We start from the raw sequence: 72,089 nt of genomic DNA, 5'->3' as shown, positions 1-72,089 counted from the left end.
ACCGAAGAGCTAGTATTTTACACATGAATCAATCATTTAAATACTCAACCAAATAATATCAATCATACATATAATCTAGTTGAATATAACATAAACTTGAATTTTAAAATATATCTCATAAAGATGCTCTAGTTTTACCACCATATTAATGAGGTAAAGTTTCCAGGTAAACTTTATATTTTTATGTCGACAACTCATGTTTGGAAAGATTTGTATTAGTTATAATTGAAATTGCTTTAAAGTCCTAAATATTTGAACTTCTTATAGATAGATAGTATTTTAAATAAGGCGGGATTCAATATACAAAATTTTAGGTGATTATAAGATCCTAAATATATTAGGTAAATAATTAGATGACTATTTTATCTAATGTGAACTCTATTTTAAAGGGTAAAAAAGTCAAACGACATTTCGCTAAGGGCCTTCGTACTTTTAATATAGTATAGATTACTTCATTACAGGGCCGGCCCAATTGGGAAGGAAGTCACTAAAACTATTGATTTATGCCCCCAAAATTGAAAGCCCCAAAATTTTATTTTTTATATTATTTAACATATTGTAAATAAAAGATACTAGCTGGATTTATACTTTTTTTTTTTGTTTGGAATAAGATAGAAATTATTCAGATAAATAATTTAAATTTTATAATAAACATGTAATACAAGCACATTTCACTGACACAAAGGAAATAGCATTTGTAAAATTGTCATGATGTTTTTGTTATGATTGACACATAAATGTCATAAGCAAAAAGGTAAAAGATCGTAAAAAAAAACCTTAACCTTAGAAAAATCCTACGCTTTAACTAGGTCTAGGGGTGGCAAATGAGGTGTTTGGGCTGTATTTGAGTTGGTTAAGACGAGTTGTCTTATTAAATGGGTCATTACCTAACCCTGCCTAAAGTTCGCTTAGGTTAAGATGGACTGGGGTCAAGATGTGCTAAACAATAGGTTGTAATCCAACCCGCTCAAATTGACCTAAATCTTTGCAATATTCTCAACCTTTAAAACAAGCATACATAAAAATTAACTTATGTTTTGGAATAAATATCAATTTATACCAAATAATTTCTTTCCTCAATCTAGATTTAGAATTTTATTTGATAGTTCTTCATCTTATAAGATTAAGAAAGATCAGAATAATAAAAGAGTAGTAAAATTAGACCTTCCCACCCACCCCAAAGATCAGAATAATCTATTTGATAGTTGTAGAAAAAATATTTTTTTTTTTTTGTTTCAACAAAAAGAGTAAATTTTTTTTCATGATGTAGAAAAAGTATTTTCTTTTTCGCAAAATGAGTACTTTTTTTTTCTTGTTGTAGAAAAAGTATGTTCTTTTATTTCAACAAAAATAATATTTTTTTTCATGTTGTAAAAAAAAGTATTTTCTTTCTTTTCAATAAAATGAGTACTTTATTTCTGAGGATATCAACCAAACATAAAAAAATATAGAAAATATTTTTCAAAACATGGGTCAAGATAGAACTCTAAGATGTAAAAATTGCACGATGCGCCTTATTTGGTCGCCCCCATTTAACCTATACCTATTTTTTTTAAAGTTTTAACTTGTACCCACTTTTCAAACAACTTCAACCCCCTTTCTCCTCCTCCTCCTTCTTCTTCTTCTTCTTCTTCTTCTTCTTCTTCTTCTTCTTCTTCTTCTTCTTCTTCTTCTTCTTCTGTTAGTGCTGCTATGAAACTTCAGTTCATGGGATGATTGTCATAAGTATGTTTATCAGATTATTTAAAAATAAAATATAAATAATTACATAAGTTAGTAGACAATAATTTGTGAATATTTCCCCGTAATTCTGTTCTTTTCACGTTTATTGTTTCCAAAATTTATGATTTAGATACTGTTCGAAATCTGATTATTTTATAGTAGTAATACACTATGAAAGAATAAGGTGATTATTTATCTGATATATTAGAAAGCTTTTTCAAAAACTTTAGCTTATATAGTGCTAAAGTTTTTACAAATGAACTAAATAACTTCAGCATCTTTTGCTGAAGTTTTTGAAAAAGCTTTATAACAAAACTAATGAATTCAGGACAAAAAAACTTCAGCTTATATAGTGTTGAAGTTTTTACAAATGAACTAAATAATTTCAGCATCTTCTGTTGAAGTTTTTGAAAAAGCTTATCCAGGACAAAAAACCCCTAAGATTGAGCATTTCCATGGGTCAATATTGGGCATAATCATGGGTCCATTTGGGCTGATTGTTTTTTATGGATTAACTTGGGCTAGCCCAAAATAGCCTATTTGCAAAATTATTCTAACCCAAACCCATTAAAGCTTGGGCGGGTCAAATGAATTTGAGGTAGTTTTGCCACTCCTAGCTTTAACCCGCATCAGCCTTTCATGGCTGCTCTGACCGGTACACAGCCTCCTCAGGAGGTTGTCTCGCCCTCTCAGTTATTCTTACAACCTCCTATAATCCAAAACTATGGTAACTTGCTGAAACCATGCACATTAAGTTCCCCTATATATACAGTCGATCCAATCTAGTCCAATAAAACGATTAACTATTCTTCACTGAGAGCTTATAGTTCGATGGAAATATGGAGAGCTTAAACGCATGTTAGCTATTGAAAATCTGCCTACGCAACATAGGTAAGTTCTCTTATAGTTGTCCTGAGTTACAAGATCTACGCAATGTGAAGTTAAGGGCCCCCGTCAAATTTGATATTTGAGAAACAAACATATGCTTATCAGATTTTCTTTGTTAGAAGATTATGTCAACTTGATTTCAAGGTTTGCACTTTATAGTTAGTAAAAAGATTATTATTATCAGATGAGGCCTCTCAAACATGATACTCGGCTTCTATACATCTGAATATTGCAACACAAAATAATATTAGACTTAGTTGTGCGAGGGTGAATGTTGAAGTTGACTTACTGGGAGAACTCCTGAAGAGAGTCCAGGTTCAAGTAGAGATGAGAATACATGTAAGGTGAAGTCAAAGTGGTTTAAAATTAACTAGGATTATTTCCCCAAATAATGTGGAAAATACAAGTTACAAGGCCACAATGAGAAAGAATGTAGGATTCTTCATCCTGAAATTGTTCCTATGACTAAGAAGACATAAGGTGATGATGAAAATGGCCAAGGTACTGACAATGGGGGAAAGGTGACTCGGGTTGGAAAGCAAAAGAATACTGGCAAAATTAGATCCTTGGAATGCCTCTTTTAGGGTTTATCTAGTCGAATATTGGTTGATAGTCCTGGACAATAAAATCAAGTTAGAGATAATTAAGTCTTTACTAATGGAAGAAACAAGGGGAGGAACTCTACAGCTACTAGTAAAGAATTGGTACTTGCTGGCAAGGAAACTTAGTTCAGGTTCAAAACTAATATATATCGTTGGAGGATGAAGATGATTGTATACGGTCAAAATCGGGTTTGTCCTTTTTGTGCGACTGATTGAGGCTGGGGTATGATAAGTCAAGGATCGGCTTCGATTTATATCAAACTATGGTGCAGAGTTAGGTTGTCAAACTCGAGACCCTGAGACCGATTAAGATCGAGACCGACCAAAATCGGGACCGACCAAGATTGAGATCGACCAAGATCGAGACCGAATAAGTAAAGATTCAAGAAAGCTTACTGGTCGAATAACGCAAAGACAAAATATCCGTAATCGGACGAGGATCACGGCGCAAATCCCGACACGTATCAAGAAAAGGCCAATTAATTAGTCAATCATGGGATTTCTTACTGTATTTAGAATTTTACCAAGAGTAGGACTCCCCTACTATATAAAAGGGGTCTGATCATTTGTAAAAGACATCATATTCACGTTACATAAAGCAATATACTCTCTTTTTTCTCTCAATACTCTATTATTTTGTTCATATTTTCCAGTGAGATACTTGTTTGGTTTGTTACTCTGTTACCGTGTTCTTGTATTAACTGAATCTCCACTTGGTTCAAGGGTGATCAAATTCAAGGGCCAAGGCTACTTGATTCATTTGGTTTGCTTTAATTTCTATTTACTGCCAATTTCAATATCAATTTACATTTTTGCTCAGTTTGTGCTAAGTAAAATCATGTATCCTTAAAACCACAATACAAATTCAATGGTTACCCGTTTTTTGGGTAAACAGTTTGGCGCTCACCGTGTGGCTAAGGATAATAGTGATTGCCTGGTACAAATTTTCGTAACACACACTATTTTACGCTTGTTCTTTGACGTGTCTTTGATTACAGTATTAAAAATGTCAAACTCTCAGTTAGCACCTCAACACAATTGAATCAACTCGGAATGACCTCAAATTTGCACACAAGTTTGAATAACATAACGAACCTATTCCAACTTCTGAAATAGCAATCCGGATCCGATAATATCAATGTCAGCTTCCGGTCAAACTTATGAACTTTCCTAGTATTCAAATTGCCAACTTTCGCCAAATAGTGTTGAAACCTTCTAGAAACATCCAAATGCAAATCCAGGTATATGCCCAAGTTCAAAATCACGATCCGAACCTAATGGAACTATCAAAAACTCCGATCCAAGATCAATTACACAAAAGTCAAACTTTGTCAACTCTTCCAACTTAAAGCTTCCTAGTTGAGAATCATTATTCCAAATCAATCCTGAATCACCTGAAAACTAAAACTGACGATTCACAAAAGTCATAATACACCATATGAATCTACTCAAGACTTCGAAAAGCTGAACGGAATACAAATGCTCGAAACGATCTGTTGAGTCGTTATAATATTATACATCAATAGATCAATGATGTGCCATTACAAGGAGATAAAATATAGAAACAAAATGATGGGTGGTGTAAAAATTTAAAATAAAAAGAAGAAGAAGAAGATAGAAAGACACACATATATAGAGAGAGAGGGGAAGAGAGAAATTTAGCAACGATGGAGAATAAAAAGGAAGAAAGAAAAGTGAGGTCCTACAAAAATAAAGGGTGAAACAATGGAGAATTAAAAGGAAGAAAGAGAACTGAGGTCTAACAGTTTGTTTGGATGGTTGTTACTCATCGTTTTATAATATATTATATTATAATGTATTATAATGTATTGTATCGTATTATATTATATTATTTTATAGATTGTATTGTTTGTTGTTGTTAAATAATATTTTGTTGTTTGGTTTGACTGTATCGTACTGTACTGTAACTGATAAGTTTACTAAAATACCTTCAATTGTTTAAATATTAAATTTATCAAGAATTACGCAAGAAAATAATTTAAGAAAATTCCTTTATACTAATTTATCACAAAATACGTCTTTAACTATCATTAGAAAAAAAATTATGATAAAGAAAGGAACGAGAATTGGCAGAACAAAGGAACAAAGAATTGTAGTTAAAATCACGTTAGGAGAAAACACGAAACAAAAAAAAAGGCAAAACCCACCTTTTACATTGGAGTTGGAAGCCTAGAAGTTATGGGGAAAAAAGGGGGACTAAGACAAAGTAGGTTATAGGTTGGAGATTTGGAGTTGATAAAAAAAAAGATAAAGGGTAAAATAGAATTATGGAGTAATAAGTTATGGCATAATTGGAAAGAAAAATAGGAATCAATTCAACCACACCAAATCGGTTGTTTCAAAAAATGGGACTTTTCGTTGTTTCGTAACAATGGATTTAATAATACAATATAACCAATTTTAATGAAACAATCAAAATAAACATTGTTTTGACATAACAATACAATACGATACAATGGGTAACAACCATCCAAACAAGTTGTTAGGGAAATAAAGGATTGTGAGAGTGTCTACGCGTGGATTCGACCTCGATATATAACAAAATGAAGAATTGTAGCATCCTCAAAGAACAAGTGCACCCAGAGTTACTTTGTACATGCGGGGGAGAAATTCAAAAATAGTCATGCTTTCAAAAGTAATCTAAATTTAGTCACTTTTCATGTAAAGATAAATCTGAGCGAAAACACTGTTCAAAACTCGGAAAATACGTCAGTATATTATGCTAGAGTCCCAACATAAGTATACTTGAACTCCAACATATTATACTGGAGTTCCAAGATAAGTATATTGGAACTCCAGCATAATATAATGGAGTTCCAGCATAAGTACACTAGAACTCTAGCATAATATACTGGAGTTCCAGCAAAGTATATCGCTCCAGTATAATATGCTGGAAGTTCATACACAAGTGCTCGAATCTCCAGTATATTATGCTGGAACTTTCCGTGTGTTGGAGTTCCAGCATAATATGCTGGAAGTTCATACACAGGTACATTGAACTCCAGTATATTATGCTGGATCGGTCTCTGTTGCAGCAAAATAGTGGCTATTTTTCAATGACTTGGCAAACACTGGCTATTTTTGAATGACCAGTCCGAAAACTGGACAGCCCGTGTTATTTTTACCATTGCGGGTGCCACTTACAATATTATCATTAAAATAGCACGGTCTAGCCAGTTTTCAAACTGGTCATTAAAAAATAGCCAGTGTTTACCAAGTCAATAAAAAATAGCCACTATTTTGCTGCAACAGAGACCAGTTCAGCATAATATACTGGAGTTCGATTCACATGTGTATGAACTTCTAGCATATTATGTTGGACCAGTATACTTTGTTGGCTCCAGTATAATATACTGGAGACTGGAGCACCGGTGCTCCAAACTCCAGTATATTATGTTGGACCGGTATATTATACTAGAACTCCAGTATATTAGACTAGAGTTCCAGTATAATATACTGGAACTCCAGTATATTATGCTGGAGTATTTTTCCGGATTTTGAACAGTGCTGTCGTTCTGATTTATCTTTACATAAAAAGTGGCTAAATTTCGATTACCTTTGAAACTGTGGTTATTTTTGAATGACCACTTGTAAATCTGGCTATTTTTTAATTTCTCCCATATTATCCGCCTTTTTGCACATAATTGTGTACATGCTCAGAATTTTTGTCGAAGTGTGCGACTGTCGTACCACCCCCATCACATAACATAGATCTGCTCCTTATGACTATAATATTTTAGAAATCAAGCAATTTAACCTGTTAAAAAAGGCGACTTGTCTATTCTCTAAGTTACTAGTTCTACTAATTAGGGGTTGTTACCTTTAAAGTAGCCTGCTTGAGTAATTTTTTTCCCACCATTAGAATACAGAGGTCTTTAAACTATTTATTTTTTATTTTGTGATTGTTTTTGAAGTGTAACGAAGTAAAATACCCGTACTGCAAGAGAGCTATATTAGCAAAAATAACTGGCTTGCGCACAGCACAAAGAACTATGCAGTTTGTGATGATGAAAGAGAGGGGCATTTTTATAAAAAGCTGGCTCAAGTGCCTCATGCTCCACTTGCGCTTCGTGCCATACTTTATCAATATACAAGGGACCCCTACCTTATTTCTAACATTATATATAGGGATTTTTACCTTCCTATATCATATATGAAACATTATTACCCTCAATATTTAAGGTTTGTGTTTATTACATTTCAGCATATCAAATTACCATTTATATACCATAATTAATTTAGAGGTATAATTAATTGGCAGTTTCTTACTCCTTAATTAAAGGTATCCATATATCTCACGTTTATCTCTCCCCTTAATTACTAAGATCTGACCAGCCCGTTTTCCCCCTCCCATTTCTTTCTCTACTCCGTTTCTATTTCTCATTTCTTTCTTATTCTACTCTGTTTTGCTTTTTAATCCATTTTTATAAACATAAAAAAAGTATACTAAATAAGTTGTTGGTTCGGAGATGAATCTCATTTTACCTAGTACTTCATGTAATAATTGCTAAAATTGTAGTAACTAAATGAAGCTATTTTGCCAGCATAAGTTGACGGAAGCTGTGTTGATTTGATAGCTGTACACAGTACACTTGTGGGTGGTTCTTCAATTACCGGAAAAAAATATCGAAGAGTACATGGTCAGCACCACCGTCGCTACTCCTTTTTACCATCGCTATTGGAGATTTCAGAAGGTGTGTTGCTTGTGGTAGACTTGTAGGTAGTCGTCCGATTGCCAGAAAAGTTGCCGGAGTCGGAAAAGTTCAATGTACCAATCCAATAAACGGTGACTATTTTTGTAGATGAAGAGCAAATTTTGTTGTCAATATTTTTTTCACATAAGATTGTAGTTTTAATTGTAGTATAAATATAGTAATTTTGTAGAAATTGTAGAAAAATTAGAAAAATTGTAGATAAATTGCAGACTGTTTTTTGCAGAAGATTTTGTAGAAGCTTTAGTCGTTTTGGATTTGTGAAAACAGAAAACAATGCATTTACAATCAGAATACAAATAATCTACAATTTATCTACAATATATCTACAAACTGGATACATTGAATTTTAATATCCCAATTTCCATTTCAATTGTAGCATAATTGGCATTTTCGACATAATTGTAGAAGATTTGTAGAAGTTTTAGCCTTCCCAATCTACAATTTATTTACAATTGATCTACAATTCTACAATTTATCTACAATTTCTGAAAATATGTCTTCTTCTTCTTCTTCTTCTTCTTCTTCTTCTTCGAGTTTCAATATGAAATTCAGTCAAAATCAAGTCTAATCTTCACCAAAACCCCTCAAAATTGAGATATAAACTCCTAAATATATTCCGAATTATTTACAACAACACCCAATCCAAACAAATAATGATTTTTGAAAACCCAAATTTGAATTCAAAGCTTTCAAGCTTTTTAATGGCTATCAATGGTGGAAAATATATGGAAGAACAGATTTTTTCAACTTTGAGTTGTTGAAACTCGAAAATTTGAATTGTTCGTTCTTTTTTTTCGAGAATTTGAATTGTAGTTCTGGAGAAAAATACGCAGATGAGAAATCTCCTTTCCCTTTTTAAAAATTGAATTTAATGTAGAATCAATTAACACCAAGATTCTCTCCTTAATTTTAGCGCGTTTTTAGGGAATATTATGCCCTTTTAATGCCTAATAGTCGAATGGTATATAAATTATAGTTAAAGTGTGGACTGGGCGGGTAATTAACAAACTATGCACATTTAGGGTAATAAAGTTTCATATATGGTATAGTTAGGAAAAAATCCACTAATATATATATATCTTCTCCCCTATGTGCTTAATTCACACAACATTTCATTCTTTAGAAGTAAGTCTTAAACCAACCATCTCTGAGTGAAACAAAAGAAAGAAAGGTATTGTTTAATGGGAAATCACAAATTTAGATTATCAGATATGCTACCAAATGCTTGGTTCTACAAGCTAAGAGACATGAGCAAATCCAAACCCCATAAAGCCTCTGCCTCCAAGAATAAAAACCCTTGTTCTAGTGTGCAAAAAACACAATTTTCACAACCGAGATCATCCTTTTATTATGCTACAGAGTCTATTAGAGTTGGCAATTCTCCTACAAATCTCAAAAATCCTGATCAACCAAGAAGATCATCTAAGAGAAGAAGCAAAAGAGTGACCATTTACAAGCCCTCTCCGGAATTGGACTTGCTTAAATCTCCATCTGATTCCAATGGTCTTGTCTCCTGGTCAACTTCTTACTTCAGTTCTTCAACTAGTGATATAATCATAGACATGAATGAAATAATTTCAGAAATTGACCTTCCTCCAATTCTCACAAAGCCAGCAAAATCTTATAATAGGAAGCAACAAAGTCAAGAAAGCATTAACGCTAAAAGAGACAATTCTGCTCCCAGAAAATCGTCTACTGGAGTGAAACTCAGAGCGAAAATTCAGGGGCATGGCAGAAAAAGCGTGTCATCCTCAAAAAAGCGTGTCTCCAAAAAAGAAAATTCAAAGTCAAAAAGAAGGAGCTTTTCATCAGGGAGCTTAGCAATAGTGATGGCTTCATTTGATCCTCAAAAGGATTTTAAAGAATCAATGATGGAGATGATTGTGGAAAACAATATTAAGGCATCAAAAGACTTGGAACATCTTCTTGCTTGCTATCTTTCTTTGAACTCCGATGAATATCATCACCTTATTATCAACGCATTTGAACAAATTTGGTCTGACCTTCACTTGTAAATTCATTCCTTGTAAAATACACTTCTTCTTTTGATTCTTTGATTAACTTCATCTTAGTTCAATATGAATTGGTTACATTATATGAAGGTACAAGGACAAGTTTTAAATTTACATATACTACGCTAAAAGAGAAAATGAACTTTTCTAATTGGTTATAACTATTTTTTTTCTGAAAAAGTTGTTGCGAGTATGCTGTTGTAAATCAACGAAATAGGTAAAAAAAAAAAAACACTTTTACATTAACAGAACAAAAACTCAAAAGAAAATGTCAGTATCTTCAGGAAGACAAAAGAGTGTAGAATGGTGTAGAGGTGTTGGTAACACGCAACATAAGATAATAATAATCTTAGGAAGATCTTTTCATGTTTAAAATTTATTTACATGTCAAAGATCGAAGGATCTAAGATGTACCTGGTGAAAAGAGTCTCGTTTCGAAAATTAAAACTATACTGATCCTTACTATCAACTCTTTGATCAACGAAAATTGAATGAAAATATTGTGTTGAAAGCTTTCTCAAAAAACTCAACTCAAAAGTGGAAGAACAAGAAACTATTTTCTTGTAATAGTATTTTTTTCTCTTGGCTTTTGTATTGCACTCTCACTTTCACAAATTGATTTTTTTCGGCAAATTTTTCCCACCCTTTATATAGCATCACTTATAAACCATTTTCCTATTTGGTTGAATTAATGATTTACTTATTTCAAAAATAAGTAAAAGTTTATTTCAAAAATAAAGTTTATGGAATTGAAACGGAGGGAGTATCAATTATGAATACTATACAACAACAACATACCCAGTATTATCCCACACTATGGGGTCTGGAAACGGTAGTATGTACGCAGACCTTACCCCTACCTTGTGAGGATAGAGAGGTTGTTTCCAATAGACCATTGGCTCAGGAAAGCATAAGCACTAATGGAAATATAGACAAGAAGGAACAGTACCAAAAAGCCATATAAAAGCAGAATAAAAACAACAAGATAGTAAGGTGATCAACAATGAAAGAATGCAATAGTTAGTCATAAAAACCTACTACCAACAGAAAGCGGGACTGCGTGCCAATACTACTATTATGAACACCCTAGACTACCTACTTTACTATCCTAATACTCGACCTTCATACCTTCTTATCAATGGTCATGTCCTCGGTCAGTTGAAGTTGCGTCATGTCTTGTCTAATCACTTCTCCTCACCTCTTCCTTGGCCTACTCTACCTCTTCGTAGGCCCTCCAATGTCAACCTCCCACACCTCCTGACATGGGCGTCTCTGCTCCTCCTCCTTACATGACCAAACCACCTAAGTTGTGGTTCCCTCATCTTGTCCTCAATAGGGGCCGCACGCACCTTATCGCAAATAACCTCATTTCTAATCTTATCTAATCTGGTGTGCCCGCACATCCATCTCAACATCCTCATGCTATCTTCATAATCTGGACATGAGCGATCTTGACTGGCTAACACTCAGCCCCATACAACATCGTTGGTCGGACCACCACTCTGTAGAACTTACCCTTAAGTTTCGGTGGCACCTTCTTGTCACAAAAAACACCGGAAGCGAGTCTTTATTTCATCCATCCCACTCCAATATGATGTGTGACATCTTCATCAATATCCTCATCCCCCTGAATAATAGACCCAAAGTACTTAAAACTACCTATCCTAGGGATGACCTGCGAGTCCAGTCTCACCTCCCCAGCCATGATACATGGGGTTGAGTGTTGGCCTGTTAAGAACTCACATATCTAGAAGATGAAGTAGCAGAAATGAGGATGTTGAGGTGGATGTGCAGGTATACTAGGATGGAGAAAATTAGGAATGAAGATATTCGGGAGAAGGTAGACATGGCTTCCATTGATGATAAGATGCGGGAAGCGAGGCTCGGATGGTTCGGACACATACATTTTTATGTACTAACAATGTAAAGAATATTTATATAATTAAGTCATATATACGATAACTATCAATAAATTTATATTATATATAATATTAATTGATAATTTGATAAGAATGATAACTAGCTTGTTATTAATTACAAATTAAACTTTTACGTTTGTCAATCCTTATTCTTTTCATCTTTGCCACCTTCCCCAATGATGTGAAGACAAAGGAGGTCCATATTAGACACATATTGCAAATAGCCACCTTAGAGTATGCATTGTTGTCTAAAGTAAATGTTTTTGGATCATAAAGTAAAAAGTAGTGTCTCCATTACAGATATGAGTGAACAACCTAGACTATGGACCCTTTGTTCCTTTACACATTTGATGATAATGCCAATTTAGCTGTTCATTGATCATATAAAACTGTCATTTTTAATATGATTCATCATACTACGCATGCCAAAGGCCACTTCTAGTGCCCAGCAATAATAATATTATTAAGAGAAAATTCAAGTTAAAAGTCGATCACAAATACGTCTAGCTAAGTACGAATTAGTAATCTTAATTATATTTAGCATGCACAAAAAATTTAATGATCAATCATAAAACATAAATTCTTACCGCATGCGTTGCATATAAATCATGAATGTTAAAGGATTACCGCATGCATTGTACTATTCCTATATCTTATGCTTAATCTACTTTATATTGGAGGTATGATATTCCAGACATAGTTTGCTCCGGTTCATGTACAATCTGCTAATTGCACCTTGTTTATTAAATAAGGTGTACGAGATAAACTTTCATTGTGATTTAGCATTATGCAACTATATATGTATGTGACAAAGCTACTAGTTTGCTTATTAAAAGAAAGACCATCTTATATACATACGATAAGGTCAGTGACCATCAAGTGATGTGGTGCAGTGGATGGGGCTGTTCTTCCTCTAACCAGAGGTCTCGAGTTCGAGCCCTGGGTATGGAAAGATCATTGGTAGGAAGCGCTATCCCCCGAATGGGGTCTTACCCGGCGCGAATCCAAATATAGTCGGACTCCAATACGGATACCGGATACCAGGTGGGAAATCAATCAAAAAAAGATAACTGGTTAGTAATTCAGTTTTTCTCTCTGCCCCACTTTGATTAACCGTGTTTAATTAATTAGCATAGAGATTAAAGAAACAAGTGATTTTGGTAAAGTATCTGAAAAATCATAACTTTGTTGGAAATGTGTGAAACAAAAAGTTAATTTACAGATGAAATGACATGCATGTATGTGTGTACTTAAAGAAATTGACACATTAACTATAGTCCGTGAAGTGTCAGTACACAGATTTTCTTTCAACTCTAATGTTTTGTATAGTAGTAAATGCATGGATGAGCCCCACACATTATAGTAAATATTACGGAAAAGGTGAGCCCCACACATTATAGTAAATATTATGGAAAATGTCAAATATATTCCTATACTATTAGAAAAGGTTTAGATGTTTCTCTTGTTATACTTTGAGTCCAAATATGTCTTTGTTGATATACTATTGGTTCAAATATACCCCTATTCTGTTAAGTTTGTCTAAAGTGAATTGGATGTCAAATATACCCCTCTTCTGTTATTACGTCAGAAATATATTTGGACCAACAGTATAACAAAGGATATATTTAAAAAAAAAATTCATAGTACAGGAGAATAATTGACCATTTGCCGTAAATATTATTCTAGGAGAGGAGGGTACATAAACCAAACAATAATAGAAGACTAGGAGCAGCAAAACTACGTGTCTTCTGTTGTCTAATAATTTTGGGTTATCTAGTACTTGCCCTGTCAAAAAGACTCGTGGCATATCACTGTGATTAGCAAAAAAGGACCACAAATCGGCCAAAGCATAGCAATATTGTACCCATTCTATTAGACAAAGAGAGCTTTGCAGCTGCTGGGTTGTTACCTCAATGTATACAGAATATATATAGGTTCTTTTAATTAACTACACTCTAATCACTTAACTAATAATATTGTTTACCCTCAAAATCGAATAACAATTGAATTTGTAAATGGTTTTAAGGATACGTGGATTAATTTGACACAAATCGATAAATTGAATTGTAATTAAAACGAAAGTAAATCCAAACCGTACGACTTAACAGTTATAGCCTTGAAAAGTAAGTCTCACTTTAACTGTATGCAATTCGAACAATATTAGATACGGAAGAACAATAGCTTACAGAAAGGAAATAATATTATACTGCTTTGGGATGCGTGTTACCATGTGTTTTACAAGTAATCAGACCCCCTTTATATAGTAGGGGAGTCCTACTTTAGGTACAATTCTATAAAAGGTAAAAATCTCCTGATTTGTTGATTTGTTGGTTCTTTATTGATACGTGCCGAGATTCCCGCCATAATACCCGATCGGTCAAGGATATTTCGGCCTTCTGTTATTACGGTCTCATGTTGGTTGTACAAACAATATTTCCTCGAGCTCGTTCGGGGTCAGGGTCGATTCTAGGACCATGGACTCAATGTTCTCGAGGACGGACATTCTGACCTCGTGTTCTCGTTCGATGGGATTTGGGGTTGGTCTTCAATCCCTCATGTTCTGAGCCCGATCGTTCATGCTATAGACGAGCCTAATTTCGACTGTATACTGATAGTCCCCTCGTTTATCAGAGAGTAAACGACAAGAAACGATATAAGCTTCCGATTCTCACCTCGATACCATGTGTCAGAAACGACAAAATGAGCGAAACGTCTCGTCAGTCACGTCTCGATGGCATTAAATGCTTGTCATTTGCCGGTCGGCTACTTCTGGATTCAAACCGTCATTTGAAAAGTATAAATACCCCCTTCCTTATCCATTCAAACATTACTTCCAAATTTTCTCTACTCTTGTTCCTTAAAAATCTTTGCATTTTGTAGCACTTGTATTATGATTTCTGGAGATCTTTGTGAGAACTTTCGCTTGTCTTCATTCCAAATCAAGTGTATCCCTTTTAACTTCCTATTTCCCTCCATTTTAAAAGAAATGGCAAAAACTTCAAAAATAGTTCCCCAAAAAGAAGCTACTTCTATATCACGGTCGGCTGTTGAGGAGACTGTTCCGCATACTGCTGTCGAGGAACCAGGTTCGGAACCCCCTTGAGTATGTTCATACCAGGTGGGTGCTCGGTTGCCGCCAATTTCAATATTGAGAAACCTCCATCCATACCTCGCCGGTGTGAGAAGGTATCGAGGTACATTTGCTCGATCACTAAATAGATTCTCCCTACGATAAAAAGGACTACAACTGGGTTGATAAGCACGTGGTGGTTCCCGGATCGGAGGAAGATATCACCACCCACGTCAAGGGATACTTAAGTGTTTACGCTTATCCCTTTACGCTGGGACCATTGGACCCGGTTATCATCCAGTTCTGCAAAAGATACGAGGTATGCCTCGGCCAAATTCACCCTTCATTCTGGAGGATCGTGATCCTCTTCTGGTTCTTTGTGAGCAAAATCAATGGATGCCCATTCACCATCGACCATCTTATACGCCTATACAGTCCCCGACTCTTTCGAGAGGGGGGAGGAACTGATTAAACTTGCATGTCGGGCTAGTAAAGCCCCGTTCTCGAGTATCGTTGAAGATCGGGATCAAGGTTGTCTAGGCCGTTTTGTCCGAGTGAGGACCTCGCACCTGATCCCAGCCGAGTACATGTCGTTCCCCAAGAAGTGAAACACAAAACGTAAGTAAAGTTTCGACTTTCCCAAAATTTTATTTTTACTCTCTTTTCCTTCTTTCTTATTGGTGTTTGGTGGAGATGCAGATGTTGTCTGGGTCTCGAACGCAGTCCCTCGACTCAAGGAGTGGGTTGAGGGAATTGTCTCTCAAAAGCCATGTTCCGAGCGCGCATGGCGTGAACTTTCAAAAGGCCGGTGGGAGACCCATTCTCACAGTGAGGTTCCTTTCCTGAGTGAATAACACTTGGTTTTCTTTTGTGTCACTGAGTTCTTACTCGTTTCATTTCCCTTTGCAGGTCTTTCCAAGGATGTCGCAATTAGGCCTCCATCGGGTGATGAGGATTGCCCTGCCGAGTCCCCTACTCCGAGACAAGGTGAGGAGAATAAGAGTAAACGGACTCAGAGTTCTCCGAACTCGAAGAAGAAAAAATTAAGGAGGAGGCTGGTGCGTAAATCTAAAGAAATCACAAGTTCCCAAGTACTATCATCAGAGTCTCTCAGCTGAGGGACGAATCCAGACAAGGAGCCTTTGAACCAGGGAGAGGCGAAGTTGGTCTGCCTCAAGCCAGGGAGGCCGACGGGGAGGCCGTGACTGAGGCTTCCGATCCAGAGAGAGGCAAGGTTGTTTTGCCCCAAGTTAGGAAAGTCGATGAGGGAGCCTTATCTAGGGCTTCCCGGGCAATGGACAATGCTCCAAAGGATGTATTCGGTGTGATAGACATCTCCGAGTCGCCTTCGTTCTCTGATTCCATGTTCAACGAGGCTCAGATGCTGAAAGGACCCCCCATTGAGGGGCCCTAGGGGCCGGCATACCCCTTCCAAAATTTCATTGATGGCGTAGACTCTACTGCAACGGAGGATGTTAGCGGGTTGGGTGACTTAGCGGTTCTAAGGAAGAGTCCATCTTCAGGAACGAGTGGGCCTTCTTCAAGCCCGAAACTAGCCAACCGGCTCCCAGCTCCGAGTGTGAATCCTGACCGGAAGTGATCAGTCATTATGTCTATTCCGGAGGATGTCCGGGTCCTTTCTACCTTAGTAGGGGTGACCAGTTACCTTCGGTGCTTGGTTATCGAGGAGGACCAAGCCAAGATGAATGAGGTGGAAGCACCATGCCTGTTCAATGGAGCTCAACAGGCGCTAAACCGGTTAACTTCAGATGCCTCTTTATGATTTCTAGTTTGTACTTAGATTAATTTATAGATGATCATAACCTTTCTCTTTGTGTTTATAGGCCTCGGTGCTTCACCACGAGACTTTTCTCTGGTATCGGGAAGAGTTAAACCAATATGATGTTGAGATTCGAGGGCTCACTAAGAAGAGGGATGCTTACAAACTTCTCAGCGAGCAAAGTGATAAGGAGGCTAAGAGCCTCCGAGCTGAACTAGAGGTGGTTCAGAAGGAGCATGACGACCTAGTTAAGTAGGTAAGAAGAGTATTTGAAGTTAGTGATGATGAATCGGACATGGTGACTAACAGTCTGAACCCGCAGGTCCGAAATAATCTTGATCAGATCGAGCAGCTCCGGGCAGAGATAAATGCGGTAAAGGCCGAGGCCAAAGAATGGAAAAGAAACATGGACCGCTTGGCCTGGGAAAAGAGACTGCCTGAGAACAATTGGCTTTAGCTGAGGTCCAGCTTCGAGCTGTAAAGGAAAAATCCTTGGTGCAGGCCAAAATGATCGAGGAGCTCCAGTCTCAGCTAAATTCGTTCGTCTCTGATCAAGAAAATCTGGCCAAGGAGCTTGAAATGGCCAAGTCGTAGGCCAAGGTGGTTAAAGTCAATGCCGATGAGAGGGTGGCCATTATAAGGCCGATGCCGAGGCGGCTCAGGTTCGAGAAAAGGATATCATCAAGTAGGCAAAGCGAAAATCTCGAAGAGAGGCCCTTGAGGAAATTCATGCTCGGGGTTTCGACTTATCGACTGAGATTGAGAGTTTCAAGGAGCTCGAAGTCGAGGCCAAAAAATTGGCCTATCCCGAAGATGATAAAGACTCTGAAGATTTGGGCGACCGAGGGTGGAGGAGACCCCGAAGGCGATGATGCGGCCCCCGGCGAAGACTAGGCCACTTAGGCTCTTTTTGTTTTTTGCTTTTTGTATTATCCTTTTGTTGCGGTCGTTTGGCCTTTGTAAAAATTTACATCGGGGATATTTGGCCCTTGTAATAAGAATTTTTGATATATATATTTATATATATAAGTTTTTTCCCTTCAACAGTTTCTGAGTTTTTTCCTTTGCTTTGTCATTTATATTTGCAAAGATTAAAATGCATTAGCATGAAATAGTTAGGTTATGCTTGGAGGTTCGAACAAGCCTTGCCTTCAACATTATTTTATTTTTAAGGCATCGTGGGGGTTCGGTGTCACCAGAAAGTTTTCCCCAAAGTACTTATACTTTTTCAAATTATAGTTTGTCGAGGGTAGCCTTTTAGAACCGGTTAAGAAATTTTAAGGCCTTGTTGTTTTTGTTATGGGTCTCGAACGTCTCCAAGCCATTTTAATATGGTCATAGTTTTTTTAGTTCGGGTGTTGCCCAGCGGGCTCATTATCCCGAGTTATCCGGGCTTGCCTAAGATAACAGTCCCCGAGTAGGGATGGCTGTAGCCTTTAAAATTCGGGCGTTGTCTAATAGGCCTTGTGCCCCCAAGCTCTAATAGCTCGGATCGCCTGAGTTTGTTTTCGGACAGCAGTCCCCGAGTGAGAGTGATTTTTGAACTTGGATTAAGGTGGCCCTTGGGCTCGATACCTTTAGGGGATCGGATGTAGGAAATTCCTTGAGAAATGCAAGAAAAATTTTAAAGGACAAGATATTTATCCCCAAATAAGAGACGTCACTATTTTCTTGTGCATAATAGTTATACATATGTACATGCTTTGTGTCAGGGCTCGAGCAGTCTATGCGGGCACGGTTCATTTGACTGTTTGGCCCTTACAATAAATCCTATTGATTGAGCCGAGACCATTCAATCACGAAGTTTCTTTCCTTGCTAAAGTCAATATCTAAGGGTAATTCCCCCCAGTATTCGAGGTTAATCATAGAGAGAAGCCTCGGATACTGCTGATGTGATTGCCGATTCATGATCGGCCTTCGATTCTAAGTTATCATGATCTACTGTTGCCTTGTTAAAATCCTTACTAGAAAACCTATTTGGGACAAAATCAGTTTAAGGGAAAAAGAGTGTAACGCGTGCTTTCAGACCTAAAATTGCACCATTCCTTGTTGGTTACCTGCAAGTGTTAGTTAAAAAAATAAGTGAAAAGGAAATAATGGGGTCGTACCTTAGCAGTAGTATCGTCGTTCATTGTTCTGAGTTTGTAGGATCCCTTTCCAGTAATCTCGATAATTTGGTACGGTCCTTCCCAGTTCGGCCCCAGCATACCTTTGTTCGGGTTTCGGCTACTCATGTGACCTTACTTAGTACTAGTTCCTCGACAGTGAAGTGCCAAAGGTTGGACCTTCGATTGTAGTATCTCTCGATCCACTGTTTTTGGCGGCCAATCGGACAAGGGCGGTTTCGTGCCTTTTATCTAATAGATCCAGGCTCGTATTCATGGCCCCATCATTTGATTCCTTAGTTGTGTATCAGAACCTGAGACTCAGTTCTCCGACTTCGATAAGCTTCGGCGCCGTAAACCAGTAAGAACGGGTGGCCCCGGTACTGGATTTTGAGGTCGTGCGGTATGCCCATAAGACTTCGGGCAGGATTTCTTTACATTTTCCTTTAGAATCGGTTAACCTTTTTTTGAGGTTTTGGAGTATGGTTTTGTTGATTGATTCTGCTTTCCGTTCCCACTAGGGTGATAAGGTGTTGATAGGATCCTTTTGATCTTATTATCTTCAAGAAACTTGGTCACTTTGTTGCCGATGAATTGTTTCCCTTTGTCGCACACGATCTCGGTCGGCATGTTGAACCGTCATATGATGCGGTCCCAAACGAAATCGATGAATTCCTTATTCCTGACCTTCTCATATGCCTGGGCTTCCACCCACTTAGAAAAATAGTCAGTCATAAACAATATAGATTGAGCCTTACCGGGTGCCTATGGAAGGTGGCCAACGATGTCCATTCCCCACTTCATGATTGGCCATGGTGACAAAATCGAATTCAGCAGCTCCCCGAGTTGGCGAATCATCGGAACATGTCTTTGGCATTTATCACACTTTTGTACGAATTCCTTCGCATCCTTTTCCATGTAGATCTAGTAGTAGCCAGCTCTGATCACCTTTCGAACCAATGATTCAGTGCCAGAATAATTTCCACAGGTGCCCTCGTGAACTTCCTTTAGGGCATACTGAGTATCTCCTAGTCCTAGACATATTACTAGTGGGCCATCAAATGTTCTTCTGAATAAGGTTCCATCTTCTGACAAGCTAAATCGGGTTGCCTTTGCGCGCAGGGCCCTCGATTCTTTTGGATTCAAGGGTTATTTCCTAGTTTTCAGATACTCTACATATTTGTTTCTCCAATCCCAAGTCAAGCTTGAAGAGTTTATCTCTACGTGACCTTCTTCCACTATCGATCTCATGAGTTGTACGACTGCCCCCGAGTTGAGCTCGTCGTCCTCGACCGACGATCCTAAGTTTGCAAAGGCATCTTCCTCGTTGTTTTGATCCCGAGGTACATGTTGCAAAGTCCACTCCTTGAACCGATGTAATGTTACCTGCAACTTATCTAGGTACCTTTACATTTATTCTTCTCTGACCTCGAATGAACCATTAACTTGGTTTACTACGAGGAGAGAGTCGTACTTAGCTTCGATCACCTACGCTCCCAAGATTTTGGCTAGTTCGAGACCTGCAATCATAGGCCTCGTATTGTGCCTCGTTGTTAGTCAATTTCATAGTTCTAATAGACTGCCTAACTACATGGCCTATAGGTGGCTTAAATACGATGCCAAGTTTGGACCCTTTTGCATTCGAGGCCCCATCCGTACAGAGGGTTCAGATTTCGAAAGACGTCCCCAAGTTTACCAATAACTCTCTTTCGACCTCGGGCATTAGATCCGGCATAAAGTTGGCCACGAAGTTTGCAAAATTTGAGATTTAGTGGCTGTTCGAGGCCGATATTCAATATCGTACCTACTGATTTCCACGGCCTATTTGGCCAAACACCCTAAGAGATCAGGTTTATGCATTATATTTTGCAATTGGTAAGTAGTCACAACACATATAGGATGATACTGAAAATATGGTTTCAGTTTCTTAGAGGCACTTAGCAAAGCGAGTGCCAATTTTTCTAGGTGAAGGTACCTAGTTTCGGCCTCACCTAGAGTCCTACTACCATAGTAAATTGGAAATTGCCTACCTTGATCTTCCCGAACCAGGACTCAACTTACCGCTATCTATGATACTACCAAGTATAGGTATAGTTGTTTGTTTGTCTTCGGCGCATGAAGCAGCGGTATGCTTGATAGGTACCGTTTGAGCTCCTCCAAGGCCCGTTAGCACTCCGGGGTCCACGAAAAGTTATTCTTATTTTTTAACAGTGAGAATAATCGGTTGCTCTTATCGAAAGACCTCGAGATGAATCACCCCAGGGCGGCTATGCACCCAATTAACCTTTGCACGGCCTTTACGTTGTCCATCACTGTGATATCTTCGATGGATTTGATCTTGTCGGGGTTGATCTCGATTCTCCGATTGGATACCATGAACCCAAGGAATTTACCCGATCCGACTCCAAACGCACACTTCTCTGGGTTCGGCTTCATATTGTATTTCTTCAATATGCTGAAGGTTTCCTGTAAATGTTTTAAATAGTCCTCTACTTGTAGGGTTTTAATCATCCGATTTACTAGGCGTTAATAAGTGGCACCAGCATTTTTCAATCCGAATGGCATCACGTTATAACATTATGTGTCGTACTTAGTGATGAATGAGGTTTTTTATTGATCATCTGGGTTCATCCGTATTTGGTTGTACATGGAATAGGCATCGAGAAAACTGAAGATCTTGTGGCCGGCCGTAGCATCGATCATGCGATCGATATTGGGTAAAGGGAAAGAGTCATTGGGACACGCCTTATTCAGATTCTTATAGTCTACACACATTTTTAATTTGTTCCCCTTTTTAGGGACTACCACTATGTTTGCTAACCAATCCGGGTATTATACCTCCCGAATTGACCCTATTGTAAGGAGTTTAGATATATCGTCCTTGATGAAAGTGTGTTTAACCTCAAATTGGGGTCTCCTCTTCTGCTTGATCGGGTGGAATTTCAGGTCTAGGCTTAGCTTGTGAGTGGTTATCTCCGGTGGGTTCCCTGTCATATCAAGATGGGACCAAGCGAAATAATTTATATTAGCTATAAGAAATTGAATGAGTTCTTTCCTGAGCTTAGGGGTTAACCCCATGCCCAGGTATACCTTCCGATTGGATAGACGTTTGATCAATGTGACTTGTTCCAGCTCCTCTACCATTGATTTAGTGGTGTCGGAATCATCGGGGACTATAAAAGATCTGGGAACCCCGTAATCATCGTCTTCATCAGTCCCTTGTTTATCCGATTAGGTCATGGCTGGTGTCGATAATTGCTATTTAGCCTCTTGCTTTGTATCCGAACTTGATTCCTTTGATGTTGCCAATGTTGATATTAGAATCACTTTTTCGACTGAAAACATTTCCTTTGCAGCCGGTTGCTCCCCGTAGATTGTTTTAATCCCTCCTGGCATTGGGAATTTTAACACTTGGTGAAAAGTCGAGGGCACTGCCCTCATGTTGTGAATCCATGGCCTCCCGAATAGGGCGTTGTACCTAATTTCTCCTTCGATCACATAAAACTTGGTTTCCTGGATGGTTTCGGCGGCATTCACTGGTAATATTATCTCTCCCTTAGTAGTTTCCCATGCCATATTGAATCAGTTTAAAACTCGGACTACAGGCACGATTTGATCTTGTAGGCCGAGCTGTTCTACGACCCTCGATCGGATGATGTTGGCCAAGCTATCTGGATTAATTAACACATGCTTAACTCGAGATTTATTTATGAGTACAAATATTACTAGTGCATCGGTTTGGGGCTGCACGATTGCTTCTATATCCTCATCGTTGAAAGACAAAGTTCCTTCTGGTATGTAATCTTGAGTCCATTTTTCCCTTGTGATAGATACTTTCGTGCATTTTAACATCGGCCCTTGGGGAACATTGACCCCACCAATGAAAATGTTAATGACGTGTTACGGTTCTTCTTGCTCGGTCTGTTTATTAAAATCCCTATTTCTGAAATGGTTCTTGGCTCGGTCGCTCGGGAATTCTCGAAGATGCTCGTTGTTGAATAACTGGCTACCTCCTCCCTCAACTGTCGATAATCCTTTGTTCTATGGTCATGAGTGCCATGATGTTTGTGTATCGAGTTTGGATCCCTTTGGGCTGAGCCGGATTGTAGAGGTCGAGGCCATTTGGTATCTTTGATGCCTCTGATAGCTAATACGATGGCAGTAACATCGACATTAAAGTTATATTCTGATAACCTTGGTGCTTCTTTAGGCGCAATAGGACTGTCAAAACCGTTCTTGCTCATGAGTCCCCGACTGCTCTGGCCTCGGTCATTTCTCCTTTCATTTCGCATAGAACTCCGTTCGGACCCACTAATTCTTCGATCCCCATTGTACGGCCGGTATTGATCCATGTCCGACCTTTGTTCATGGTCGATATCCCTCTTAACTATGTCGATGGGTCTAACAGGATAACGGACTCGGAAGGAGCCCCCAATTTATCATCTTCGACTCCAATTTTCGATTGATATCGATTATGCACATCAACCCAAGCAATGGCCGGATACTCTATCAGATTCTGTTTCAATTTATGTGAAGTCACCAAACTTCGAACATTGAGTCCTTGGGTGAAAACTTGAATGGCCCAATCATCAGAGACCGGTCGTAAGTCCATCCGTTCCATTTGAAACCGAGATACGAACTCTCTAAGCATCTCATTATCCTTTTGTCTTACTTTGATGAGGTCCGACTTCTTGGTCTCGACCTTAATATCCCTAGTGTGTGCTTTCATGAAAGAGTCTGCAAGCATAGTAAAAGAGTCAATAGAATTAGGAGGTAAGTTGTGATACCATATCATAGGTTCCTTTGACAGGGTTTCTCCAAATGTTTTCAGCAAGACACACTCGATCTCATCCTCCTCCAAGTCGTTTCCTTTGATGGCGCATCTATAGGAAGTGACATGCTCATTTGGGTCAGTTGTTCCCTTGTACTTAGGAATCTCAGGCATGCGAAATTTTTTAGGGATCGGCTTCGGAACCGCACTCGGAGGAAAAGGTTTTTGTATGAACTTTTTGGAATCCAAGCCTTTCAGTATCGACGGTGCTCCCGGATTTGGTTGACCCTGGAATTGTACGTTTTCACCTTTTTGTCGTTTGCTTCGATTTTCTTCTCCCCTAATTCTATCTGTTTTGTAAGTTCCTCGAGCATTTTAAGATCTCGGGGTTGGGACCGACTCATTTTCATTTGACATCTTCGCGGCCGGTTCTTCCCTGCGAGTGATTTTCCGAGACGAATAGGGTTCAATTCTGCTTGGTGTGCGGCTTTGGTTCTGTAACTAAGCTATCACCGTCTATTGATCCTATAACATTTCGAAAGATCATCTGTAGATTGATCCCGTCTCCTCCATTATTTTGAGTATTTTGCGTTGTCGATAGGGCTCCACCACGGATGCTATTCTCAGGGTTAGTAGGTAGGTTTGTGTCGATAGCCACATGCGAGTTAGCGTCCAACGGGTCCGCAATTGGAATTCTGACAGGATTCGTTACTGGGTGCTATGTTACTATTTTCACCATGGTGACTTGACTCATTATCAACAGGTGAGGGTGCTAATTGTGAATTTGACATTTTGAGCTTAAACCTGAAATCAGAGACACTTCAAAGAACAAGTGTAAAATAGTGTGTGTTATGAAAATTTATATCAAATAACCACTATTTTCCTTAGCACCACGGTGGGCGCCAAACTGTTTGCCCTCAAAATCGGATAACAATTGAATTTGTAAGTAATTTTAACGATACGTGAATTAATTTGACACAAAGCGATAAATTGAATTGTAATTAAAGCGAACAATGATAAAGTAAATTCAAACCATACGACTTGAACAATTATAGCCTTGAAAAGTAAGTCTCACTTGAACTGTATGTTATTCGAACGATATTAGATACAGAAGAACAATAGCTTACAGAAAGAAAATAATATTATGTTGCTTTGGGATGTGTGTTACCATGTGTTTTACAAGTAATCAGACCCCCTTTATATAGAAGGAGAGTCCAACTTTAGGTACAATTCTATAAAAGGTAAAAATCTCCTGATTTGCTGATTTGTCGGTTCCTTATTGATACGTGCCAAGATTCCTGTCGTATATTGATAATAGGCTATATAGTTGTTATTTACACCATAATTGCCCATGCTTTGTTGTTGTTTTATAATGTAAGTTGCCAATAAAATGCTTTAATTAATGTTATTTGGTTTCGCAGGGAATATAAGATGTGAGGAAGCAACATGAAGTGTTTAGAGGCAATAACGTGAAGAAAACACTCACTCAAGAAGTACCCAAATACAAAAAGAGCAAAAAGAGAAGGAACGCGGAGACAAAAAGGCCCAGCATACTCACTGCGGTCCGCGCTGCGGTTGGAGTCAGTGTTCTCCGCGGTTAGTGCCGCGGTCGACGCCGCGGCCGCGGCGGCATGTTCACAGTCCAGAAATTTAAGGGGCCAAAGTGTCAATTCGGAAAAACTTTTGTAAAACCCTTATAAGATGTAGGAAACTCGCCTAAGAAAAAGGGGCTTATTTTGAGATTACTTTGGCAAGAAGAACAAGTGTGAGAGATTACCCAAAACATCATAGTTCTTATTCTCTTCTATTTTTCTTGCAATTTTCCATTATGAATATTTTCGTAGTTTATTCTTACGTTGTCATGAGTAGCTAAATACTTTAATCTAAGGTTTTGGTGAAACCCGTTGGAGATGACTTGGTTGTTATATTAATATAGTTTGAATTGGTTGTTAATCTCTACTTGTTCATCTACGTTTTGATTGTGGTTAGTTGAAATGGCCCTCAATTATCCGTTCCTATTTATTATGTATCTTCTTGTGAGAGAGTGCATATTTAGGTAGTTGTTTGAACAACATCACTCCCGGAGTATAGACGAGAGTCATAACCGAGGGTTTAGAGATTGGATTAGAGATAACGATACCTCGGGTGCAATCTAAAAGAACGGTAATGTGAATCTAGCTAGCGTAGCTTGAGAGAGTGCGTCTAGTAAATTATCATAATTGCTTGAGAGAGATTTATGATAGCCGGAGAGTTCTTGATTGATAGAGACAACTAAGGCATCGCTATAAGAAACGTACAACCAAGGAAATCACCAACGGGGGAAACCATTACCTTAGACCTTATTCCAACTGTTTACACATCAAGCATAGTTAATTTTCAGCTGTTAATTATTTTCAGACTTTAGTTGTTAGAAACATCATCAATTGTGAATTACAAAGTGTGGGGAAAATTGATTCTGTGAATTTAGTAAATCAGTCAAAAGTAATTGATAGGTTAATTTTCTGTGGTTCGACTCTGGGCAGAATTACTCAGATTATATTTGCTACGTTCGTGTGTGTCTTTGTATAAGGCATAGTTTGGCGTTACCATATATCCGACCGGTCACGAATATTTCGACCTTCTGTTATTTCGGTCTCCTGTTGGTTATACAAATAATATTTTTTCGAGCTCGTTCGGGGTCAGGGTCGATTCCGGGACCATGGACTCAATGTTCTCGAGGACGAATATTCTAACCTCGTGTTCTGGTTCGATGGGATTTGGGGTCGATCTTCAATCCCTCATGTTCTGAGTCTGATCTGTAATATTGTAGACGGGCCCGATTTCGACCGTATACAAATATATAATCTCGTATCAATTTATCATTTAGCTAAAAGATAATGTAAAAATTAGGTATCCGTATTCTTTTCCCCGACTATAACTTGTTAGAAGCTTGTGATCTCATAATTAATTATAGACAGCCAGACAGGTCACAGCCTCATTCATCGTCTTGCTTTACTAATTTAGGACTTAACACCACCTCGCTAAAATTATATGCTCTTGAGATATATGGAACCTTAGGTAAACGGTCTTAATTAGTATCTTTTTCTAGTTAGAAAAGTAGCCTAAACTCTAGTACCCTTTCTTGTAACGAATTAAGATACTTTATCCTAAATTTTCTAGATATTTTTTAAAAGCATTTTCCAAAATATATCCCTCTGTCTCCAATATTAACTGTGGTAGTTTTAGTTTCTAAGATAACTATACTAACTTCTTTACACAAAACTAATATTTTGGGGGAAAATAACTTGAATTTCGTTTGGCTTTGTAAAAACCATGAAAGAATTTTGTCACAAACCGATGCAGCAAAATTAATTCTTTAAGATAGAGATTACTCTATCAAAATCGGTCGTAATTATTTCCCAAAATCTATTATTTTTTCTTAACAGTAGTAGATATACCTTAGGTTTTATGTGTGGTAAATAAACCGAAAGATAAAAGACGTGCTGTCGACGGAGGTGCAATTTAACAAATTAAAATGCGCACATCGGTTGATCAGGAAATTAAAGCAATTATTAATTGATTCATTAGAATATTTAACTTATAAAGCGATCGAATTAGAAACGGTGAAATAAATCCAAGAAATTAACAAGTTTCTTTTTTAGGAGATTAACGCTAAAGAATATGCCTTTGCGCGCGGCGACATGATTATTGACAAGGAAAAATAGTTATGAAGGAAGACAGACAGCTGGTCCCTAACTATATGCTATATCTAATAAAATTGTGGAGTAACCACAAGGCACCCCCATAACATAAGATAAGATGATGATCAAATTTGATTATGCTCCTCGGAGGTTCTTTACATAAAATTCTGGGCAACTAGTATGTTGTGACCATGAGAGATAGAGAAAGCAAAGAGGACACAACTAATTGTCAGCTACATCCAATTGTTTTTGACTTGAATGAGCATAGGCGGGCCCAAGGTTTGAAAGTGGCTGGGTAATAAAAATTTAAACAATTGCTAGAGTGGGACTCGAACCCACACAACGCACTAAAACTCAAGTAATTGTGCCCCAAATCGACCAATGCAACTGCCTAATCTTGAGTTTTAGGGTGTCAATCACAATATACATTTTTCTCGAAATTATCAGGGGCCGGTGACCCCTACCCTAAGGATAGGTTTGCATCTGTATATAAGACGCCAATTAGCTGATATAAGCTTCGCGCGACACTGTATTTGAAAGACATTGATGAATGTATAAATGATCTTTTTATAAATTTAGTGATTTGGAGGAGATAAAAATTGACATATAAAATTACTTCTATTTATTGATGAAATCAAAATTATTAGATTTTCTTTAGAAAAAAAAAAAATCACTTTCAAATCACGCTATGTGTTTAAGTATGCTAATATATCGGGAACACCATATATTTGTGAGACCAGTTTCATAAAACAATTATATCTTTTGTGCCAATATAAGCACTATTAGATTCTTTTCAATTGGCACCATCTACAAAAAGTAAGCATCATTATTGATCTGCATCCAAAGAGGGGAAAAGAAAGAGGAGGCGGCAAATAGATTTTCTAAGTATCAAACAATATATGGTTGCATGTAATATACTCTTTTAGATAAGTGGACAATCTTACGCTAAATCAAAAGATTAGATATGACTAAAGAAGAAATACTCCTTTCAAGAAGTTTGGTACCTTCGATAATCAAGCAAAATTTGTGGAAATTTTTGTTATCTGCTTTCTTCTGTTAGTTATTGAAAGGATGATTGAAGATAACATTGGCAAACCTTAATTAAGAATTTATTTGCCTCCGGTTAGCGTCAGTTATGTACTATATTAAGCACAAATAACAAACAAAACAAAAAGGTAAACAACAATAAGTTTACAGGATAAGCCACATGCACACTTGAAGTAAAGAGTACTACTCCTATTTGATATCATGGATCATGGTGGAGGGTCGACAAATTAAAGAAGTAAGATCATAGCTATCTTCGGCGTAAATGCTAGCTAAATCAAACATACATAAAATAGACCTCATCGCATTCCCGCAGCACATCAATCTTCTCGTAAATTCACTTGTTGACCAGCTTTTAAGCAATCCAGTTTCATACTTTTCAGTGGGCATTTCCTCACATTAATTTATCTTACAACATCAAGGTGCTCTACCCGTTTATATTATCCCTCTAGCTTTCTTTTCTTGCCTTCTTCATCTTTTTGTGTTGTTGTTTTAGAAGCATCATCGTCAAAACTTGAGAGGACAAGCAACACCAGTTTAATGGTAAGCCGGTCACAAATTTCTCTTTCAACAACTCAACAGTAAAGTTGATAAAACATTCAATTCGCTATCCACGGTCAAAGCTTATCACACATCTAATAAGGAGATATCAAATCTTATCACACAGAAATTGAGAAGGAAATATAAATTCATCTTCTAAAGCACTTCCACTCACTATACTTAGCCCTCATTTGTTTGCATTTAATGGTCAGACATTAAGTGCGTTTGTTTTGAATCTTAATTATTCAAATCTTAATTATTAAGTGCGTTTTTTTTACTTCACAACCACTTAATGGGTCTGAATATGTCTGTATGATTAAGATACATAACAGAGACTTAATTTCATTAAGATGCTATCATCCATATCCATTATAATTGTCGTCACCGCCTACCATTATCAACTACCACCATGCCGCCGCCGCCACCATCATCCTCAATCATAGCCACTCACTACCTCCTCATACAAAGGTATCTAATGTTCCTCCTTTATTTTGTGTATGTGATTATTATTTTTGAGAAAACTAGAGTGGCATGAAATGGATGTTCTCTTACTTCCTCCTTTACTCCATCTGAAATGAAGTTGCAAGTACTAGCTTTAGAAGTCTCATTATAATGTGACTCGTTTCGTCATATAACCGGGGCGAGGAAAAAAAAGCCTAAGAATGTAATTTTCTCATACTTCAATGGAGCAGTGTTGATTGAATCCCTGGAAAAATTTTCTGAAACTTTTTAAAGTGTTTTAAAATTTTAAAAACCGAAGCAAGAAACAAAATACGAGCCTTTTCTATTATTAAAATGAAGATAGCAGGATTTTCTTTTAAAACTTACAACTCTATCTTTTTAAGACTATTCAGACGATAAAAGCATACAGGCTAGAATAGACCATATATAGCTTGATCGGGATTATCTCTTTTTTTTTTTCTCTTTCTTGGGTTAAAACTTAACAGGAGCCCTATGATAAACCAAAGAACAAAAATTAAAGGAGAAAAGGACACATTCTATGAACGTTTATTAAAATCCTGAAGCTCAGTATGCCCCTCAGCGTACATTAATAGTAGGCATTTGGCATTATTTACTTTAGTGAGTTAAAGTTTATACATAGTACACATGAATCATGTAATACTGTCCCAATTGCCCTGGCTCTATCCCCTGTTCACCAATTGGTATTTACACTTCATTAGTTGTCTGTACAGCTTGCAGACCCTCCATGCTCTCCCCCCTATGTAGCTGTAGAAAACAAAATTACCTCTTCAAGATAGATCAATAAAGTTGGAAGAATCACAATTACTCTACAGAAATTGTAGAATTAGAATGTCTAGTAAATTAGACTCAATTGGTCAATATACTCAATAAAGAACATAGTTATGCTTTGCTTGACGGTGAACATGTGAATACTTGTTTGCTTAAAGCTATGAGTTTGTGACTAATTTCTGTTACACTCCAAAATATGTGTTCTGCTCCACAAAATCACTGAAGCTTAGAGGACATTGTGAATTTGAGCTATTTTTTTAATCCTTTCCAGTGACTACAGCAGAGAACGGGCAGAAGGCTTTGGAGTTGTTGGGCTTGGTAGAGGGACAATACAGCAAGAGTACTAGAGTAAACAGTAACTTTGAAACAATATTTTACTCATCTTATACCCCCCTTGATTTTCTAAAGTTACTCCAACCAAACATCATGAAGAAACGTACAATATGAGGCGCCATACCTCCTACTCAGTCAACACTTGCTTACAGTGTATCGCAGTCACTATTGTTCGGGAGAAAGTTTAGTAAGTACCTAGTTTGCTTCTAGGGGATAAATAGCAGGTTTTATTAGGCATTGTATATTTGTTTTTGAAAAAATAGTAACCTATCAAAAAAGGTAGTATTACCAGTCTTGCAGTTCAATGCATGTGACTTTTTATCACCAGTCCAATCCAATGCCTGTGATCAGCAATAATTTGTTGTATGGCATGCATCTTTTATAACTTTCTGCTTTTTTATACTGTACCTTGATTCAATATTGCAGGAAACAAACATAAACTTGATCATTACTGATTACTGCATGCCAGGGATGACAGGAAACGATCTACTAAAAAGGGTGAAGGTACTAAGCTGACCTTAGGGACTCTGTCTCTCTCCAAAACCTTTTTTTGCTTCCACACTTTCAGTAAGTAATGGCTATTCAAAACATGTCTAAATGGCAGGGATCCTCCAATTTGAAAGAGATACATGTGGTCATCGTGTCATCGGAGAACGTCCCTACCAGAATCAAGAAGTAATTACTGAAGCTGCAACCAAATATTAATTGCTTCTAGTTTTGTCACAGATACCAACATATTATCCCATTTTTCTATTTTCTGACTTTGTTTACCAAATATAGGTACAAGGTACTCAAGAATTTCTGCTAAAGCCTCTCAAAACAATCAGATGTTAAGAAATTGAAATGTCATATGACCAAAGTAACCAAACCAGGCCATACATCGGGAGGTAAAACAATAGTGCATCCAGTGGCTGGAAGATGCAGAAGATACAAGAGGAAAGATAAAGGAAAAAGGGACCAGAAATTGTGACTGTCACTAGGGAATATTGACTATTGATTCAAAGGAAAGAGAAAACATTGCGACATCATTCTTTATCTAATTTTTTATTAGCTATTTTGAATCGATCCAATCAGTCCCTCTTATTTTTCCCAATTTACTTCTGCTAAAAAGCACGTGCTCTCTCCCAAACACCATATATGTTGCACATGCATCAAAACTGAACATAAATCTGGTTCCAAAAGTTAAATAGTCATAGCAGTCATGCATCACTAGAAAACAAGATAGCTTGCGTGTAAACCGTAGCGAAAACACATGACCGTCAAATGCTAAAAAAACCAAATTATTTGAATTAGAATGTTTATCTAGTTAAACTTGATAAGAGTATTGTACCGTTGTCTAAGTTCTTTATGCATGTGCTTCCTTCAAACACTGCACACGTAAAAATTGAAGGACACAGCCTCGAGCATCATAACCTGACCATTTTGGTGAACACTGGGACTTTGTAACTGGCTGCCTGCTTCTGTAACTGGAGACTTGCTGTCTGCTTCTGTAGCTGGCAAAGCACAAAGACATTTTTTATTCTCATAAGACTCATCTAAAGATCAGGATCAAAAAAGAGAATTTCTACCTCCATCTCCTGCTTGACATCTAAGTGCAGATTGAGTATCCTGATTTTTATCTGAACTGTCCTGATCCCCCTTCAATACAGTGGATATCTCTACAGATGAAGATGTTTCTTCTGCACGTTCAGAATAGTTAAACAATCTTGTCCTGTCCACTTCTGGAGTTTTTTCTTTTGGTTCCCCACAGTCACTACACTTATTGACAGAACCTGATCCATCCAATGACTTCTCCTTTCCTGAAGACAAACCTTTGCACCGGCCAGAAACTTCAGTTTTTGGGTCAACTTGCCTGCCATCAAATACCTGCATATCAACACCTTTATCTCCACCGCTCAGGAAATCAGGTCTCTTACCTACATCTCTTACAACATTTCCTGTAACTGTGCCCCGGGAACCAAGAACATGCAATGAATCCTCGGACCCACAGCCCTTCTTGGGGTCCTGAAACAAGTTCTGGTAGGCACACCTGGGGCTATCTAGTTCAAAAATCATTGGTTCAGACATAAAACAAGAGGAAGCATATTCACCAGGATATTTGATAGACCCTTTGAGGTTCGGTTGGTCAATGTGTAACTTAGGCTCCTGGTCACTAAGGGCATCTCCAATCGATAAGTCTGAACATGTGCATACATGTTTTTTGGACCCTGAAGTTTGGAAGAAATATCTGGATCTTGAATTTGGCTCTCCTGGATCACGTCTAGCCTCCCTCAATCCATAATTGTTCAGGTCTGACCTCTTCTCATAGAAAGCAGGATGGTAATCAGCTGCCTTTGCACTTGGTTGGTTCAGTGGCCATGATAACTTCGTTGGCTCATCCATTTCTTTCCCTTGCTGAATATCATTCCTGTTGCAGTTTCTTCCCTTAGCAAATAACTTCTCACACAACTGGGTCTCCTTGCTCCAATCGGATATATCCTGGCTTCTCCTTTTATTATTTGAGTTCATCTTTTGTTGTTTGTCTAAGTCACCCACCACTGGATGAGAGAAAAAAAAAACTGATTATATTGCTCAAGTCAATAAGGCAATAAGTACAAATGACATTGACCTGCAGTGGACGAAGATGATTCTTCGCTGAAGAGAAGTCAGTACGTCCATGAGAATAAACTGGATCAGTTCATTAGCAATTGAAAGGCTCAGAAGATAAACCAGTAAACTGAAAGAACTTCAAATGGCAACCTCAATAAACTCAAATTGTCCCTTGCATCTTCATTTGCAAACCACGTCCCCTCAGCATGGTCTATATAATCCATAAAATGAGGATTTGTACATCCCATGGAAAACCTGCCAGCCAGAAATAAAAGAGTTTTAACCAACCAAAGAACCCTCCTCACACATCTACAGAAAAATGTGCTTACCATTCTCCATCTGAGACACTGAAATCTCTGATAATCTCTGGTTTGAAGTGCTTGGAATAGGGAGTAGGTGAATCTGTTTGAGTGAGATTAACACGTGATAACCACAGAAAAATCGACATATTGGGACAAGCTATACTCTCAGTATTGTCCGGATAACAATTCAATAACACTCCATTTTAGTTCCCCATATTGAACAGTTCTTCATAGTTTTCAAACTTGACCTTCCAATCAAAACTCGAGAAGCAACAACAACAACCCAATATAATCCCACTAGTGGGATCTGGGGAGGGTAGTGTGTACGCAGACCTTACCTCTACCCTGGGGTAGAGAGGCTGTTTCCAATAGACCCTCGGCATCCTTCCCTCCAAAAACTCCCCACCTTACTCTTGAGGTGACTCAAACTCACAACCTCTTGGTTGGAAGTGGAGGGTGCTTACCATCAGACCAACCCACCTTGTCAAAGTGTACAAAACAACTAAAATGATCATAGTGTACAGCTTTTTAAAGAGCATCTCCTATAGCAGAAGCAAAACAACTAAAATGATCAGTGCACAGCTTTTTAAAGAGCATCTCCTATAGCAGAAGTGTAAAGCACCTATTATGTTGAATTTTGATTTGGCTCTCGTGCTGATCCTGCAAGGACAAGACCCGCTCAGTATAGAACAAAAAATACCGTCAAATTAGGAATTGAGGTACCATATGAGAAACCTTTGCTTCTGATGATACAAGTCGTCAGCATAACTCCCTTGCTTCCTATAATTTCTGGCACTAAAAGAATTGGATGAACCCCCATAATAACAGTCCTCAAAGTTGAATTCTTGCAGCCCACAACTTTGGTTATTCCAAAAATCAGTGGAACTAGCATCAAAATGATATAAGTAGCTCCTGCGTGGTGAACCACAATCTTCATGAAAGCTTTCGGGGAGTGGGAAGCTGGAATTTGCTGGATGCAACATAAAAGACGGTGTAGTTATGCCACTTGTTAAACGAATCAAAACCTTAGAAGATGTGGAAGTGCAAAAAAGTTCGAAAATTTTAAGCAACTTCAAAAGCACTTCTCCAATTTGAACTCTATGCTACAAGTATTAATTATGCATGCCTCTTGGCAGAAACATGATTAGTATTCGTGAACTGTCAAATATAATGCCGGAAATTCAAGTTTTCGAAAGATATATGTATGAAAACGTAAACGTCTGGACAAGTTACCATGTTGTTAATGTGATGTTCTTTTTAGCTTGCAAAATTCCTCGAATTCTTTTTGTCCAATAGTTCAAGGAGATTTTTTTCCTAAAACTGAGTTTGCAAACTTCAAAGCAAGAGCCACTAAGGAATTTCAAAGTTAAATTCTACATTTTTTCCAGTAAAAATGAAGAGCAATTTACCCTAATAAGAAAGATACTCAAGAAACCAACTCAACTCCGCTTTGGAGATGTTAACATAGAAGCCAGAAAAGATGAGGAGAAGACATTAAGGACCCTACCATTCCAAATTCTGTTTGAACTCTCCTTGCTTTTGCCGAAGATTTCTTCATTCTCAAAAGTATACAGATCAGTGAAATTGTTATCACTAGGGGAGAACCATTTGGTATCTAGTAACTCCTGTTCCGCGCTGCCACGTAAATCTGCTGCTCCCCTGGAGCAAGAGGATCTGTTTAAAGGACTCGTACAAAAAGGTAGTTCTACGTCCACCATCATGCTATCCTGTTGTGCAATCCACACAACCAATTAGGGCTGGTATAACGGAAGGACATCTGCATTGCCAGAAGCCCAGAACACTGCTAAAATAACCAACTGTCTTTTTTGCTTTTTGTTTTTCTTTTAATACAGTGAGGGGTTTATTTTTTTTTATTTTTTATTTTTAAAAAGCATGCCTATATCGAAAAGATGATGGAATGGAATAGAATAAAGGTATTTCCTCATTTTCAAGATCAAGAGCATAAAATCGCTGTACATATCAAGTGAAGCAATAAACACGGAATCTGTAGAATTTAAGATACAGGTGAGGCATGCCCACCATTTAAAAACCAGACATACTGAAACTAAAAGGAAACATAAAGTTGTTGGAACCCTGGAACTTGGTTTACTCAACCATCGGTAAAGCCTACACCCGTTTGATACCATAAGGTATAGTAGATGAAGAGGATGTGTTTGGTGTGGCATAATTAATATAGAACCTTGAAAACTATTTCCTATATCATTTTTATTTGTTTGGTTGGATATGAAGATACGTGAGACATGATAGTGATAGAAAGTGGAGATAGGGCATGGGTGCGATGTTTCAAAACAGGTTGATATGATGGTTACATATTGGTTTAAGTATGAGATCTGGAGTAAGAGTTTATATAATTGTAGACAAATAGGCATATGCTCATAAAAGCCAAATTCCTGCTTTTTCATCAAGAAAACATTTATCCTAAGTACACACACCAGACAAAAAATGAAGCTAGAAAGAAATACAGCAGTAAGCTTACAATTATGGGAAATGAAGTAATAGAAGCACTAAGATTTCTGCAGGTAATGGTCCAGCATCCCATGGAAAGGAGAGACTAATAAAGATAGAAGGTGATAAACTCAGAGAGGAAGTGCTAGTCATAAAACATGCAGCGAGCTAGCAACCCTAACTGAATGAAAATAGCATCAGGAAGTGCTCTCACCAATTCACATTCAATGCCATTTGTCCCTCTGTTAAGGTAGTCAAATGAAAGAGCTTTTCTCCTAGCCCTTGGGGGTGAGGACCTACCACACGATAAGGGTCTGCAGTCATGCAACATAAAAGCAGATTTAGCAGGAGCAACTTCAAAGATTTCCATGCAACTCTGTGTGGTGATAGCGATAAAGCATAAAATATGTCCATAATCAGCTTATTGAAGCATGAAGAGCTAGACTATTAAGTATGCCAATTTAAGGTCCTATGTAAGATTGACTTTTCCATTGAAAGTTGGTGCATCCAAATACTGCAACCTGAGAATCAATCAGGTGTCTAGTACTTGCAAAGAATCCTCTCTAGTATTCCAAAATGTAATATAAGTATGAGGCGTGCATGCATTGATTGAACATATATCTATGGCTTTGATTTTAAAATACATAACCCTTAGGCACACTGTGCATCCCATAGAGGTACTCAGAGCACTTTCCAGTGGCTAGATTACCTCAGCTTACCAAGTGAGCATTATCAAGGATTTGGGTGGTTATCTGCGACTGTATTACTTATTTGCTTATCTGGAAATACTTAAGAACCTCTACTGGACTTCTTGCTGGATGCAACATTACTGTAAACTACATCCATAACATTAATACCTCATCCTCTGTTTACGAAAGCTTTATGTCAGTGGCAAAGAGGACTTAGTTCAAGCATACAATTTTATCATCTATGATGATCTGTTAACAGCCAGATGATCTCCTCAAAACCTGGGAAATGTAATGCATGGCTGTCCAAATGTGCAGATGTTGTTTTCAGTCAATAAAACTGGTAGAGGCAGCTTTCACGGTTGGTTTTAAATTTGGAACCTATCTATCCATAATCTTGACTTCCAAAGGTAGTCCTAACTACTACTTATTCAGGAGGAATCCATTTATCCCTTTTTGGTTGTCATAAAATCTCGTAAAGATGGCATTTGCAAAATTATCATTCATGTTCTGTTATTCTTGATGCATAAAGTACAATTACCTGCGAGGTACCTGCGGTGAATGGAATGGTGTAGACATTTCAACTTTACCTAAACCTAGCAGACAAAAAGGCATTTGATCAACTATCCATTCTAAAAGAACTGAAGGCACGTATAAAGAAAGATAGTTCTTCACTCCTTTTCCCTGCAAACTAGAAATGATCCATATAAAGAGCATAAAGTAGAAAGCAAAATGAAGAAATAATGATAGGAGTAGCGGACAATGATATAATTATAATTAGAATTGTGATGAGAAAAATTATATAGAAATGTAATTATAAGTAGAATTGTGATAGAGAAAAATTATATATATACATATAACTAAAATCATAATAAACAAAGAGTCATAAAGGAAGAATGTTAAAAAAAAATCCAAACGATAGCGTTAAAAAGTATATATTAATTAAATTTCTCATATTAAGAAATTTAAGTTATTAAATAAAACTCATAATTTCATATTGAAAATAACAACAATATAAAGATAATATTAGGATATTTATACATAAGATAAGGATATTATTTATATAACAACAAAATAACAATTATTAACAATATTGGTATTACAAAAATAATAGAAGGCTTATTTCTTTATATGTTTGATGAATTCAAAATTATAATTTGGTAAAAAAAAATGCTACATTATTTTAGTTATAAGTAAAATATAAAATGAGAAAACTAATCAAGTATTACAGTAGAAAAGAATGTACCGGGGGAGGGGGTGTAAAGATAATATTAGGATATTTATGCTTTGAATTAATTTTATTTTTTTTAAGTAAAAGGTAAGTAAATAACACTCAAAATATTTTTGATAAATTTAGACAATTGAAGAATTTTTAATAGTACAACATACGTTTAAAAATAATAAAAATATTTTCAGAGTAATAAAATACATATATCTATTATATTAAAAGAAAAATAGTAACAAAATATTAACCCAATTGACAAGTTAATAAAAAGTTACATTAGTAAATGTATAGTACTAAGTACTTTCTAATTTAATAAAGAATAAAATATGGAACAAATAATTTATTCGATTACGATTTAATGTGTATCCTTTAAATTTATATGAATTTTGTTATATTTCCGCACATTGCATTAAAAAATACTATAGCAACTAAATTTATTGAAACAATATGATATACCAGTTTATAATTTCATAAGATTAACATTCTTTTAAATTATCCATGCATCGCGGGGGTTCTAACATTGTATCCATCCTAAAAGAACTGAAAGCACATATAAAGAAAGATAGTTCATCACTCCTTTTCCCTGCAAACTAGAAATGATCCCTACAGAGAGCATAAAGTAGAAAAGCAAAATGAAGAAATAATTGCTAGAAAATAGCTACTCTATGATATTTGTAAAATGATTCGTAGGAATAGCATAAAGTAGAAAGGAAAGTGAAAGAAGTTAGTTGACCTTTTCTTCCTGCTTGTGGATAAGCTATCAGTCTCTCAAAAGAAAATAAATGTAATTGATTTGTGGTCAACCATCGAATGTACCTTCAATCGAAAATGCAACATGGCCTTCATGAGTTGAACTTTCCAACTCGCAGCTCGGTCCATCATCACCAAGTATATCAATGATAGATAGCTCTGCAGAATTAGATGAGATGACAGTTCAGTAAATGGGAATCATTTTTTCAGCTCTGACATTTCAAACCAGAGAATTCTCTTAGGAAGTGCTTTTTGGTGTACGCCATTAAATTTGCAGTTGATAAACTTCTATCATGTATAGTCAAAAGGATACCTTAATTTAATATTTTGAATTTGTAGTTCCAAGTTCCAATTCTATTAACAAATTGAAATAGAAAAGGAAGTGTTTCCAATCAGAATGTTTTTACCCTATTGCTTAATATATTTTGACAAGCCATTTCGACAAGTTTTCTCCGTACAGGTTATTACTACAAGCTTACAGGCAAACACTTCTATACAGTATTCATTTATAGTACTCACGCATGCCTGTAGAGCTGGTCAGTGGATTTAGTTTGTCATCAGAGTTGTACAAAGCTTTCGCATGACATCCAGGTGCTCCAACTGATGTACTGAGCAACATCAATGATTAATTGAACTTTTTTCAGCAAAAATGATTATTTCTGAGACATTACAACCAAACATGTGAAATACTAAAAGAATGCAATTCATGGAGATTCTAGGCATCCAAACAAGTTGCTAGCATCTAAGTCAGGCATGAACTCGAAGCTTGTCTATCTGCACTTGTTTAGCAGCCTTTCATTTAAAATAATTTACTCAAGAAAGATTCCTTAAGGAGTTCTTTTCTTTTAAATATTTATGCAATCTAACAAGGATAAATCTATGAGAATTTTATGTTTATGCAATTCAATATGGATAATCCACTCAACATAAGCATACTTACTTCTTTGGGCAGGCAACATAATCTTGGAAGCTTGGTGAAGTTCCTATTAGGACAATGGAGCACATTACGTCCGAATGACAAGAAAAAACAATTATACTCCTCAGCAAACTAGCTTTTGCCAGAATGCAAGTATAGTAGTATACTACCTTCCTTATGTTGAAGAGAGCCAGCAGAGATGACTTCATTGTGTTGAATCACCGAAGAACACCGTAGCATCTGATTGTGTGGAGTAAAGGCATTTCCCTCATAACTATGCCTTGCTTACATAGTGATGCAAAAGAAAATTAGGCCACAAAAGGGGGATTATGAATCGCTGTGCAGTTGAAGGAAAGAGGTATGACTCATCACATAAGGAAAATAGACAAAATGCAATTTAACATGTTCACATTGCACAATTAAATTTTGTGTTAAACACATATTGCAATCTCTAATTGATAAAACATATATATTAGGTTGTCTGATATCACTGAAAGACTTGGAAATGGTAGTAAAGACAATCGTGAAAGAAGAATTCTAACAGTACCTGATAACAATTAATTGCTCAAAGACATTAAATGCTAATGAAGCTGCATACTTTTGCAACTAGTTCAGAAGTTTACTTTGAGTTTTGAAGAAAGTGAAAATGCACATCATTCATTTTGATTTTCACAAATTTTAGGGATTCTAACTCCAAAGGCTGAACAGATTGAGATACAAACTTCTTTGAGAAGTAAGATATCTCACGTAATATCTCTGTACCATTTCAAGTTTATCGGATGCCCCAAAAGGGACAATCGCTTACACAATATCTCTGAGCTAACTCGTAAGAAGAAACATGAACAAGCATCAAATGCTATAGCCAATCACCCTAAAACACACATAGGGATTTATAATATGCTTAAAGTTTTTGAAGAGATAAAAAATTAAGGTCAATGTACCTGAGTGGACATTTGACTTATGTTCCCCAGAATCTGTAGATAAATTTAGTAAACTCCGAATATCCAGTGAACGACTACTCTTTTCTTGCTGATTACATCGGATTTTCTCCTCAAAGAAGCTCTCTCTTGCATCTGTTTTCTGCTGTTCTTTCCGTTTTCTTTGCTCAAAGTATTGCTGTTGCCTGTAAGATAGACCAACTACATCTTAATCTAAATCCCTGTACATTGAGTTAGACAACATTCTCTAAGAATCTTTACCAGTGTTGATGTTGAGGAAGCTAAAACTATTATCAGAACAAATAAAGACAGTTGTGTGATGTTTCAATACCTTTTCTGTGTTGACCTTCTTGACTAATGTTTTTCCATCCCGCGAAATAATAACACAAATCAATAGAGAAAGCATCAGTATGAGAACATTCCCAAAGCAATAAGATTAACTTACTGAGAATGATGGAAACAAATCAAACTTGCAAAAGAACAAGCTGATACCCTTCAAGGAAAGATGAATATTTTTTTTCTTATATCTTTTTCCTTTTTAATTTTAGGGGGTGGTTTGAGTTGAACATTATCACGACAAATCTGCAAACTGGCTTGTACACCATTAAACTCACATAAAGAAAGTGTAAGAGGTCATCTTTTTCGAAAGAAGAGTTCTGCCATGACTAAATGGATTAACGATATTTTAATTCTTTTAAGAGTATGTTTGAGCTCCCAATCTTTAAAAGGTGATCTTCATCTTTCAATGATACATTATATAACTCCTCATTACTGTACTAACCACACTTTTACGTTAAAATCCATTACAAGCTCCAGAGACATGCACTACTAAAGATCAACTAATAAACCACACTAATGAGCATTGAGTTGCAGTTCTACCTAACTGCAATTTGCTCAATTGTGCTTCCAAAGTACCCCATGAAAGAAACAATTTATTTCCGGAAAAGAAAAAAGAAAGAAACAATTTATTTTCCAAATTCAGAAATATGCAGGTATATCTACAGGATAATAAGTTATTTCCTTTGACACTTACAGTATCAACTTTCCTCCTTGATCCACCCATCCATTGTAACATTGTGGCAGATATCTTCCTTGCAGCCTCCACTAAATCGTGAAGAGATAATTACATAAGGACCAGAGGGGAAAAAGAAGGAAATGAAAAACAAGTATCACTTAAGTGAAATAATCTCTCAGGTAGGTCAAAATCATATTAGTTTTACAGGCTAGTAATAATAAGTTAAAATATACAATGGCTAATCTCTGCCTCTAAAATTTAACATGCTAGATTATTATAAAGTGGAGAAAATGTCATAGATATTCTTCTATGATTACTTACTTAATGATGAGTTTCACTATAAGTTTTAATCAGAAACTCGAAAACAGATATAATCATCTTATCGACACATACAAGAAAGCTAATGAAATCACAAACTTTTGATGTGCTCCTATAAAAAGATCACTCAATACCTAGCCAATGACAGAAACTAGATTGCCTCCACAAAATGCCATAGCATCAGTCATATCACACATAATCAAGTTTTAGCTTCCAACACCAAAAGACATGCTCACATACAGCAAACCAGCAACTGTTCTAAGATACCATTCAAATAGAAGATGCATATTAAATTTTGATGTCAAGTCCATAATTATCCCATTTGGAACAAATCAGGACAATTAGAAGTAACAGAGATGGACTTTACTAGTATTATTAACTCAATCCTCACTACAATAAAAATTCTTTTTAGCGGCAATAGATTTTAGCTTCAGCGGAAATAAAAATTGCCACTAAAACCTTTACCGGCAATTATTTATTTGCTGTTGTATCCAGCGTCGCTAAAAGTTTTAGCAGCAATTCTATCAAGTGCTGGTAAAGACACCAATTATTGCCGCTAAAAGTTATTTATTTTTAGCGGCCGTTAGTACTGGCAATTATAATTGTCACTAAAACTCCAAACTTTTAGCGGCCGTTAGTACTGGCAATTATAATTGTCACTAAAACTCCCTAAGAAATGTGCTATATCATTCATTAGTTGCCTCTATTATTACCGGCAAAAATCCATTAAATGTTGGTAAAAGGTGTCTCTTTTAGGGGAAATTATAATGGCGATTAAAACTATTCTTGAAATCACTTTTTGTCTCTTCTATAGCTGACAAAGATTTATTTTTCTCATAATCCTAATACCAAGAAATGTTTGCATATTTTTCATTCAAGTTGATCCCAATATTATCAATATGATAATACTTGACCTTAAAAAGATTCAATGAAAATACACAAAAGCTTTTAATAAAACAAACTAATATCTATTCTAAAAGCACTATGTATTTCATGAAATCCATAGCGAACAAAACAACTTCTAATACATAATGTCAAAATGTCAACAATATAAGAGAATAAACCATTTGAATCTAATGCCATTTCAAGTCTAACAAGTATCTCTTCAACTTTTGATTATAATAAAAGTATTCCGTAAGAAATTACAGCTTGAAGATCCATTTGTGCACCAAAATAATAGGCTAACCAACTTACAACTCTATCTTCTTACTGCTCTGAACCAACCTTTGAGGAGCTGCACCAAACTAAGATTATACAAACTCTCAGAAAAAGAGCTCCTAAGAATGAACACAACAACTACCACTTGTCAGCATGCACCAAGCATGTTTGAAGCTCAATTCCAGAATAGCCATAGCACAAATGAAAGCAACATACATGATTCTTTTAAAAGGCACAAGTGTAGTGAATTCTACTGTAAAAGAAGGCAAATACCAATTAAAACTTCTCTAAGTAACTCAGAAAGCATTAAATTTACACAAATTAATATCCATTTAATTAATTTGATATTCATCTAGCTCAACTAAGTAGGACCATGGAACTTTAAATTGAGAAAGCTAAACATATGGCTTTTGTACATGGAAATATCTACTTGAAGAAGAACAATACAATTGTAAATTTAGGAATAATATGCATGTAGACCCAAATTTTAAGCCCGGCGTCAATGGTCTATGATGTATAGTAAGAACAAGTTCCTTTGTGTCTGACCAATTACAAAAGATCAACATACTGAATCAAATATGAAATTGTGTAATTAGTTTCTCTACTTTAGACTTCCAAATCATGTGTGAACTAGGAAATAATATTAAGGTAAAAAAAAAGAAGTTTCCATTACTTGCAGGTGCTCTATTTCTTGAGGTAGTGGCCATCAAGAAACATGGAGATACATAGATAAAATTCTAGTGCTTTCTTCTCTTTTTCGTGCAGGTACTTAACCTTAGAAAATTGTATATTCCGGAGTTTGAGAGCATCAACTTTATTAAGATGACTTTGGAAAATATTTGTAGTTCAATATACCTTGTAAATTTGTATTAAAGAAGTTATTTATTAGTAGGAAAAGAACTTTGTTTAAATTTTAGAGTGACTATTGGCAATCTCTATGAGCTCAAGATTATTAGGATTAGAAAAAAATAATAAAATGCATCTATGTATGCAGGTTCTGCACATTGCCAATCAGCAGATTGATAAAAAACTAAGATCGACTTAATTCAAAATCTAACAGTTGATGCCCGCTGATAACATAATATATATCAGAAAGCTTAAAATGTGGATAGAATCTATATACAAAAATCACAGAGGTTTTGAATGGCATACCTTTTATATTGTGTATAAATGATAAAATATAACATCTAATGGTGAGAGCTAAGAGTCATCAAATCAAATTTATATATATTCGTGAAAGCCTAAATATCATAGCATCAAAGAGGCAATTTCAGCCACAAGAAAATAAAATCCTAAAGTATTAAACAGATGCAACAAGCAATTATAAATGAAATAGTGTTTTCTCTAATATTCCACAAGTAATATATTATATAGCCTTCAATGACACTACCAATTTAACTAATGATTCATAGACAAGGAGTCTTGTAACTGAAAGGTGACGGCAAAAGATGAATGCATATGTGTATCACTCTAACTTCATCCTAAATATGCATTACCTAATGATCAGCTTAAGGAGTTCTATTTACCATAAAATTTGATATGTACCCATAATATGATAAGAAAAAATAATACTGTGTAAATTATTCTACTGAATGAGCATCTGTAAAAAATCATGTAAGAGCATTACCATTCTCAAAATTGTACAGGTGATTTTAGCCAGAGACAAACAACAAAATTAGTTTACATACCTTAAACCTATTTCAAACCTCAAATCAAAAGCTAGGAAATCAAAAATGGTAATACTATCACTGTCAGTATAGGAAACAATAGGTTCTATCAATAGTTCCGATAAATAATATACACATCCATAAAGCAGCTATTGATTTTTCAGGTCCTAAATAACCTTATAATTGAAATTTCTAACCCGATGTCCTAAATAACGTTATAATTGAAATTTCTAACCCGATGTCCTAAATAACCTTGAGCCTGCAAAAAAATCAAGAAGAATTACATGAAGAAACCAATGAAATTGCATAAGCAGCCACATTCATATCAAGATGAGATGAAGAAATGTTAATATCACGAAATACTCCACCAATTGCATCGAGAAAGAGAGGGAGCATAGAAAATAAAGGAAACTTACGGTTAATCTTCAACGAGGAAATATACGCCGCGTTCGATAGAGAAACAATATATGTCACTCAGACCTTGGGCGGAAGGAATTGATTGTTAGGGCTCAATCTTATTCGGCTGAAAAAATTTGCCCTAATCCTGGCCTTTGGTGAGAGGAAAGAACTAAGTAAATTGATTCCAAAGAGAAATAAAATATTCTTTGGAGGGAACATATATTTAGGGGGAAACTGGAGGGAACATCTAAAATAATAGGTTGGTAAGAAATATATTACTAGTGGCAATTCTTTTCAGTTGCTAGTAAAAAGCTGTTTATTCCCAGCAAATATTTAATTGCCGCTAACCTTGAGCTTCATTAAATGTTTTACCGGCAATTAATCTACTGCCGCAAAAAGTGTTTTTTGGTGTAGTGCCTACATAATTCTACGTGAAAAGAAATAACAATAAACAAATGTCAAGTTCAAGCGAGTGATTACTCGATTTACAAATTAATTGAGGATAAGCATTTAAATAACTAATAGAAAACAAAATCTGACATACTAATGCATTTATGAATCAAAATGAAGAGAAAATATGTGGTTGTTACCTCTCAACAACCATTTTTGAGAGAGATTAGCACACATATGCAGATCAATGCCTTGAGGATTTTGCCATTAATGAAAAGCTTTGCAGTTCTCGTAATGGACCTTCTGAAGAGTGACAAAAGGAGATTCACAAGCCTTTCGTTCCTTAGCAATACGTTTCAAACTCAAGCCTGTAAATTTTCCAAAAGGAAAATGCATCAATATCCGAATTCTGGTATTATATGGACAGAAATGTACTGAGACTCTGTGTGTCGAAAGAGAGAAAAGACAAACATCGTTGATTCCAGAACTGGTTTGATCAACGAAGATATATATATATATATATATATATATATATATACACTGAACAAGAGCGTATGTATTATGTCGTGGATCGTCTGTCGCAGTGAACTCTTGCCGAAAATTCACTGAGATCTATGGATTTCAATATCGAGATCGCCGATTAGATATTTATTGTTGCTAGGCGGTGGTCGGCGTGCTATACTTGTGAATGAATTGTGAGAAACGTGGGAGAGAAGGAAACTTTTGAATTTGTTTGTAACCTTCTTCTATTTAATTTTTCCTATTTCGGACCCGCTTGCCTTCTGGATTCTGACCCGTTAAATTCATACGTTGATACTTGATACCCCCTTTACCCCCACCAAATCCAATAAACAAGGCGCTATTGTACTAAAAAACTACACTACCCATGTAAGTTTGTCATTACATCGCAAAAAAAAAGTGTTGTTTCCACTATGGGTGTTTAACGGGCCGGGTTGACCCGGTTTCAGACCGGTGGTAGGGGGTCGGGTAGGGCTGGGTTTGGGGGGTTGGTCCGTATACATTTTCCTTACCGATAAATCGGACCGGCCAAAACCGGTCAAGAAAAATAACTGTTGAACTGGTTAATCAGACCGGTACAACGGCTATTTTCTGAATATTTATTTTTTTAAAATTCATTTGACCGTTGGCAACGGTCAACTTCTAATTGACCGTTGCCAATGGATATTTTGCAAGAATAGGCTATTTTGGGCAATTGTTTTTCAAAAATAACACTTTTAGTAATTACTAATTTAGCCCTTTGAAAAATTATAAATACACCCTCCCCTTCTTCATTTCTTCACTCATCTCTCATTTCTCAAACTCAAATTCTCAATTCAAGTTAAATCATGCCCCGTGCTTCTAGAGTGCGCTCGTATGTTTGGGAACACTTTGAGGTGGTAGAAGAAAACGAAGAAGTTCACAAAGTAAAGTGCAAGAATTGTGGTCGAGTCTTAAATCTTCATCGAAAGTGGGAGGACAGAGGCTGTTTAAGGAAGCATTTGAAGAGTTGTCTTGAGCATCCTCCAGAAAATCGTATTTAAGTTGATTTGAGACAATTTGTGCTATTTTAAAATTATTAGTCTTATTTATGCTTAATGTTTTAGTTTGTTAGATTAATTTGAAGTATTATTATGCAATGAAAATTTGAAATGTAACTATGAAATCCTTTGAATTAAACACTCTAGAAGATAGCCAAAAAATTCATATTGATTATGAAGAACTTACTACAGCAATGCAAAACCTAAGTTCTGGATTTATAATTTTATATTTAATAATCAAACTTTGAATTTACTCTTTTCTCATTAATTTAGTTGTTGTTAAATGTAAACTTTAATTTACAAGTTTGAAATAAAAAAAGAACTTGCAAATTATAAGTGCAATTTCTTTCCATTTTCATTGTATTCTATTATCCTAAATTCTTAATGAAATATTCAAATATAAGGATTTTAAAGCCTTTGCACCCTTTATTCAAACACTCTTTTTATAAGATTATTTTTTTATTTTATATCTTTACTTTATATTAATATAAATTACGATAGTTATACAAAATACAAAAAAAAAAATCCGGCTCAGAAACGTTCCGGTTCAATATTTCACTGGATGGGCCCGGACCCGTTAAACCTGATTTGGAAAAACCGATAACCAACCCGGATTGGTGATTGGCCACTCACTTTTTTACTCAACTCGGACAGCCCATACCACCCATTTGACATCTTTAGTTTCCACTTCCCATTGCAAAAATTAGAGAGTTCATTTTACCAATAAAATGATGTCGTGACATCTATTCATCATCACAGATTATATTTGGTTTATAGTCCGTTTGGTCAAGTTATAATAATTAACCTATTTTGACAAGTATTTTTTTTTTCAAAGTTATCACGACCCCAAAATCCCTCCAAAGAAGTCGTGATGTCACCTAGTCTCTAAACTAGGTAAGCCTAACATTTACTGTAATAATATTGGTATTTACTAACTTTAAATTAAATTACTCTAACAAATTACAATTCCCAAAATCAGTAGTGCAAGTCATAAGCCTTTCTAGGAGTAGTTATACAAAATAAATACATCATTGTTCTGAAACAAGGGAACATATGGAAATAAGTACAATTGAAGGTGACTCTGAGGCATGCGAACGCTGCAACAGGTTTACCTTGAGTCTCCACCGCAACGATCCGTACAACCACTAACGATCAATTACCTGGATCTATACAAAAAAAATATATACAGAAGAGTAGTATGAGCACACCACGGCGGTGCCTAGTAAGTATCAAGACTAACCTCGGTGGAGTAGTGACGAGGTACAGTCAAGACACTCACTAGTCTAATAACCTGTGCAATATAGCATACAAAGATAATAGGAAGCAATTAACAACGATGGCAACATTATTCAACCAGTGACATAAATAGCAGGGCAACAAGAACACCATAAATATTGCTCAACGAATAATGAATACAAGTGTAATCAATTAGTCAAGTCCTTCAAATATAAACCTTTCGTCTATAAATCCTTCAAGTAATAATCTCTAAGATATAATACTTTCCAATAAATATGTTTCAAATATATTTCCTTCTTTCAAACATATTTCGTTCGAGTAAAGGTCACCTTGTGACGCCTCATTTCATAATCATAAATAATATAGGTCTCATCCTATTTTCATATTTTCACGGCATCTCGTGCCCATATTTCTATCACAACCGCACGGGCAACTCACGTGCCATTAAATAAAATCATCATATTTTTTCCGGCACCTGGTGCCCACATGTTTCTGTCTCACATTGCGCAACAACGCTCTCATGTTACTCAGTTCATAGGGTCCATAACCCAATACAATTAAGAATGTTCAAGGAACCTCATTTACTTAATATAAAGTAGAGTACAACTTCCAACTCACTTAGGAAATCAACAAGAAAAGATGAAGTTATTTTTAGAAATCATTACCTTTAACACGAGAAATAAATAAATCAAAACAAAATAGAAATTCCATTTTAAGTAAAAATACGACTTTAGACGTTTTAAGGAGGTTTAATTGAGAAACCAATTGAATTAGAGGTATAACAATTGTTGAAAATTTAAGTATTGAAAGCTTTATATAAATACGGCAAAGTATTGAAAACACTATGGGTCACAACACAAAGGATCACAGTAGTAAAGGGATCTAAACAGTTGATACACTTGAATTGTTAATAACAAAATAACATAGCAAACAGAAAGTGCACGACATCACCCTTCGTGCTTTTACTCTCGTTCTCACCATGCACGACATCACCCTTCGTGCTTTACACTCTTCCTCACCATAAAAATCAATAGAATCGGCACAGAATGGTACATCGTGCAGCACGACATCACCCTTCGTGCTTTACACTCTTCCTCACAATATCATGCACGGTATCACCCTTCGTGCTTTACACTCTTCCTCACCCAAACAATGAAAACAATACATCTCAGCAAGGGAATCAACAACAATCCAACAATCCAATCACAAGGAAATTCACCACCAAGAGTATGATTACATAGCAACAAGAGAATCACGGAGAAACCAAGAAGTGCAATAACCTTAACAAAACAACAAGGCATATAAAGCACGTGATAACTACACCGATAACTACAACAAATTGGACACATAGAATATATACACGGGGTCATAGAGGAATTTCCAATTAAGAGATAACAAAACAATAAGGAGAACAGTTACTTCAATTAAGGCAAATAAGGCCAAGTAACATTTAGAGGAAAGCTAACAACATTGTATGGAGCATATAGAGGTAAATTATGCAATTAGGTAATTCAATCATAACTGAATATTTCTTACATAATGAATGATCACGACCAACTATGCCTTATAAAAAGGACTAAGCGGTCATTGCAAATATAATCCGGTTTACAAGTCCAGAGTCGAACCCACAAGGAATTAACCTATCAATTACTCTCGTTAGACTTCCTAAATTCCACGGAATCACCTTCCCAAAAGTTGTAAATAACAATTGAGGGTATTTCTACTAACTACGAATGAAAGTAAATAAGCAACTGAAAACTAACTATGATTAAGTGTAAACAATTAAGAGAATGTTTTAAGGTTATAATTTCCCCTATTGATGGAATTCCTTCTAGTTATGTTTCACATAGATTCACCAAATAGTCTTTGTCAATCATGATCACTCTTATTACCATAAATCTCTCCTGAGTAATCACGACAATTTATTAGACGCACTCTCCCGAGTTACGCTAGCTAGCTTTATTTATTACAGCTCACTTTAGATTGCACCCAAGGCTTCGTTATCCCTAATCCCGCCTTTAAACCCTCGGTTATTGATCCCTCATATACATTGGGAGTGGTGTTGTTCAATAATTTACCTAAATATGCACTCTCTCCCGAGTTATGCACACTAAATAGGCACAGCTAATTGAGGATTCTGTCAATTAACTACAACAAGCACCAAATAGAGATTTAAACTGGGTAAACTATATTAACATAACAAGAAGTTTATCCTTTAATAGGTTCCATCAAAATCCTAGACTAGGAAATTAGCTACTCATGACAAAACAAGATAAAACTACTAAATTATTCATAATGGGTAATTGTAAGAAAATAAAAGGAGATAGAAAAACTCTAATGTTTGGTTGATCTTCTCACACTTGTTCTTGCCTTCAAAGTAGTCTAAAAACAAGCTTAAACATATCTAGGGCGAGCTTCTAAAGTTTATAAGGGTTTGGGACAAGTTTTCCCCAAGTTACACTTTGGTCCCCAAATTTCTGGCGCGTGAACAGTTCACCGCGGTCGCGGCAAGACCGTGACTCGACCGCGGTGAACGCTGAACATTATGCTTCGAGTCTTGATCTGTCGCGGTTACACCGCGGTTCCACCGCAGTCGCGGTGGAATTCACTTAGTCCATTTTTTCTTCTTTGTGCTCGGGTACTTCTTGATTGGGCGTTTTCTTCACATATCGCCTCCAAAATATTCCGTAGTGCTTCCTCACTTAGATTAATTCCTGCAAAGCAAAAGAACACTATTTAGAGCATTTTGTTATCAATTTGCCTATAAAGCAATGATAAAGCATGGTAATATTAAGGTGCAAATATCATCTATATAACCTAATATCAACACCCCATACTTAAATCATTGTTAGTCCTCGAGCAATCCACCGCATTCTATCAAAATTTCTTCCCTAAGCTTTTCCCTTACGATTCACACCTTGAACAATTTACCAAAATTTGTATCTAGTGATGAACAACCGTTGCCTCAACAGTCGAATCTCTCGTACCATGCAACATTCGCACTTACTCAACTACTCTATACAGGAGTCAAGACTTACCTTTCCTTTGTGAATCACATTCCCTCACATCACACAAGAGAGTAGTTCCACATATAACGATATTTAGAACAATTAGGAACTTAGAGACAAAATTCGCTCACTCTTAAAAAGAACATTCACATGCCACAAAGATGCACCATAGGCTTGCCCGTAGTGTACTACTCTACTAATCGAGCCCACTCAGTCTAAAATCAGTAGGACTTCACTTGGTTGTAATGTAGGCTAAGGGACGGGTGTGATATATTTGGATATAGTGACTAACCTCCCTAAGTACTTTTAATAAAAAACACATTAACATTCCATATCATTCTTATGTCAACCAGACATTTTCCACAATTTATTTATAACATCCCATTCCTTTAGGTGCATTTGCATCAAGCTACCACTTATCAACCATTATATTTATTTAAAAAAAAATTCGTGGTGCTTCTTATTTTATTCTTCAAAACTCTGCACCTTTTCTCTACTTCGATGGTTCCACTCAAAAACCAAACCACCACCCCACACTTTTTCTATTGCATAATTTCAATACCATTCAAGTGCTTATGGGAGGTAAAAGGATTCAAATAGAAGGCTATTGAAACAATTGGGTAAGGTTCACAATGTGGTTGCCAAAAAAATAGGCTTATAGGCTCAACGGAGTTAACTAAGATGTATTACATTTAGGTGAGTTTACGTTATATATATCTGGCTTAACAAAGAAATGCATATATCACTTCTAAGACTGAATGAAACTACTATTTCGCTTTGCAGACACACAGGGCAAGTTCTAGGCATCAAATGTAAAACATAGAATACAGTATAGCTCACACACACATGGCACATGACTCACTCCGGATTGATTTATCAAAACATTCTATTTTGAGTGTTCAAGTCAGCTACACACATACAACTTTAAGGCACTCAGTGAGAGTCAACCATTGAGCTTAGACATTATACTCTAGTGTCGATTGTGTTCAAGTGTATTCACGCCAAGGGATTCTTTTCCTATTTCAGCTCGTAGCCCATCAATGCTAACTAAAATGAAAAAAATAAAATAAACAAAAACTACCTACACCCGGTTCAAGCTAAACCCTTGGAAAAGAACCGTGGCCCAAAGAAAAACCAAGGGGGAGTTACTACACCACCTAAAAACAAATCTTTTTTTTTCTAGACTTACTACCCTCAAGAACTGTTCCAAATATCCATCATTAGGAAAAGTCTCCATATTCCCCTTTTGTTCTTTTCTCTTCTTTTTTTATCAACTTAGTCCCTTAAGAACCCTGTCGAAAGAGATCCATCGTCGGGACAAGTCAGTTACCTACTGAGACTATTACTCAGAACACCAAAAACAATTAAAGCAAAACACAAAAAGAATTAAAACAGCCAAATTGTTACAAATATATACATACATTGAAGTATCTCCCACCCCACACTTAAAATGTAGACATGTCCTCATGGTATAAAAAATTAAAGAACAATGAGGTAAATGAGCTTCCCTGAAAGATCACTCCTGATCGGAGACGGTGTCTGGGTTCACATTGCAAGCACGACCCAGAGCTCTCAGCCAGCCTAAGAATTTCTTCTTCGACTTCACCTGCCGGTCAGCCACATCGTCTACGCAGGCACCCAAATCAGTGACTGAGGTATGCAACCCAGCCATCTCCTACTCCAAAGCTATCATGCGGGTACTCCGGCGGGGCTGTGAAGGGCCCGCCACATCAACTCTTGTAGGTGGTGGGATCTTAGCTGCCTCAACATCATCATCATCCGATTCATCAACATTCACCACCGGCTCTATCCTAATTCTAATTTTTCTTGCTAGGAACGGGGCTTTCAGTGGCAATTTCCCATCAACTCTAGGGTCTTCAGGGACTCCAGCAAGACGACGCAACTTGGTGATTAGAGAAGGAAAGTAGAAGCCTTTGAGCAACTCAGGTGATCTAATGAGCATCTCGTCATGGAGGTGCCGGGCCACATCAAAATCCCTGTGGGCCATGAAATAGTAGATCGCTGCCGCCCGTGGTAGATTGACATCGGTCGTATTGTTGGAGGGCAACAACCGACTGTTGATAATGGTGAGCCAACACTTAGCCTCCCAATTGAGAGACTGGGAGTTAAGTGTGATCCGATGCTTTATCCATATGTATTCTCTGTTTGGCACACAGATAGTCTTAAGAAGAGTTCCCCACAAGGCACTTGTTTGGCTAAAAGTACGATAATTATCAGAATCCCCCCTGAACACTGGCTGCCGGTACACCTTGCAGATGGCCTCAATGGACGCATTTACATGTGTATTGCGAACAGTAACAACTCCATTCTCATGTTCCGGGCAGTTAACATAGAACTCCCTTACCATCTGAACATTGGCTTCCTCCGGTACCTCGAAGAAGATGTCCAGCTGACACCTCCTCAACTCATTGAAGATATTCGGGCATTCTACCTCTAAGACTTGTCGGTCAATATGCACCTCATGTAGCAATTTCTTAGTTGTTTTTGCATTGTACCTATCCTCCGCCTGTTTGGAGACAAACCTCGTGTTGTCAAACTGTGGCGCGCTGGCTTGCCCCTAGCTCTGGAGGAGCTTTCTGGTCCACTATCGGAGGACCCAGTGTTGCGTCTCTTCCTAGATGGATTCATTGTACCTGTCAAACAGAGAAACGCCTATCAGTGAGTGCGTGAAATGTGTGACTATGGGTGGTTACTCAGACTTCACCACAACCATGTCACATTAGCCCTTATAACTCCATTGGGGCTATTTCCCAAACACCTTGTGGGCAGGACAATTTCATCATACACATAGCCCATATGGATACATTAAAGCTTCCCCCAAATCAACGATTCTACTACACTATCACACCCCACACTTAAACTGGGCAATCACCCACAAACCTCCACCTTTCCACCACATTATACACACATCCCCTTCACTAATAAATGTGTGAGAGTCTTTCTCTGAGGCAATCTCTACTGCCCCTGAAGGGAATACTTCGACTACTCTAAATGGACCAGACCATCATGACTTAAGCTTTCCCGGGAATAACCTTAATCTTGAGTTATAGAGCAATACCATGTCCCCAGGTTTGAAATGTCGCTCAACAATATTCTGGTCGTGCAACCTCTTCATTCTTTCCTTGTACAACCTTGTGCTCTCAAAAGCAAGATGTCAGAACTCGTCAAGCTTATGTAATTCAGTGATTCTAGTTGTGCCCGCAGCTTCAATGTCTAGGTTCAACTGTTTTAGTGCCCACCAAGCTTTATGTTCAAGTTCCACTGGCAAGTGGCAGGCCTTCCCGAATACCAACTTATATGGTGACATACCAATTGGTGTTTTAAAAGTAGTTCTATAATCCCAGAGTGCATCATCTAGCTTTTTTATCCAATCAGTTCTTGTGGGGTTTACAGTCTTGGTCAATACACTCTTTATCTCTCTATTAGACACTTCCATCTGTCCACTGGTCTGCGGGTGATAAGGGGTTGCCACCTTGTGGTGTACATCATACTTTATTAGCAACTTCTCGAAGGCTCTTTTACAGAAGTGGGTGCCTCCGTCACTGATAATCGCTCTCGGGGTCCCAAAACGGGTGAATATGTTCTTCTTCAAAAATCCCACCACCACTCTTGCATCATTAGTGGGCAACGCTGCAGCTTCTACCCATTTGGACACGTAATCCACAACAACAAGTATGTACTTATTGCCAAAAGATCTGACGAAGGCTCCCATGAAGTCAATCCCCCAAACATCAAACACTTCCACTTCTTGAATCGGGTTCATGGGCATCTCATGGCGACGGGAAATGTTCCCGGTTTGCTGACATTCGTTGCAGCCCTTCACCCATTGGTGCGCATCTTTAAACATTGTTGGCCAAAAGAAACCGGCCTCTAGCACTTTCAGAGCTGTCCTGACTCCTCCAAAATGCCCTCCATACGCTGATGCATGACATGCCTGCAAAACAGAAGATTGTTTTATCTCGAGGATGCACCTCCGGATCATATTATCAACACATATTCGAAATAGGTAAGGTTCATCCCAATAATACATGCGGCAATCACGATAAAACGTTTTCTTTTGTACAGAGGAAAGGTCATAGGGAACTATACCGCTGGCCAGGTAATTTGCAAAGTCTGCATACCATGGCACTTCCTCAATACTAGTAGCGAGCAGCTTCTCGTCTGGAAAGGTTTCCAGAATATCCTCAACCTCAACTGATTTTTCAGCTTCTTCAAGTCGTGACAAATGGTCAGTGACTTGGTTTTCTATGCCCTTATGGTCACGAATTTCGAGGTCAAATTCTTGCAATAGCAACACCCAACGAATCAGGAATGACTTAGACTCCTTCTTCTCAATCAAGTACCTGAGAGCTGCATGATCAGTGTATACAATTACCTTAGAGACAATCAGGTATGATCTGAATTTGTCGAAAGCAAACACCACAACCAACATCTCCTTCTCAGTCAGTTCAACTGGAATCCACTCAGCGTTCGACTGACATAGTAGATTGGATGCATTATCTTGTATTTCCGCTGTCCCACCACTGCTCCCATTGCGAGTCACTGGCATCACACATGAGTTCGAATGGTTGCTTCTAGTCGGGGGCAACAATAATGGGTGCTGTGACTAGCCTCTTTTTCAACTCCTCGAATGCTACCCTGCAATCATCAGAAAACAAGAAAGGGTGATCTTTTCCTAACAACTTACAAAGAGGGTTGGCAATTTTTGAGAAGTCTCTTATGAATCTCTGGTAGAAACCGGCATGCCCGAGGAAGCTCTGGATTGCCTTGACTGAAGTTGGAGGTGGCAGCTTTGCTATCATGTCAACTTTAGCGCGATCCACCTCAATTCCTTTACTTGACATCCGGTGCCCCAAGACTATGCCCTCTTGTACCATGAAATAACACTTCTCCTAATTAAGAACCAGGTTAGTCTCAATACATCGTTTCAGCACATGAGTCAGATTTATAAGGCACTCATCAAATGAGTTCCCCACCACTGAGAAATCATCCATGAATACCTCCATTATGTCCTCTACCATGTTAGTGAATATGGTCATCATGCACCTTTGGAATGTGGCGTGTGCATTGCATAGGTCAAAGGGCATCCTCCGAAAGGCATAAATGTCATATGGGCAAGTTAAAGAGGTCTTCTCTCTATCCTCTAGTGCAATGGAGATTTGATTGTACCCTGAGTACCCATCTAGAAAACAGAAGTGTGACCTCCCTACTAATCTGTCTAACATCTGATCAATGAAAGGAATTGGGGAGTGGTCTTTCTGGGTGGCCAGATTTAACTTTCTGTAGTCCATGCAAATTCTCCAGCCCGTGACGGTTCTTGTTGAAATCAGTTTATTGTTATCATTTTTGATCACCGTCATGCCACCCTTCTTAGGCACACATTGCACTGGGCTAACCTAGATGATGTCAGAGATTGGGAAAACGATTCCCGGATCTAACCACTCTATCACTTCTTTCTTCACCACTTCCTTCATGTTTGGGTTCAGCCTTCTTTGGTGTTCCTTGGAAGGTTTGTGTCCCTCTTCTAGCAGAATTTTATGCATACAGTAGGCGAGGCTGATCCCCTTAATATCTGCCATGGTCCACCCAATGACAGTCTTACATTTCTTGAATACCTGCAAGAGTTGTTGAGCCTGCACATCTAACAAACTAGATGAGATAATTACAGGTAATGTGGAGTCAAGTCCAAGGAACTCATACCTGAGATGGGCGGGTAGTGGCTTCAATTCCAGCTTTGGTGGTTCTTCGATGGATGGCTTGACTGGAGGAGTTTCTCTATTTTCAAAGTGCAATGGCTCAAATTTAAGAGTTCTATCCCAGAATCCTCTGCCCTCTAATGCCAACACCCATTCTGCCAGTTCTTCTCCATTCACCTCATCTAAATTCATCAGACATGCAGCAAGAGGGTCCTCAATAGTCAGCATCTCATCATTAGTTTCTACAATTACATCCACGGCATTAATAAGAAAGCAATTGGCGAATTCACTTGGTCACCTCATAGATTTCTGCACATTGAATGTTATCTCTTTATCGTTCAATCTCATCTTGAGCTCCCCAGTCTCACAATCAAAGAGCTCTCCCAGTGTCCAAGAACGACCTTCCCAAAATTATGGGAATTTCTTCATCCACCTTGCAGTCTAAGATCACAAAATCTGCAGGGAACACAAATTTTTCCACCTGAATCAACACATCATCCAGGATACCAAAGGGTCTTTTTACAGTCCTATCAGCCAGCTACAACAACATAGAGGTGGGTCTAGCTCTTCCAATTCCCAGCCTCTTATAAATCGCTAGGGGCATAAGATTTATGTTGGCCCCTATATCACAAAGTGCCTTAGAAAAAGCAAAATTACCAATAGTGCAGGGAATTGTAAAGCTCCCAGGGTCAAATAGCTTCTCTGCAATTGGTCTAGTCACCATTGCACCACAGGTCTGAGTAAGAGTCACCATGACCAAGTCTTGGAAATCGAATTTTTGGGACATTAAGTCCATCATCATTTTTGCATACCCAGGCATCTCTTTCAAAGCATCTATCAATGGAATATTTACCTGGATTTGTTTCAACATCTCCAAGAATTTCTTGTATTGCTCCTCTTTTGGTACTTAGCTAGCCTCTGAGGGAATAGTGCGGGAGGTCTCTTCTTCCCAATGATTTGGGACTACTCTTTATCAGCTACCACTTCAACTACTTGTTCCTGGGCTGTCTCAGCTTCTTTCTCAGTCTCAATCTGAATGTTATGTTCTTCCTGGGCAGGCTGGACTGTCACCTCTGTCAGTTTCGTTGACTCATCTAGCTCAATGGGCACGAGTATGAGTGTCTTAGCTTGTTTGATTTCTCGAGCCCTCTCTTGCTCCACATCTAAATCTCTGTCATTCCGTAGACTCACTGTCATCAGCTGCTTCGGGCCTTGATCTTTTGGGTTTATTTGAGTGTCTGCAGGTAATGTCTCATGAGGACGATTGTGTAGAGACATCGAAATTTGGCCCATCTACACTTGAATATTCTTGATAGTTGAATCATGTGCATCTACTCTTTCACTAATTTGTGCATTAGACCCAATAACCTGCTGCATCATTACCTCAAGTCTAGCAAACCCATCTTCCTATCGTCCACCATGCTGCTGCTGAGGAGGGTGATACCCCTGTTGCTGATTTTGATTATTATATCCTTGTAGCCTTGGGTAAGGTGTCATATTGTTAGGAGGTCTCATACCTCCCATGTTCCCACTGTTGAATTGTGGCTGGACTAGCCTATACAACTAATTTTGCTGGCCCCAATTCTAACCACCCTGTCTCTGGCCTCCATAATTAGACACATAGTTCATGTCTTCAGGGTAGTGATGATGATCATGTTTTGCATTCCACTGGTTACCAATTGGCTGACTAATGCAAGATGTGCACAAGCCCCCATTGGTAGTATCTACGATGTGTACCTGCTGCTTCTGCCCTGACTCTTTCACCTTTTTGGTGAGGATACTCATTTGTGTCAGTAAGGTGGCCATATTTTCAGCCATAGAGTTGGATAGATCTAAGGGCACTGAGTGAACCATTGAAGTGATAGGTGCATTCCTGGTTGTCCATCCTGAATTCTGTGTCATCTTGTCAAGCAGACTCTGGCCTTCTCTCCATGTTTTGCTCAAAAATGCTCCACCAGCTGAAGCATCAACAATGTTCTTCACGCTATCTGACAATCCCATGTAAAACTGCTGTCCCAACATTAAATCTGGAATACATGGTGTGGACATATAACCAACATCCCTTTGAATCGTTCCCATGTTTCATGCAGTGTCTCAATTGGTCTTTGTTTGAAACTCAAACTTTCATCAATTTGTTGAGCAGTCTTGTTGGGTGGGTGGAACTTGTTCACGAACTGCTTGACTAACTCCTCCCAAGTTGTTATAGAATTAATGGGGAGTGAGTTTAGCCAGGTCTGGGCAACTTCTATCATTGAGAATGGAAACAATAACAGCTTGATTGCTTCCGGAGTTACGTTGGGCTGCCTTTGGGTTTTGCAGATTGACAGGAAATTCTTCAAGTGCAGTTGAGGATCTTCGACTTGTATCCTCGAAAATAGTCACTTGTTCTGCAACAAGCGCATCATGTTGTTCGTGATTTGGAATGATTCATCCTGTATCTGCGGGACTAAAATCGTTGTGGCCAGATTTTCAGCTATGGGTTGTGCCCAGTCATAGAGAGCAGCCTCTAGCATAAGAGGTGCCACTGGCGCTATTGGTACAACTGGGTCTTCTTCATGATCTCCCATGTATGTTTCGAATTGTTTAGTTGTTTGTTTTTCCGGATGGCACGATTCAAGGCCTTGAAAACTTTCTCGGGATCTGATAATGCTTCAAATACTTCACCAGTTCTCGATGAGTTTCTAGGTATGCACCCGTACAACCAAGTCAACAAACGTTAAAATTACAATGTAAAGATTGTAATAGAGAAAACTAACAACACTAAGAATTTTGGTATCTCTTTCAATTGTAATTGATAACACCATTAATTCCCCGGCAACGACGTCAAAATTTGATCACGTCCAACTATGCCTTATAAAAAGGACTAAGCAGTCGTTGCAAATATAATCCGGTTTACAAGTCCGGAGTCGAACCCACAAGGAATTACCCTATCAATTACTCTCGTTAGACTTACTAAATTCCACAGAATCAACTTCCCAAATGTTATAAATAACAATTGAGAGTATTTCTACTAACTACGAATAAAAGTAAATAAGCAAATGAAAACTAACTATGATTAAGTGTAAACAATTAAGAGAAGATTCTAAGGTTATGATTTCCCTTATTGATGGAATTCCTTCCAGTTATGTTTCACATAGATTCACCAAATAGTCTCTGTCAATCATGAGCACTCTTATTACCGTAAATCTCTCTTGAGTAATCATGATAATTTACTTGACACACTCTCCCGAGTTACGCTAGCTAGCTTTATTTATTACAGCTCACTTTAGATTGCACCCAAGACTTCGTTATCCCTAATCCCGCCTTTAAACCCTCGGTTATTGATCCCTCATATACTTTGCGAGTGGTGTTGTCCAACAATTTACCTAAATATGCACTCTCTCCCGAGTTATGCACACTAAATAGGCACAACTAATTGAGGATCCTGTCAATTAACTACAACATGCATGAAGTTGAACAAATAGAGATTTAAATTGGGTAAACTATATTAACATAACAAGAAGTTCATCATTCAATAGATTTCATCAAAACACTAGACTAGGAAATTAGCTACTCATGACAAAACAAGATAAAACTACTAAATTATTCATAATGGGTAATTGCAAGAAAATAAAAGGAGATAGAAAAACACTAATGTTTGGTTGATCTTCTCACACTTGTTCTTGCCTTCAAAGTAGTCTAAAAACAAGATTAAACATATCTAGGGTGAGCTTCTAAAGTTTATAAGGGTTTGGGACAAGTTTTCCCCGAGTTACACTTTGGTCCCCAAGTTTTTGGCACGTGAACAGTTCACCGCGGTCGCGGTTCGACCGCGGCTCGACCGCGGTGAACACTGAACATTCTGCCTCGAGTCTTGATCTGCCGCGGTTACACCGCGGTCGCGGTGGAATCCACTTAGTCCATTTTTGCTTCTTTGTGCTCGGGTACTTCTTGATTGGGCATTTTCTTTACATTATCGACTCCAAAATACTCCGTAGTGCTTCCTCACTTAGATTAATTCCTGCAAAGCAAAAGAACACTATTTAGAGCATTTTGTTATCAGTTTGACTATAAAACAACGATAAAGCATTGTAATATTAAGCTGTAAATATCATCTAAATAGCATAATATCAACACCCCACACTTAAATCATTGTTAGTCCTCGAGCAATCCCCCGCATTCTATCAAAATTTCTTCCCTAAGCTTTTCCCTTACGATTCACACCTTGAACAATTTACCAAAATTTGTACCTAGTGGTTAAAAACCTTTGCCTCAACAGTCGAAACCCTCGTACCATGCAACATTCGCACTTACTCAAACTACTCTATACAAGAGTCAAGACTTACCTTTGCTTTGTGAATCACATGCCTTCACATCACACAAGAGAGTAGTTCCACATATAATGATATTTAGAACAATTAGGAACTTAGATAGACAAAATTCGCTCACTCTCAAAAAGAACATTCACGTGCCACAAAGATACACCATTGGCTTGCTCGTAGTGTACTACTCTACTAATCGAGCCCACTCAGTCTAAGATCAGTAGGACTTTACTTGGTTGTAATGTAGGCTAAGGGACGGGTAGAATATATTTGGATATAGTGACTAACCTCCCTAAGCACTTTTAATAAAAAACACATTAACATTCCATATCATTCTTATGTCAACGAGACATTTCCCACAATTTATTTATAACATTCCATTCTTTTAGGTGCATTTTCATCAAGCTACCACTTATCAACCATTATATTTATTTTAAAAAAAAATTCGTGGTGCTTCTTCTTTTATTCTTCAAAACTCTGCACTTTTTCTCTACTTCGATGGTTCCACTCAAAAACCAAACCACCACCCCACACTTTTGCTTTTGCACAATTTCAAGACCATTCAAGTTCTTATGGGAGGTAAAAGGGTTCAAACAGAAGGCTATTCAAATAATTGGGTAAGGTTCGCAATGTGGTTGCCAAAGAAACATGCTTATAGGCTCAACGGAGTTAACTAAGATGTATTACATTTAGGTGGGTTTACGTTATATATATCTGGCTTAACAAAGAAATGCCTATATCACTTCTAAGACTGAATGAAACTACTATTTCGCTTTGCAGACACACAAGGCAAGTTCTAGGCATCAAATGTAAAGCATAGAATACAGTATAACTCACACACACATGACACATGACTCACTCCGGGTTGATCTATCAAGACATTCTCTTTTGAGTATTCAAGTCAGCTACAAACATACAACTTTAAGGCACTTAGTGAGAGTCAACCATTGAGCTTAGGCGTTATACTCTAGTGTCGATTGTGTTCAAGTGTATTCACGCCAAGGGATTCTCTTCCTATTTCAGCTCGTAGCCCATCAATGCTAACTAAAACGAAAAAAAATAAAATAAACAAAAACTACCTATACCCGGTTCAAGCTAAACCCTTGGAAAAGAACCGTGTCCCAAAAAAAAACCAAGGGGGAGTTACTACACTACCTAAAAACAAATCTTTTTGGTTTTTTTTCTAGACTTACTTCCCTCAAGAACTGTTTCAAATATCCGTCATAAAAAAGAATATCCATATTCCCTTTTTGTTCTTTTTTTTTCTCAACTTAGTCCCTCAAGAACCCCGTCAAAAGAGATCCGTCGTCGGGACAAGTCACTTACCTACTGAGACTATTACTCAAAACAACAAAAACAATTAAACAAAACACAAAAAGAATTAAAACAACCAAATTGTTACAAATATATACATACATTGAAGTATCCCCCACCCCACACTTAAAATGTAGACATGTCCTCATGGCATAAAAAATTAAAGAACAATGAGGTAAAGGAGCTTCCCTGAAAAATCACTCCTGATCGGAGACGGTGTCTGGGTTCACATTGCAAGCACGGCCCAGAGCTCTCAGCCAGCCTAAGAATTTCTTCTCCGACTTCACCTGCCGGTCAGCCGCACCGTCTATGCGGGCACCCAAATCAGTGACTGAGGTATGCAACCCAGCCATCTCCTACTCCAAAGCTGTCATGCAGGTACTCCGGAGGGGCTGTGAAGGGCCTGCCTCATCAACTCTTGTAGGTGGTGGGATCTCAGCTGCCTCAGCATCATCATCATCTGATTCATCAACATTCACCACCGACTCTATCCCAATTCTGATTTTTCTTGCCAGGAACGGGGCTTTCAGTGGCAATTTCCCATCAACTCTAGGGTCTTCAGGGACTCTAGCAAGACAGCATGGCCTGGTGACTAGAGAAGGGAAGTAGAAGCCTTTGAGCAACTCAGGTGATCTAATGAGCATCTCGTCATGGAGGAGCTAGGCCACATAAAAATCCCTGTGGGCCATGAAACAGTAGATCGCTTCCGCCCGTGGTAGATTGACATCGGTCATATTTTCTGGAGGGCAACAACCGACTGTTGATAATGGTGAGCCAACACTTAGCCTCCCAATTGAGAGACTGGGAGTTAAGTGTGATCCGTACTTTATACATATGCATTCTCTGTCTGGCACACATATAGTCTCAAGAAGAGTTCCCCACAAGGCACTTGTTCGGCTAAAAGTACGATAATCATCAAAGTCCTCCCTGAACACTGGCAGCCAGTACACCCTGCGGATGGCCTCAATGGATGCATTTACATGTGTATTACAGATAGTAACAACTCTATTCTCATGTTCCGGGCAGTTAGCCTAGAACTCCCGTACCATCTGAACATTGGCTTCCTCCGGTACCTCGAAGAAGATGTCCAACTGACACCTCCTCAACTCATTGAGGATATTCGGGCATTCCACCTCTAAGGTTTGTTGGTTAATATGCACCTCATGTAGCAATTTCTTAGCTGCTTTTGCATTGTTCCTGTCCTCCGCCTGTTTGGAGACAAACCTCGTGTTGTCAAACTGTGGCGCACTGGCTTGCCCCCTAGCTTTGGAGGAGCTTTCTGGTCCACTAACGGAGGACCCAGTGTTGCGTCTCTTCCTAGATGGATTCACTGTACCTGTCAAACAGAGAAATGCCTATCAGTGAGTGTGTGAAATGTGTGACTATGTGTGGTTACTCAGACTTCACCACAACCATGTCACATTAGCTCTTATAACTCCATTGGGGCTATTTCCCAAACACCTTGTGGGCAGGACAATTTCATCATACACATAGCCCATATGGATACATCAAAGCTTCCCCCAAATCAACGATTCTACTACACTATCACACCCCACACTTAAACTGTGCAATCACCCACAAACCTCCACCTTTCCACCACATTATACACACAACCCCTTCACCAATAAATCTAAAACGAATTTCAAAAGAAAACAAGAAGAAAGCTAACAAAAATCTACCAAAATATTACTACACAATTACAAACATTAAACTACATAACAACTAAAATAAAACACAAAAGATGAGGGAAGGGAGAAGAGACATACCTTGATGGAGGAGAGAATTAGAGGAGTGAGGATGGGGGAGGTATGGGGAGTGAAGAAGAAGAAGAAGAAAGAAGGGATTTGGGGGGTTAGGGTTTAGAGAGAGAGGAAAATTAGAAAATAAAGAAGGGGGGGATGTTTTATGTTTTATTAAGAGGGTTTTTTAATAAAATATATAAAATAGAGAAGGAAGAAAAGAAAGAAAAAGAAAAAAAATTTAAAAAAACATACCTGGTGTTGACCGCGGTCTTACTGCGACCGCGGTGGGTGAAATAATTCGAGGCAGAATGTTGTCGCGGTAGGTTGGACGACATGAGGCAGAATGTTTACGTCTTACCGTGGTTCTACCGCGGTCCCACTGCGGTCGCGGTGGGTTGGACAATGCGAGACAGAATGTTTGCTTCTCACCGCGGTTTTGCCGCGGTACTACCGCGGTCGCGGTGCTGCCCATTTTTTTTTGAAAGTTACATACAAAAATATTAACAACAACATTCTTGGGTTGCCTTCCATGAAGCACTTGATTTAACATAGCGACACGACACATACAAACACTTTTAAGGCTTGCTCGACCTCTTAGGTTCAGTCAGGTGGATCTGTGACACTTCCTTTGGCTCTTTCTTGCCTATGTATAGCTTCAATATCTGCCCATTGACTCTAAATGTGTGAGAGTCTTTCTCTGAGGCAATATCTATAACCCCTAAAGGGAATACTTCGACTACTCTAAATGAACCAGACATCGTGACTTAAGCTTTCCCGGGAATAACCTTAATCTTGAGTTATAGAGCAATACTATGTCCCCGGGTTTGAAATGTCGCTCAACAATATTCTGGTCGTGCAAGCTCTTCATTCTTTCCTTGTACAACCTTGTGCTATCAAAAGCAAGATGTCGGAACTCGTCAAGCTCATGCAATTCAGTGATTCTAGTTGTGCCTGCAGCTTCAATGTCTAGGTTTAGTTGTTTCAGTGACCACCAAGCTTTATGTTCAAGTTCTACTGGAAAGTGGCAGGCCTTCCCGAACACCAACTTATATGGTGACATACCAATTAGTGTTTTAAAAGCAGTTCTATAAGCCCAGAGTGCATCATCTAGCTTGATGTTCTAAACGTCAATACCACACAAGGGGGGGAGGGGGGGGGTAATTTGTGTGGTACCCAATTTTTCGATCTAGAAGAATCTGGTTCTTCTAGGTGTTCTAACCGCTACTGTTGCGGAATTAAAAGTACAGAAAATAAAGAACACAGAGATTTTTACGTGGAAAATACCTGTCTCAAAAGGTGAAAAAACCATGACCTACTACTCAGTAGGATTTTTCCAAACATCCACTAAAATCACTGAGCCAAAACAGCATTTACAAAACTCTTTGTAAACCTAAGGATTAACTCTAATCCCTGTGTAGCACACAACCTCAACTGTTGCGACACCTTCAAGTTAGCCTATAACTTGAACACTCAAAGTACCTATTACAAATGCTTCTATGAAAGCTGAAAAGGTACAACTTTAAACCACCTACTACAATTGAACTAGAATAAGAATAAACACAACGGAACTAGTTCTTCTATCTCGTTCAAGTAGCTTCAGGTGTGCACACTTAAATCTCACATAAATTGCTCGCAAAATTCGTTGCTATTTTGCTCCCTATTCACGTTTAACTTCTGCGTATGTGCAACACCTGTAAAAGAGAACAATCACTGTTATTTAATGAGTTAGTAATCAGAGTTTGATTGAGACTCAATTGCTGATCTTCCATCGAAGTTGAGTCCTTGTTCAATACAAACTCCAACCCTATCATTTATCCGGATTGTGTGATTGTGTCCTCTTCCTATAAGGAGACTTTCTCTCCTCATCCAATATGCAACCTTTTCGATTAGTTCAGGAAATATTGCTGCTTGATTACCGAGACTTATCTCTTTCACGTGTATCTCACAAGACTAGGTTGATAAATACTATGCCTCACATAATAAACCTGGTCCATGACTAAGTTCATTTGTCATTCTTCAAAACTTCACCTGAACTTGGGCCAACAAATTTCCCCCTTTTGATGATGACAAATTCTATGCTTTTACTAATCAAAGAACCTGTAGGAACTCAGCTTGACCAATAACACATTAACTTAGAATTTTAACTTATCATTAAGGACCAGATTTAATTAGGTTATAAATATCACATTACTCAGAATAAAGAGTAAAGCACAATATCTCTTCCCCCTTTTGGCATTATAGAAAAGTTGCATGCATTGTGAATCCCAGAATTTAGTAATTACTCATAGCCACTTGGGCAACTGCAAGTGAAAACATGGATGAAATCATCAATAATCAACAAACATATTCAAACTATTAAGAGCAAAATCTTCATAGAACAAGAGAAACAGCAGTTGTCATTGATAAGATATGTTTCCACCAACAAACCACAAAAAGAAAGAAAAACTTCCAAAGCATGAGCAAAAAAACGAAAAAGTCCCTAATTTGGGTCATTGGGGGTACTAGATTGGTTCAGAAGACAACAACTGGACATCCTAAGGCTTGGAGGAACTAGAGGGCTGGGTTTGGAGAAGGTTGAGCATATTCTGAAGCATCCCATCACTCTTCTCCTTTTCTTTTGCTAGCTCAGGTCTAATGCCATCTCTTTTAGTTTCCAGTTCAGCTACACGAGCCTGGAGCCAAGCAATTTCAGCATCCTTAGATCCACACTCTTGAACCAAAGCCCTAACCTTGCTGTTCATAGGTGTCTTCAGGGATGAACCAGGTTCAACTGGGGTGGCATTGACTGGATAGTCACAAGCTAGAAGAGTCTTGACGCCAAAGTATTCCTTGCTTGATGCCATCTCCCATTTCTTCAAAGGCACATTCATACCCCTCACTAGGTATGTCTAGAATCTTACCCAATTTGAGTGCATCAAACTGCACCCTTACTCCTTTCACTATACTGGTGACTACCCCATTCTTCACTGTGGCATTGGCCATAAACTCAATCAATTCTTTCCTAGCCAGCCTCCCATCCATTTCAAGGACCATGTCCTTCCAATCTTGTGCAGCTAGGGCATCCACCAGTCTTCTCATTTCTGGCTCATCCAGGTCTCTCAACAGTCTTCCTTTCAAATAATTTCTTCTGCCAAAGATGGCAAACCTATCTTGTACCTTTTCAAATTCCTCTTCTTCTTCTTCTCCACTCCATTCTTTTTCTTCCTCAGTAATTTTTACCTGCTTACCTTTCACTGCAGATCTGGTTCTTTTGGCTAAAGAGGGTTCATCAGATACATGTTCAGAGGAAGACTTCTTGGAAGAAGCCTTGGACCCTTTTGGTTTGGGTGTAGGAACCTCCATAGTTGTTCCCCTTTCTTGATGGACCAACTCCATCTCCTCTTCTTCTTCTTCTGCAACCTCGGAACTCTCCATAGCCTTTTCTTTTCCCTTCTCCTTCTTTTTCTTCTTGCTTTCTTCTAGAGCTTTCTGTAACTCAGCTTCACTTTGTCTGACCCTGCTTCTAGTGGTTCTTCCCTTAGGTACTAAAGGTATAGTAGGTTTTGGGGATGACATTTTGCTTTTCTTTGTTGGCTTGGAAGCATTTGGAGCCTTTTGTGTGGAAGCTTTACGCTTCTTTGGATCATAACTGGCCCCAACCCTCTTCAGAAGATCAGCCAGTGTTTCCTCAACAGATAAACCAGGTTCATCTTGTTGTTTGCTTAGATGCACAAGCCCTTCAGTCGCCTCCCCAGAACCACTTCCCCCTGACTTGTTGCCACCTTCTTCAACACCTCCACAAATAGCCAAAACTTTTTCTTTCCCATTTCCCCTCTCATCACCACTTGCTACCTCTCTCTCTCTTTTTCTTTATTTTTACCTCCACTTCTACTAGATTCAGCCCCCTTTACATCTTTGACAGGACCAACTAAGACAAACCTATTTTCTACATTTTCAACCACAGTGGAGAGTACCACACAAGAACTTACCTCACCAGGGGTTTCTTGAATTTTGGCAATGTTAGAAGACCCATGTTCTTCTCCTTTACTGGCAGAAAAAAAAACTTTAGAATCAGAGCTTGAGTCAGATTCTTGAGTAAGACTTTCCTTCCTCTGGCTAGCCTTCAATTTCTCATTTAGAACTTTTCTTAGAGCTCCAGAAGCTCCAGTTTTTTTTGGCCAACATTTTCTGCCTACGAAACCTAGGTTTTGGGGTTTCACTAGGGGGTGTAGATGAGGATGTATTCGAAGGGGATACTGGTGGGGGAGGCCAGGATTATCTTGGGGGTTAGTCATGGTGGATTGTTTCTTAAGAAAAATTTGGGAATTTTGGATAGAAGAAGGGTGATCAGAACATGAGAAGAGTTTTGACGGTTATGGACTAATGAAGAAGAGGTGTGGCATGTATTTAAAGATAATTAGACTTAAATGCAGTAACGACAGCTTTTTCAGAGGTCAATTAGAAGTCTAATCAAGATGTAATTCCGGTCTCTTAGTGATTATTAGGCATCGCTAGATTTTAGGCAAAAATCCCGATTTTTAGAGTTCTAGGGGAACGAAACTGGTTCAATGCTCAACGGATAGAATTTCTGGGAATTTGATGAATGTAGGACTTCTACTCATGATTGGAAAAATAATCTTTCTAATTGTGCAGAGTATAGAAAACATACCTGAGCTTTTCATATGAACACATACTGATGAACCAAGTTCTTTATATAGAACTCTCTTGAACATGCCTCAAATGCCAAAATAGAAGAAACTTTGTAAGAGATTAGTGAGTCATACACATGTCACAGGAGTATACTAATTAAAGTATGAAACTGAGTAAGAATTGATCTAGATATTTACACAAAGTTAGAACTCCTAACCAATATTTTTAAAATTGTGCATTCTCAACTGGACCTATTAGCTGATCTTAATCATATATATATATATATATATATTTCCATTGTGCATTCTGAACTGGACCTATTAGGTGATTTTAATCATTCCTAACTCCAACCTATTCCTCTCAAAGTTTTCTCTACTCAGTGCTTTAGTGAAGATGTCAGCTATTTGTTTATCAGTAGTACAGAATTCTATTGAAATCAATCCTTTCTCATAGTTATCTCTTAAGAAGTGGTGTCTAACATCTATGTGCTTAGTCCTCTTATGATGAACATGGTTATTTGTCATACTTATAGCACTAGTGTTATCACAGAATATTGGAATACATCCCACTTCAATTTCAAAATCTACCAGCTATTGTTTGATCCATAGCAATTGAGCACAACAGGAAGTAGCAGCAACATACTCAACTTCAGCAGTAGATAGGGCCACAGAATTTTGCTTTTTGGTAGCCCATGACACAAGACATGAATCAAGGAAATGTGCCATACCTGAGGTACTTTTCCTGTCCACTAAGAAACCTGCATAATCAGCATCAACATATCCAACTAGATCAAAATTACTACCTTTAGGATACCAGAGACATAGTGCCTTTTAGATATCTCAGTATCCTCTTTACCGCAGTCAAGTGGGACTCTTTTGGATTTGCCTGAAAACGAGCACAAAGACCTACACTAAAAGTGATGTCAGGTCTGCTTGCAGTAAGATACAAGAGTGAACCAATCATACCCCTATACAACTTTTGATCGACTGATGAACCAGGTTCATCAATATCTAATTTGGTGGCAGTTGCAATGGGTGTGTCTATTTCTTTAGATTCCTCCATTTTAAACTTTTTGATTAGCTCTTTTGTATACTTCTGCTGATGGATCATGGTTCCATTTGGACTTTGTTTGATCTGCAAGCCTAAAAAGAAGTTAATCTCACCCATCATGCTCATTTCAAACTCACTGCCCATTAGTTTTGCAAAGTCCTTACTCAGCCTATCAGTGGTAGCCCCAAATATGATGTCATCCACATATATTCGCACAACAAGGAGATCTTTACCTTTTTCCCTTAAAAATAAGGTACTGTCAATTTTACCTCTTTTGTAACCATGCTCCAGTAGAAATTTGGATAGTCGTTCATACCATTCTCTTGGGGCCTGCTTGAGCCCATATAGAGCCTTGTCTAACTTATACACATGCTCAGGACATTCCTTGCTCTCAAACCCTGGAGGTTGTTTCACAAACACTTCTTCCTTTAGGTAGCCATTCAGGAAGACACTTTTGACATCCATATGATGAAGAGTGAATTCCATGTGTGTTGCAAAGGCTACGAGGAGTCTGATTGCCTCTAGTCTTGCAACTGGAGCAAATGTCTCATCATAGTCTATGCCCTCCTCTTGGCTGTATCCTTGTACCACTAGTCTTGCTTTGTTTCTTGTAAATGTTCCATCTTCATCAAGTTTGTTTCTGAAGACCTATTTTGTACCAATGATTGATCTGTCCTTGGGTCTCGGAACTAGATGCCAAACTTGACTTCTTTTAAATTGGTTGAGTTCATCTTGCATTGCATTCACCTAATCTGCATCCTCCAAAGCCTCAACAACATTTTTAGGTTCAATAAGAGATAGGAAAGCATCAAAAGCACACAGATTCTTTAGCTGTGATCTAGTTTTTTCTCCAGATGTTGGATCAGTAATAATGTTCTCAATGGGATGAGAACTTTGATACTTGTGAGGTTTCACAACCAACTGGTTTCTGCTAGATGTCTCTCCTATGTTCTGTTGCTGAGGAACAAGTTCATGAACAAGTTCCTCTAGGGGGTTTGATTCAATTTCTCCTTGATTAGTTCCCCCTGTCAGGTTGCCCTAATTTGAAGGACCTGTTCCATCACCTGTTCCTTCTTTTGATGCCACTTTGACTTGTCTTGGGGATTCAGTCAATTCCTTTACCAATCCAATGGCTTCATCTTCATGTTCCTGTCTCTCAGAAAGAATGTTAGTTTCATCAAATACTACATGTACACTTTATTCTACACACAGAGTTCTTTTATTAAACACTTTATATGCTTTGCTATGTGAAGAATATCCCAAGAATACTCCCTCATCACTTATGGGATCAAACTTACCTAGGGAGTCTTTTCCATTATTGTGCACATAACACTTGCAACCAAATGTCCTAAGATAGGATATGTTTGGTTTTCTCCCTTTAAGTAACTCATAGGGAGTCTTCTCTACCAGAGGTCTGGTCATGCATCTATTGATTATGTAACATGCAGTGTTTACGGCCTCTGCCCAGAAGCTGTGGGGCAATTTACTAGAAAGCAGCATGGTTCTAGCCATGTCCTTCACAGTTCTATTCTTCCTTTCAACTACTCCATTTTGTTGAGGGATCCTAGGGGCAGAGAAATTATGATCTATACCATTTTTATCACAGAATTCAACAAACTTGGAATTTTTAAATTCAGTTCCATGATCAGACCTAATGGATGCAAGTTGATTTCCTAATTATTTTTGAGTTTTTCTAACAAATGCAATAAACATGTCGAATGCTTCATCTTTGGAGGTTAGAAATAGAACCCAGGTAAATCTAGAATAATCATTGACAAGCACCATAACATATTTCTTTCCACCTCTGCTCATGGTTCTAATTGGACCACATAGATCTATATGGACCAGTTCCAACGACTTGGTTGTACTTACCATTTTCTTGCTTTTGAAGGATGATCTTACCTGCTTCCCCCTTGCACATGCCTCACAAACTTTGTCTTCCTTGAACTTGTTATTAGGTAACCCTATCACCAAGTCTTTAGAGACTAATTTGTTTAGCTGATTTAGACTTGCATGACCAAGTCTTTTGTGCCACAGGAGGGGATCATTAACCAACACACTTAAGCAAGTGAGTTCATTTTCTGAGAGAGTAGACAAATCTACAATGTAAATATTGTTAACTCTTTTTCCCTGCAAAACAATCTTGTCAGTGGTAAGGTTAATCACAAAGCACTTGGTAGAGGTAAAAGCTACAAGATTACCTCTGTCATACAATTGTGACACACTTATTAGGCTATATTTCAAGCCATCTATCAGGTAGACATTCTCTATGGAATGAGAAT

At 37.8% G+C, this 72,089-nt stretch overlaps 3 protein-coding genes across 24 annotated transcripts; 2 read left to right on the top strand and 1 right to left on the bottom strand.

Annotated features, from left to right (window-relative positions):
• Positions 1–9,056: 9,056 nt before the first annotated feature.
• LOC107779085 (transcription repressor OFP2-like) lies at positions 9,057–10,072 on the top strand. Its single transcript, XM_016599424.2, has one exon. The coding sequence runs from the start codon at positions 9,130–9,132 to the stop codon at positions 9,961–9,963; it is 834 nt and encodes a 277-aa protein (XP_016454910.2). The 5' UTR covers positions 9,057–9,129; the 3' UTR covers positions 9,964–10,072.
• A 19,206-nt stretch (positions 10,073–29,278) lies between these two features.
• On the top strand, positions 29,279–31,261 carry LOC107779084 (two-component response regulator ORR4-like). The gene is made up of 6 exons (XM_075223760.1): positions 29,279–29,337; positions 29,817–29,875; positions 30,392–30,468; positions 30,880–30,957; positions 31,058–31,128; positions 31,234–31,261. The coding sequence occupies exons 1-6, from the start codon at positions 29,279–29,281 to the stop codon at positions 31,259–31,261; spliced, it is 372 nt and encodes a 123-aa protein (XP_075079861.1).
• LOC107779082 (uncharacterized) lies at positions 29,846–46,066 on the bottom strand. 22 transcript variants are annotated; one of them, XR_012695530.1, is made up of 23 exons: positions 45,744–46,066; positions 45,473–45,640; positions 41,359–41,429; positions 40,657–40,679; positions 40,329–40,510; positions 39,558–39,671; positions 39,412–39,454; positions 38,991–39,079; positions 38,538–38,630; positions 37,038–37,092; positions 36,025–36,124; positions 34,852–35,071; positions 34,080–34,314; positions 33,967–34,004; positions 33,372–33,444; positions 33,193–33,297; positions 33,062–33,087; positions 32,544–32,990; positions 32,022–32,305; positions 31,784–31,946; positions 30,971–31,112; positions 30,743–30,861; positions 29,846–30,096 (listed from the first exon to the last, which is right to left on the bottom strand). XR_012695530.1 is itself a non-coding variant. In XM_016599420.2 (20 exons), exons 2-19 carry the CDS (start codon positions 45,507–45,509, stop codon positions 31,816–31,818), a joined length of 2,604 nt encoding a protein of 867 aa, XP_016454906.1. In that variant the 5' UTR covers positions 45,510–45,640; positions 45,744–46,066; the 3' UTR covers positions 29,846–30,096; positions 31,784–31,815. The 22 variants fall into 22 exon arrangements, 2 of the variants coding, with proteins under 2 accessions (XP_016454906.1, XP_016454908.1); XR_001646525.2 differs by having other exon boundaries at positions 32,022–32,990; XR_001646528.2 differs by having other exon boundaries at positions 30,743–30,855; positions 32,022–32,990.
• Between the last annotated feature and the right edge of the window lie 26,023 nt (positions 46,067–72,089).

Source organism: Nicotiana tabacum, chromosome 10 (genome assembly GCF_000715075.1).
Source record: "Nicotiana tabacum cultivar K326 chromosome 10, ASM71507v2, whole genome shotgun sequence".
NCBI lineage: Eukaryota > Viridiplantae > Streptophyta > Magnoliopsida > Solanales > Solanaceae > Nicotiana > Nicotiana tabacum.
Note: the sequence above shows the minus strand (reverse complement) of the source record. Positions and strands in the feature narration are given on the sequence as shown.

What these genes read in the sequence shown, in the direction of transcription:
- LOC107779085 (XM_016599424.2), top strand. Translation starts at nt 9,130, where the DNA reads ATGGGAAATCACAAATTTAGATTATCAGATATGCTACCAAATGCTTGG.
- LOC107779084 (XM_075223760.1), top strand. Translation starts at nt 29,279, where the DNA reads ATGCCGCCGCCGCCACCATCATCCTCAATCATAGCCACTCACTACCTC. An exon ending in AAAGGACACATTCTATGAAC is followed by an intron (nt 29,876 to 30,391) that starts GTTTATTAAAAT and finishes AATCCTTTCCAG; the next exon opens with TGACTACAGCAGAGAACGGG. An exon ending in GTCCCTACCAGAATCAAGAA is followed by an intron (nt 31,129 to 31,233) that starts GTAATTACTGAA and finishes TACCAAATATAG; the next exon opens with GTACAAGGTACTCAAGAATT.
- LOC107779082 (XM_016599420.2), bottom strand. Translation starts at nt 45,509, where the DNA reads ATGTGTGCTAATCTCTCTCAAAAATGGTTGTTGAGAG. An exon ending in TCACCGCAGGTACCTCGCAG is followed by an intron (nt 36,125 to 37,037) that starts GTAATTGTACTT and finishes GCATGACTGCAG; the next exon opens with ACCCTTATCGTGTGGTAGGT. An exon ending in ATGGCATTGAATGTGAATTG is followed by an intron (nt 35,072 to 36,024) that starts GTGAGAGCACTT and finishes ATTGCACAACAG; the next exon opens with GATAGCATGATGGTGGACGT.